Here is a 72,089-nt window from a genome sequence, read left to right on the forward strand (position 1 = left end):
TCTCCTCTGCCAGAGGCTGTCAGTGAGGAGAAGGAGAGCAGATCTCAGCTGCCAGCCAGGGATCAGTGAGTATACAACATTTTTACTGCTTTTTACTCACTTATCTGGGTAACCATTGAGTAAAAAAGCTGAAAAAGTGCTGTATACAAACTGATCCCTGGCTGCCAGCTGAGACCTGCTCTCCTCCTCACTAACAGCCTCTGTCAGAGGAGAAGTGGATCGGATTGCAGTACCAGTGTCCTGCAGTAAAAACACCTGTCCCACTAAAATATTTTATCCCAGTAAACATCTTCCACATCTGTCTGATCAACTGGTGCACACCTGGCGCACATCTGACACATCTGCCCGTGATCCTCTGCCGCACATCAGTCCTTGATCTGGCGCACATCTGCCACATCTGTCTGCGATCATATGGTGCACATCTGGAACATCTGGTGCACATCTGCAACATCTGGCCGTGATTATCTGCCCCATCTGGCGCACATCTGTCCGTGACCATCCGGCGCACATCTACCACATCTTTCATCCCAGTGACCAATCTGCCCCTTCTGTTGTGATCATCCGGTTGCACATCTGCCACATCTTTCATCTCAGTGATCAACATCTGGCACATCTGTCCGTGATCATCTGACACACATTATCTGCCACATCTGGCGCACATCTGTCTAATCTGGTGCACATCTGTCATCCCAGTGATCAACATCTGTCACACATCTGTCCCAGGAATCATTTGCACAAATCTGTCTACGTGGCTAAAAAATTATCCAGGGCCTTCAAAAATGTGATAGGTACTCAGGAAATGAAATGTGTAATTTATGCTCTTAGAATGTCTGACAATGCTCCCTGCATGTTGGACCGCTGTATGTGGCCGGACTACGTAAATGTCTCACACATGTGGTATTGCCATACTCAGGAGGAGTAGCAGAATGTATTTTGGGGGTGTCATTTTTTTTTATGTACATGCTATGTGTTAGAAATATCTTATAAATTGACAACTTTGTGTAAAAAAAAAACTAAGTTTTTCATTTTCTTTCAACGTTTTCCATAAACTTGTGGAAAATAATGACATGTTCAAAAGATTCATTATGCCCTTTAGAATATACGTTGGGGTGTTTTCTTTCCAAAATGGGGTAATTTTTTGGGTAATTCCATTGTCCTGGTGCTCCAGGGCCTTCAAAAATGTGATAGGTACTCAGGAAATTCTATGTGTAATTTATGCTCCTAGAACACCTGACGGTGCTCCCTGCATTTTGGGCCTCTCTATGTGGCCAGGCTGTGGAAAAGTCTCACACATGTGGCATCGCCATACTCAGGAGAAGTAGCAGAATATATTTTGGGGTGTAATTGTTTAATCTAAAAAGAAAAAAAAAAGTTTATCTATGCCATTTGAAAGAAATAACTTGTTAATATGACAATTTTGTAGGAATAAAAAAAAGGTTTCATTACCCAAACTATTGTGGGCAAAAAAAAATTGCAACTTCAAAAAACTCACTATGCCTCTTACTAAATACCTTGGACTGTCATCTTTACAAAAAGGGGTCATTTGGGGGGTATTTGTACTCTCCTGACATTTTAGGACCTCAAGAAATGAGATAGGCAGTCAGTACATCAGGAATGATCAATTTTCAATAAACATTGCCTAGCTTTTAGGCTCTATACCTTTCACACAAACCTATTATCATACACTTATTGGGATTTTTTTTTACCAAAGACATGTTAGCAGAATACATTCTGGCCTAATTTTATGACAAAATTAGATTTTATTGGATTTCTTTTATAACAGAAAGTAGAAAATATTGTTTTTTTTTCAAAATGTTCGTTATTTTTTCGCTTATATTGCAAAAAATAAAAAAAAAAACAGCGGCGAATAAATACCACCAAAAGAAAGTTCTATTTGTGCAAACAAAATGATAAAAATTTCATTTGGGTACAGTGTAGTAATTGTCATTCAAAGTGCGAGAGTACCGAAAGCTGAAAATTGGTCTGGGAAGGAAGGGGGTGAAAGTGCCCAGTATTGAGGTGGTTAAAAAGTGCATTAGTTTGCAGAACATATAAAGAAAAAAAAAAAAAAAACACTACAAAACAGGAAAGAAAATTAAAATCTTTATAAATAAACCACATTTACCAATTGTTTCTTTTTACATACAAATGGGATCTAGGCTAAATCCTGCAGTCCTATGTTCACCAGGGACCACTTTAGCATTTTCTATAATGGAAAAGTGACTTGACATTTACTAATAGGCGTTCACCTGGCTGATGGTGCTTCTCTTTTCTCCATATTAAATTTATAGTTGTTTGCATTAGGAGTTTACCATCTATTGCTTCTTATCCTTAGTAAATTAATCCCAAAACGTCCACCTAAGGAGAAGTGGTTTATGCTGGTGTGCCAGAAACCTGGGAGCAGTGAATCTGACATTGGTAAATTTACCTGCAGTGAAATGTTTGGTCAGACACAGGTCGTAACTAGAGTTGAGCGGACACCTGGATGTCCGTGTTCGGCGGGTTCGGCGGAACTTTAAAAAAAAAAGTCCGGGTCCGTGTCCCGGAAATTTTGACGAACTTTTCCCGGACACCGAACCCCATTGAAGTCAATGGGGACCCGAACTTTCAGGCACTAAAATGGCTCTAAAACACCAATGGAAAGGGCTAGAGTGCTGCAAATGGCAGCAAAACGTAGTTAAGAGCACGGCAAGTGCTCTGCAAACAAATGTGGATAGGGAAATAACTTAAAACGACAAAAAAAAAAACAGAAAAATAAAACAATGTTCTTCATCTCTGAAGGACGAGGCCCATATGGAGGTTCTGTCACCTACTAACACTTGAGGAAGGTGTTTCACTTGTGCGTGTAGCTGGCACAGATCGACCACTTCCTCTCCTTGCAACAGGAGCTCTACCAGCAGCACCACGACCCAGGCCACGGCCCCTATTTGACGGTCTCCTCATATTTCTGTAATTTATGATCTTGCCCTAGAAAGGTGTTTATTGAATAGCGGAACAAAACAACAACAGTATCGCACGGGTGTATCTCACAGTCAAATATGCAAACTATGCCGCAATTTAATGTTTTTTACCCCAAAAGGGTGTATATTGAATAGCGGAATAGGAAAAAGGATAAAAAAACGGTGTATCTCACACGTACCGATACAGACTATGCCGTAATTTAATTTTCTTACACTCCAAAAGGGTGTATATTGAATAGCGGAATAGGAAAAATGTTATAATACGGTGTATATCACACGTACAAACACAGACTAGGCCCCGATTACAATTTTTTGTACCCTAAAGGCAGGATGAGGAAGAGGAGTAGGAGGAGTTGGGAACAGGAGGCAAACTGAAGCGCCCTGCAATCCTCTGCGGTAGAAGGAGATGCGCCAAACAAATTTAAAAAGGTGTATCTCACATGTACCGGTACAGACTATCCCGCAATTTAATTTTTTACACTCAAACAGGGTGTATATTGAATAGCGGAATAGGACAAATTTTACAAGACGGTGTATCTCACACGTACAAACACAATCTAGGCCCCGATTACAATTTTTTGTACCCTAAAGGCAGGATGAGGAGTAGGAGGAGTTCGGAACAGGCAGGAGGCAGACTGAAGCACCCTCAAATCCTCGGCAGTATGAGATGCGCCCCAAAAATTGGAAAGGTGGATCTCACACGTACCGACACAGACTATCCCGCAATTTAATTGTTTATATCCAAAGGTTTTGATTAAATAGCGGAATAGAAAATATGATCAAAAAAAGTGTATGTATCTCACACGTACAGAAGCACACTAGGCCCCAATTACTATTGTTTGTACCCCTAAAGGCAGGATGAGGAGTAGGAGGAGTATGGAACAGGCAGCACCCTCAAATCTTCAGAAGTATGAGATGAACCCCAAAAACTTGGAAAGGTGGATCTCACACGTACCAACACAAACTATCCCGCAATTTAATTGATCCCCAAAGGTTTTTATTGAATAGTGGAATAGGAAATATGATCAAAAAAAGTGTATGTATCTCACACGTACAAAACCACACTAGGCCCCAATTACTATTGTTTGTACCCCTAAAAGGCTGAATGAGGAGTAGGAGGAGTATGGAACAGGCAGCACCCTCAAATCTTCAGAAGTATGAGATGAACCCCAAAAACTTGGAAAGGTGGATCTCACACGTACCAACACAAACTATCCCGCAATTTAATTGAGCCCCAAAGGTTTTTATTGAATAGCAGAATAGGAAATATGATCAAAAAAAAAGTGTATGTATCTCACACATACAAAACCACACTAGGCCCCAATTACTATTGTTTGTACCCCTAAAAGGCTGAATGAGGAGTAGGAGGAGTATGGAACAGACAGCACCCTCAAATCTTCAGAAGTATGAGATGAACCTCAAAAACTTGGAAAGGTGGATCTCACACGTACCAACACAAACTATCCCGCAATTTAATTGATCCCCAAAGGTTTTTATTGAATAGCGGAATAGGAAATATGATCAAAAAAAAAAAAAGTGTATGTATCTCACACGTACAAAACCACACTAGGCCCCAATTACTATTGTTTGTACCCCTAAAAGGCTGAATGAGGAGTAGGAGGAGTATGGAACAGGCAGCACCCTCAAATCTTCAAAAGTATGAGATGAACCCCAAAAACCCCAAATATCATTCAGCTCTGCTGCAGGCCACAATTTAATTTTTTTTAACCCAAGGCTGTATATTGAATAGTGGAATAGAAAAAAAAGTGTATGATTTCTGAAACCACTCAATATTAGCACATGTGAACTGAACACAGCAGTGTATGATCAGTCACTCCGCACAGCACAGCTGAAGGAAAAATGCTGCATAGTGCCTGATAGAAAAATACTTTTCTCCCTCCTCCTCAGTGGGCAAAATATATTGTGTTCACTGCACCCCAAAAAGATTGTGTTCACTGCACCCCAAAAAGATTGTGTTCACTGTACCCCAAAAAGATTGTGTTCACTGCACCCCAAAAAGATTGTGTTCACTGCAGCCCACACACAGCAAAATGGATGTGGACCACTGACACCTGCCTATCTCCTATCCCACACCACACAGCAATATCGATTGTAGTTTGTAGAACACACTGACCCTAAAAATCTGCAGACTCTCTCCCTAAAAGGATTGATAAGATCGTAGATTGGTCACTGCAAACCCCACCCCACACAGCAATATCGATTGTAGTTTGTAGAACACACTGACCCTAAAAATCAGCAGACTCTGTCCCTAAAAGGATTGCTAAGATCGTAGATCGGTCACTGCAAACCCCACCCCACACAGCAATATCGATTGTAGTTTGTAGAACACACTGACCCTAAAAATCAGCAGACTCTCTCCCTAAAATGCCTAAAACTCGACCTGCCTAACACACTCTGACCTGTCCCTCAATTCTATCCGGACACAAATGTTTTTTTTTTTCCTGTCTGTCCCTAATCAGCAGCCAGCACCCCAAAAAAGATTGTGTTCACTGTACCCCAAAAAGATTGTGTTCACTGCACCCCAAAAAGATTGTGTTCACTGCAGCCCACACACAGCAAAATGGATGTGGACCACTGACACCTGCCTATCTCCTATCCCACCCCACACAGCAATATCGATTGTAGTTTGTAGAACACACTGACCCTAAAAATCTGCAGACTCTCTCCCTAAAAGGATTGATAAGATCGTAGATTGGTCACTGCAAACCCCACCCCACACAGCAATATCGATTGTAGTTTGTAGAACACACTGACCCTAAAAATCAGCAGACTCTGTCCCTAAAAGGATTGCTAAGATCGTAGATCGGTCACTGCAAACCCCACCCCACACAGCAATATCGATTGTAGTTTGTAGAACACACTGACCCTAAAAATCAGCAGACTCTCTCCCTAAAATGCCTACAACTCGCCCTGCCTAACACACTCCGACCTGTCCCTCAATTCTATCCGGACACAAATGTTTTTTTTTTTCCTGTCTGTCCCTAATCAGCAGCCAGCACGTTGATGTGTGCTCTCTCCCTGAACTAAACAGCAGAATGACGCCGCAGCGGCGCTGCCTCGAACTTATAAAGACTTGGTCACATGCTTCAGACGGCCAATCACAGCTACTGATACATTTGTAGGCATGGCTGGGATGGCTTAGGCACACCAGTTAAACGCTTGTTGATTGGCTGTTGAAAGCCCGCCATGAAAAGCGCGCCAAAGCATGCAAAACCCGGAAATAAAACGACCAAACACGGATTTTTACCCGAATATACAGTAAAGTTTTCGGGTCCGTGTTCGGGTAACAAAAATCCAATTATTCGGTACCAACACGAATAATACAGTCCGTGTTCGCTCAACCCGTGTTTAAACCTCAAAGCGTGTTTAAAAGGAATGAAAGGAAAAGGGGCATACATTTATTCCCCCCATTTTCCTCATGGGAGAGCGACAGGGCAGGATACAATTTGAGCCTATACCCCGCTTCCCGCTTTAAAATTGCCACCCAAAAGCTGCCAGCCAGTTCATTCTGGTCCCCAGGTAGGGCTATTTAAGGGGCATCCCTCCACAGGTTTGTCAGACCACCTTAGAAGAAAAGAAGAAGCCGTGTCTCGTTTCCCCTCCCCCCCTCCCTTGGCTGTCACGACCAACGTTTATTATTTGTGGGTCACCTTTGTTTTATGCAAAGGGGGACGTTAGGGCTGCACGATATTGGATAAAAAGTACATTGCGATATTTTTTTTCCCAACGATATATATTGCAATATTGAGAGAGCCATCAATCCAGGCTAAATACAGGGTTAATGTTACTGAAGGGATTCAGTGCAGCAGCCTTCTTCTGATTGTACTACAGGGCAAGCCAGGGTTAATGTTACTGTAGTAGGATTTCGGAAGTAGTGCAGTAGCAGCCTTCTTCTAAATGTCATTGCAGTTGCACCATACAGGGCAGGCCAGGGTTAATGGTAATGTAGGGAACTGCAGGTTAATAAGATGATCATGACAGTGTGACTGTGCTGTGGAACTTAGGCATAAGCAGAGAAATCGGGACTCACAGTTGTGGTAGAAGGTAGAAGAATACAGCCCGACAATGCCGACATCCGTCCTGCATGTTAAGTCAGTCCTGCAGCTCTCCTGACCGAGCGCAGCACAGCAAACCAATCACGTCGTGAGTAGCGGCACAGCAAGCCAATCAGGTGTGCAGGCGCGCGTGATTGGTTCCCTGTGCCGCTACTCACCGCTCAGTCAGGAGAGCTGCAGAACGGATTTACCATGCGGGACGATCGGGCTGTATTCTTCTACCTTCCTTCACTGTGAGTCCCCAATATCGGCTGATCCGGCGATGTGACTATCGCCCACTCCTGCAGCACGATATTCGATGTTACATCGAATATCGTTCAGCCCTAGGGGACGTTCATGTGTTTTAAGTGTTGGATAAATTTTAATTGTATTTATTTACTTTACAACCCGGATCGTGGTGATTGGGTTGTTTTCAGTGTTATTACATCTTATTGTTGTTTTAAAATAAATTATTGGTTGTTTTTTAATACAAATAATAAACGGCTGCGGCCTAATATTTTATCCAAACAAACCGATAGTGTGTGGTGTCTATTTATTTTATTAGCTTATTTATTTATTTAAGTTATTAGGTGAGAGTGATCCTGTTTGCTGTCCCATAATCACACTAGGCTCTGTATACTACATGGCTGTAATCAACATGGTAGCACTAGCAACCCATAGAATCTACAATGCAATAACACTTAACACTGTGATTTCCCAATCCCATTGAAAACGGTGAGTAAAGAACACAATGCATTAACAGAAAACTATGTTCCAATAGGCACCTGTTTTTTACAAGCAGCCATGGGAGACTGCTGTTCAGAGTACATAAACATAAGATCCCTCACCAGGGGCATAGATTGAGGGGGGGTGTCTAACCCAGTGTTGCCAACCCCCAGTATTTTTACTGGCAGCCAGTAAAAAATGGGCCCTTTTCTCCTGCCAGTAAATGCCAGTGACAGGAAAAGGTTGCCAGTAAAAAATATGGCTGTGGCGCTGGTCCAGTTCAGAGCGTGTTCTAAAGTGTGTTCTTGTGTGTCTGGTGGAGGCAGTGCGTGAGCGTATTGTGTGTTGTCACAGTGCAAGGGAGCTGAGCGGAGTGGCTGGAGCTTCGCATACTGTTTAGACTGGAGTGGATTGAAGGTACCATCTGGTGTGGAGAGAGACTGTTACTGTAACTCAGGAGAGGACGTGTCGTGTCGGTGTCATCATCATCTGTGCTGCTGCACACTGCTGTCAGTGTCACTGTGAGAGTCCATTTCATATGTGTGCGCCTCCCCATTCTAAAATCTACCTTACATCACATTGCTAATTGCATATTGTACTTGTTTGTAGCCTAAATACTGAAATGTGCACTTAAAACTGTAATTTTGTAACTTTTGGAAATGCCAGTAAAAACTTGGCTGTGCAAGTAAATGTTGGCTGCCATGTCAGTAAATTTCAATCTGGTAGGTTGGCAACACTGGTCTAACCTCCCCAGAACATTCATCAAGGCTATTGTAGCCTTTCAGCGGCGGGACCAGGAAGGGAGCCGCACAGTTATACTTTCCCTGATTGTAATAAATGTCGGGCATGGCGGGGACTCGGGATCATGCAGGGTGATGTCATGAGGGAGGGACTTAAGCTTAAGCTACCCATTGGCTGAGGGGGCAGGAGGGGGCAGTGCAGCCTGTAGCCTACAGGCTTCACAGCCTCCCTCTATCTCCTCAGCCAATTGGTAAAGTGTGCGGTCCATCACTGCAATTAAATTCAGTGCAGATGTGGATTGGATCGGCAACTCTGATATGGAGAGAGGCCTGCAGACAAGCGCCTGACCTCAACTGCAAGCAATGAGGCTTCTCTCCTTCAATGATCGATAAGGTAAGGGAGACGAGAACAAGAAAGCAGCATTTTCCCCAGTAGAAATGAAGGTAAAATGGGGAGCTGCTAAAAGCATCTCCTGTACAGTGCAGAGCCTGTGCCCTCACCCCCCTTTAACCACTTAAGCCCCGGAAGATTTTACCCCCTTCCTGACCAGGGCTTATTTTGCGATTCGGCACTGTGTGACTTTAAACGGACAATTGCACGGTCGTGCGACGCTGTACCTAAACTAATTTGACGTCCTTTTTTTCCCATAAACAGAGCTTTCTTTTGGTGGTATTTGATCACCTGTGCGATTTTTTGATCATGCGCTATAAACAAAAAAAAAAGAGTGTCAATTTTGCAAAAATAACAATATTTTTCACATTTTTTTATATGAAATTCCCAAAATAAATGTAAAAATCAAAATTTTTTAACATTTTAGGCCAATTTGTTTTATGCTACATATGTTTGGTAAAATAAAAAAAAAAAAAAAAAAAAAAAAAAAATCGCAAAAGGCGTATTTTGATTGGTTTGTGCAAAAGTTATTGCGTTTACTAACTAAGGGAAAGATTTTTGTCATTTTTTTTTTTTTTTTTAACGAGTAATGGCGGCGATCTGCGATTTTTTTTGCGGGACTGCGACATTGCGGCGGACAGATCAGACCCTTGACTGACATTTTTGACACTTTTGGGGGTACCAGTGACATTACTACAGTAATCAGTGCTATACATATGCACTGTTACTGTAAAAATGACACTGGCGGTGAAGGGGTTAACTTTTTTTTGAGAGGGAGGGGTTAAGTGTGTCCCATTGGGGCGTGTTTCTTACTGTGATTGGCTGTGGCTTGATGTGTAAGAACAGAGATCAACGGTCCTACATAGCAGAACCATATGATCTCCATTCTTACACAGGAAGAATGACAGGCGGCTTTGTTTACATTAGCCGCCTGCCTTTCTCCCGGTGAAACGGACGATCGCGAGTGCTCGGCGGACATCGGGTCCGCCGGGCACACACGCGCGGGGGGGGGGTCCGTGACCGAGCAGGAGCGCGCCTCTCCAGCGGAGCATGCTCGCTCCCTAGAGCCTCACAGGCTAGCGACGTAGACCTACGTCACTTTGCCTGAGAGGGGCTGACCGCCGCCGTAAATAGTCGTGCGGCGGTCGGCAAGTGGTTAACAACACTCATTGTAATACCACCCATATTCCTGTCCTTTTAACAGCACCATAGCAACCTAATAAATGTGCACCTGTGCAGCATGGGTGTCCGCTTACTGTCACCATTAAAAGGACAGGAATAAAAAGAAAGGGGTGCTTTTATAGCCCCCCTTTCTTTATGGGATGGTGGCAGGGGAATAGTAACATGTCAGCTATAGATGTGGTACAGTAGGTTGAACTTTTGACCCAGGTCAGGTCAGGGTCTTTTGTCTTTCCCGCTATCTGGACAGTATCCAGGGGAATTTCAGCTGGAGTTCAGCTTTCCCGCCCGTTTATTGGCTGTCTCTGGGCAGATTTGAGTGGGGAGCTGTTTTCCCGCTCAGGTATCCCAGGCTCACACAGCTGTTCCAGCTCAAACTGGTTCCCAAAGGGGGCTATTTAAGAGGCGGCCGCGGGGCTCCGGGTCACTTCACCCTGTCAGGATTAACAAAGGCGTTCCTGCGCTCTTGCTCTCGGGTTATCTGACTGACTGACAGCATGAGTTTACTTAGGCAACTTATCGAGAAGGCTGGAGAAGCTGGCAGTGAGGACTGGCTTCGCCGCTGCTTGGAGTTACCTTTGTCTTCAGTGCAGCCAGCGTCAGCTCCTTCTGGGTCAGCCGTCAGCCAGGTCCCCATCGCCAGCGGTAGCGGAGCTCCTGTAGGAGATGCGGCAACGGAAGACACATCTCGTCCAGCGGAGGTCGGGAGAACGGCATCCGGGGTTGCGCGCATGCGCAGTAGTATATCGGCGGTCAATTCCGGGACGGAAGCCGGTCCATCCAAGAGAAGGAGGATGCCCCGGAAGAGCTATTCGCCGCCGACCGTAAGGGAAGAACCCGGTCCGTCTAGGAGAAGCTCCCCGCACGGAAGAAGAGGTCAGCGCCAGGCCCGCACAGCATCGGACGACTCATCGCGGAGGCAGTACCCCCCAGGACGCAGGGTGTCGGAGGACGGAGCGGCGACCGGTACATCAGGGGGAGCCCCCCCTTCGGCCATCAGCGGAGACCTACCTTCATCCCAGGCTAGAGCGTCGGCTCCGCCTGCTTCGGGTGAGTCCTCTGCCCCTGAATCAATGACATCTCTGATGTCCCAGCTGTTGTCAGAATTTAAATGTTTTACCGACAGGTTTAAAAGCAGTCAGGAGGTTCCCAATAATGCTAGTGCCGTCTGGCTAGCGCCATCTAGTGGAGAAAATACTGTAAGTCAGCCTTCTTCTTCCTTTGAGTTGGCTCAGATTCAAAACTTACCCGAAATTTGTTTAAGAGAGCCTCTAACTTGCGAAATTTCGCCTCTTGGTTTTCACCTTTCCGAATCTGTAAAAGAAAAGATTTGGCAAGGTGCTTATATTGACCTGTTATCCTTGTTGCCATCTGCTAAGGATTTCTTTGCTAGCAAAAAAGAAGAAGAAGAAAGAAAAAGACCTGTTACAAAGTCTTTTAACAATTGGCTGCAAGCCTTCCTGATTTTTTCAAGTGTACTATGTGAAAGGTTTCCTAACAGAAGTTTAGGCTTATTTCAACACATAGAAATAATTTTAGAGGCTTACAAGAATTTTGGAGGTTTTGCCTGGTTTAGCTATGATGTAGCGTTCAGGCAAAAATTGTCAGTGCAGCCGTCCTTGAAATGGGGCGTTAAGGACGTGGGTCTGTGGTTGGACCTTTTTGTTCCTCAGCGGTCCTTTCCCCAAAAACCAACCGTCAACCCCCAACAGACAGGTCTGCAGTCATTTAAAAAAGGCCTCTGCTTCAATTTTAATGAAGCACAGTGCAGGTGGCCTGGCTCCTGCAAGTTCAAGCACGAGTGTGCGTTTTGCGCCGGGCCGCATCCAGTTTTTAAATGTTTTAAACGGATGGCAAACGCACAGCAACCAGGAGTTCAAAAAGGCCAACTCCCCAGTGAGGTTGCCAGAAATGCTACCCTGGCTCCTCAGCTACCCAGATCGGGAGAAAGCGGATCTGTTAATTGAGGGTTTCACATTTGGTTTTGTTTTACCTTCATTTAAGGGCAAGGGTTGTTTAATTCACAAAAACCTAAAGTCGGTGACCGGCCTGCAAAACATTGTGGCCGATAAAATTGCTATGGAATTGAAGGAAGGCAGGTTTGAGGGTCCTTTCACTGAGCCCCCTTTCCTGGACTTTAGGGTCTCTCCGTTAGGGATAGTTCCAAAAAAAGAACCGAATTCATATAGGTTAATTCACCATCTGTCATATCCAAAAAATGACTCACTAAATGATGATATTAGTGAGGAGTTGGTTTCGGTGCAATACGCGACATTTGAAGATGCCCTGGAGAGACTCCGGTTCGCAGGTAAGGGGGCTCTGTTGGCTAAGGCTGATATCAAATCGGCTTTCCGCCTACTACCCATTCACCCTAACAGTTTCAACTCATTGGGATTCCACTTTCAGGACCAATTTTATTTTGACAAGTGCCTCCCAATGGGTTGTTCGTTATCGTGTTTTTATTTTGAGAGTTTTTCCACTTTTCTGGAATGGGTAGTTAGTCAGGTATCAGGGTCGCACCTCATAGTACACTATCTTGATGACTTTCTTTTTATAGGTTCTCCTTCCTCTGACACATGTAGTGTTTTGTTGAACACATTTTTACAGGTTTGCAATCATTTTGGGGTTCCCCTGGCCCCTGAAAAAACTTTTCTTCCTTGCAATTGCCTAGTGTTTTTAGGTATCACGATCGACACCGCCAGGATGGAGTTTAGACTGCCTGAAGAGAAGGTTGAGAAACTCCGCTGTTCCTTATTACTGATGATCAGAAGAAAAAAGGTTTGTCTAAAAGAGCTGCAGTCCCTGCTGGGGCTGCTAGCCTTTGCCTCTAGGGTGATACCAGTGGGAAAAATTTTCTCTAGACGTATTTACTCTGCAATCTCCGGCTTGAAGTCTCCTTCATCTCATGTGAGAATTTCGAGTGAGATGAAGGAAGACTTTTTAGTGTGGATACAATTTTTATTGTTTTTTAATGGAGCCACAGTTTGGCAAGAACCTTTTGTAGTGGACAAGGAATTTTTGCTCTTCACGGACTCGGCAGGATCCAGGGGTTTCGCCGCCATCTGGCGCAACCATTGGTGCGCTGCACCATGGTGCCCCAGATGGAGAAATCTTGGTCTCACTCGCAACATTGTTCTACTAGAACTGTTTCCGATCATAGTGGCCTTAGAATTATGGGGCCAGTGTTTTCGGAACAGAAGAATTTTGGTTAGAACGGACAACAAGGGTGTATTATTCGCAATCAATTGCCTATCTTCTAAATCACCTCCGGTTACCATAATGTTGAGATACTTGGTAGCACAGTGTTTAAAATTCAATATTTGGTTAAAAGCATCTTTTGTACCGGGTAAGGATAACGTTTTGGCGGACTGTCTGTCCCGTTTTCAGATGGAGCGTTTCTTTCATCTGCTGCCGACGGCAGATTTAACTGGACAGTCCTGCCCGGGGCACCTATGGAATCTGGTCTAGACAGTGTTATGAAAAATATTGAATTATCTCTAGCTCCATCAACGCTCGCCGGATATCGATCGGCTTGGTTGCTGTGGCTACAGCATCTTCAGTCTGCGAATGTACCATCGGATGATTTTTCCGAGTTCCTGCTCTTGTCCTTTTTGAATTCGCTCTTTCTGAAAAAAGTTTCTTGGTCACACATACACAAGATTCTTGCGGGGATATCTTTTTTTCATAAGCTTCATAACAGGCCAGCTTGCCTTTCCTTTTTCTCCATAAGGCAGGCTCTAAAAGGTTACAAAAAACATCATTTTAAAATAGACGACAGGAAGCCAATTTCTTTAGATTTATTATTTGACCTTTGTGCAGCCTTAGATAAGGTTTGTTTCTCTGGTTACGAAGCAAAATTATTTCGGGCGGCATTTGTCGTGATGTTTTTTGCGGCGCTCAGGATCTCGGAATTAGTTCCGGATAGAAAATTGGGATTTAAAGGCCTGAGAATTCAGGACATTTCTTTTCATCCAGCCTGTGTTGTTATTTTTCTGGCTCATTCAAAAACGGACCAAATGGGCGTCGGTAAAAATATAACGCTTTATGAGTACAGGAATTCTTCCATTTGCCCAGTGTTGCTATTAAAAGAGTTCATTTTGCTAAGACCCAATAACAGCGACGTTTTATTTGTTCATTTATCGGGTACTCCTCTTTCTCGTCACCAGTTTTCGGCGGTTTTGCGTATGTGTTTAAAATTCTTGAACCTATCTGATTTAAAAATCACATCACACTCCTTCCGCATAGGAGCTGCGACGGAAGCAACTAGGTTAGGGCTGGGAGTGGAATCGGTTAAAAGAATTGGTAGATGGGCTTCGGATTGCTACAAATCATACATCCGCCCTAACACTTTTGTTTAATTTCAGGGAGCAAGTTTACAGTTTGGATCCTGGGCCATTCCTATATCCACTGGGCTCATCAACGAGCAAAGAAGAGAGTATACTCCGAGAACTTAGGATTGGACAGGAACAAGTTTCAAGTGTTTTGGTTTGGTAAACGCGGTATTGGTGTGGTCTGAGCTCATTCCAACGGTATTGAGGCTTACAAGATCGGCCCCCCCTCCGGATATTTTAGTTATACATTTAGGCGGGAACGATCTTGGGAGGTTTAAGACCTTAGAGTTGCTATTCACCATTCGGGATGATTTAGCTTTTATCCAATCCATTTTTCCTAGGTTGCGTTTAATTCTTTCGGAAGTAATACCACGTTTGGTTTCTTTTCGCTATCACGGTTTTAAACCTATCGAGCGGATGAGAAAACGTTTGAATAGAGGTTTGGCCAAATTGCTGGGGGGTTTAGGAATCCTATCCTATAGGCACATTGAGTTGGAAGGTGGGCTGGTAGGGCTTTATTGGAAAGATGGTGTCCATCTTTCAGATGTTGGTTTGGACATCCTGAATTCTAATTTAGGCACCAGTATAGAAATGGCCGCGTGCTGGGTTGGTGGGGACAGGCGGAATGTTTCCGCCTGTCTGGTGGATAATGTTGGTGAAAAGTTATAAGTGATGTTTGGCAACCTGAGCCGTCTGGCTAGGTTGTTTGATGTAAATCTATTTTGTAAGTGTAAATACAGTTGAAAGTATTTATTGTATGTTAAAGCTAATAATAAAACAAGCCGCGGCCTTTTTATGTCCAAACCAACATTGTGTGGTCTATTTTTAAAAAAAAAAAAAATATAAATATTTATAGTTATAATGTATAGAGCTTATGCTGAACTGTAGAGTGGTTATTATTTATTTATTTATTAGGCAAATTGGTTTTATCTTATTTAAAGAAGGGAACATCCTGCCTACCATTCCCATAAAAAGAAAGGGGTGCTTTTATAGCCCCCCTTTCTTTATGGGATGGTGGCAGGGGAATAGTAACATGTCAGCTATAGATGTGGTACAGTAGGTTGAACTTTTGACCCAGGTCAGGTCAGGGTCTTTTGTCTTTCCCGCTATCTGGACAGTATCCAGGGGAATTTCAGCTGGAGTTCAGCTTTCCCGCCCGTTTATTGGCTGTCTCTGGGCAGATTTGAGTGGGGAGCTGTTTTCCCGCTCAGGTATCCCAGGCTCACACAGCTGTTCCAGCTCAAACTGGTTCCCAAAGGGGGCTATTTAAGAGGCGGCCGCGGGGCTCCGGGTCACTTCACCCTGTCAGGATTAACAAAGGCGTTCCCCTCCCTCCCACCCCTTTTGTCGCGGCTCATAGTTATTATTATTGGCTATGTACTGTCGCCCAAGTTGGTTATACTTGGGTGGATTTCCTGTTTCTCTGCAGTAAAATAGGTGCTGTTGGATAATGTTGGTGAAAAGTTATAAGTGATGTTTGGCAACCTGAGCCGTCTGGCTAGGTTGTTTGATGTAAATCTATTTTGTAAGTGTAAATACAGTTGAAAGTATTTATTGTATGTTAAAGCTAATAATAAAACAAGCCGCGGCCTTTTTATGTCCAAACCAACATTGTGTGGTCTATTTTTAAAAAAAAAAAAAAATATAAATATTTATAGTTATAATGTATAGAGCTTATGCTGAACTGTAGAGTGGTTATTATTTATTTATTTATTTATTAGGCAAATTGGTTTTATCTTATTTAAAGAAGGGAACATCCTGCCTACCATTCCCATAAGGGTGGCATTCCAATGAGTGTTATTAGGCTGGGTTTACGCTAGCCACATTTTTTCACGGCTGTGACGTAAAGCACCACAGCCATGGCATGTGAGCAGCCTCCTCCAACTAGATTTTAGACTTGGGTCACGGGTGTTTGGCCAGGGCGCAGCAAAACTGGGGTTCAGCCACCTGTTTTTACTGTCCCATGACCATCCATGTGAACGAGGCCTTAAAGGGGTAAAATTATTTGTCTGCAAACGCAAACACTGAACCTTTTAAGACCAGTAAATAATCATGCATTTTATGCATTACAAAATCCTGAACTCTACTGTTTGTACATTACACATTTCTGTACCCCCCCACTCATGAGCCCTGCTAATCAGACAGTGTGGAGGGAGAGAGAACACCGATTAACAGCAGCCACCCACTGACAAGGAGAAAGTGTAGTAGGGAGAGAGAGAGTAGAGGTTAATAATGGGCCATGTGGCCTGCAGTACAGAAGTTGGGTGGGGAGAGAGGACTGCAGCAGAGAGCAGTGTGTAGAAAACCAGGGAAAACACAAACCAGATAGAACCAACAGCGAAGTCTGGGGACAAACAGACAAAGGAGAATCAGCTTGGTCTATCTGTCTATACACAGTTCACACATCCCAATTAGCCAGCAGTCTGCAGTTCTGCCAAAAATATAAAAAAGAGCCTGACAGACCTAAAAATTCCATGTTTTCTATTTGCTTCACAAAACAGATGTGCCTAATGGGGGCGCTGTATAAAGTGTATGTAGCATTAGCTACATACGGTGTTCCAGCAGCAGGATGGGGAGTTCCCATCATGCTCTCAGAACAAAATTGAGTCAGGTTGAGTGTTCAGCCATTCACAGGACACCTTGTATTTTATTAGCAAATACAAAGCTTCCTCTGATTGACCAAGGTGAGTGGATAATGTCACCTCAACTAATCAGAGGAAGCTTATAAAATACAAGGTGTCCTGTGATTGGCTCAGCTCTTCAACCTGACTACATTTTGTTCTGAGTGCCTGAAGAGAAGTCCCCATTATGCTGCTGGAACACAATTCTACATACAGTTTACCCAGCTCTGACAGCAAGCGCATTAGGTTAAGGAAATAAATCATTTTTGCCACACCCACAATTTGTCACAGTGTGGCAGGCATACTAATTATTGTCCTCTGGAGATTAACCTCCTGCCCACCGCCCACCATAGTAGTACTACGTGATTTCGTGCACAAGGTCTCGGCGAAGGGCGCGCTCCCAAGGCGGGCCACGGGAGGGGCGGCGGCGATTGCCACCGGTCTCCTGCAATCGTCAGATAGACTGACAGAAGACCCGCCTGCTCATGTAAACAAAGCAGGCGAGTCTTCAGTCAGACAGGCAGAGAGAGATCAGCAGTTTCAACTAAGCTGTGTCTGTCACAGAACCATCCCCCCACACAGTCAGCAAGCATATTTAGGCACACATTGATCACCCCCAGTGTTAACCCCTTCCCTGCCAGTGTCATTTATACAGTAATAGTGCATAATATTTAGCACTTATTACTGTATTAGTGTCACTGGTCCCCAAAAAGTGTCAAAAATGTCACTTAGGAGCCCAATCTGTCCGCCGCAGTGTCGCGGTCCCACTAAAAATCGCTGATAGCCGCCATTACAAATAAAACAGAAAAATGAATAAAAATTCCAAAAATCTATCCCATAGTTTGTAAACGCTATAACTTTTGTGCAAACCAATTAAATTAAATTTTTGGGATTTTTTTTTTACCAAAATATGTAACAAAATACAAATTGGCCTAAACTGATAAAAAAAAATTGATAGCAGAAAGTAAAAAACATGGTGTTTTCTTTCAAAATTGTCGCAAATTTTTTGTTCATAGCGCAAAATCTAAAAACCACCGAGGTGATCAAATACCACCAAAAGAAAGCTCTATTTGTGGGGGAAAAAAAGACATCAATTGTATTTGGGTGCAGCATCGCACGACCGCGCAATTTTTCATTAAATGAACGCAGTGCCGAATTGCAAAAAATGGCCTGGATATTAAGGGGGTAAAACCTTCCAGAGCTGAAGTGATTAAAGGCTGAACCCAGTGCCGGGACAGGGTCATCCAGCGCCCAGGGCAAACTGCGCCCCCCTTCCCTTTGGGTTAGGGTCAAGACGCCCCCCCCCCCCATCCCTGCAATAAACAATTGCGCCCCCAAGAAAAAGATGATCTACAGCCCTGATCCTCACTGTACTAAAATGATCTTGGAAAAATATTCTTATCACACATATCTATGGCCTACACATGTCATTGGCTCCATATCTTGTATCAATGCTCCTGGCCGATCTAGTGATGGACAGTTCAGTGACATTATGATGGACGGTTCAGTGACATTATGATGGACGGGTCAGTGACATTATGATGGACGGGTCAGTGACATTATGATGGACGGGTCAGTGACATTATGATGGACGGCTCAGTGACATTATGATGGACGGCTCAGTGACATTATGATGGACGGCTCAGTGACATTATGATGGAAGGCTCAGTGACATTATGATGGACGGTCAGTGACATTATGATGGACGGTTCAGTGACATTATGATGGACGGTTCAGTGACATTATGATGGACGGTTCAGTGACATTATGATGGACGGTTCAGTGACATTATGATGGACGGTTCAGTGACATTATGATGGAAGGGTCAGTGATATTACGATGGAAGGGTCAGTGATATTACGATGGACAGGTCAGTGACATTATGATGGAGGGGTCAGTGACATTATGATGGACGGTTCGGTGACATTATGATGGACGGTTCGGTGACATTATGATGGACGGGTCAGTGACATTATGATGGACGGGTCAGTGACATTATGATGGACGGGTCAGTGACATTATGATGGACGGGTCAGTGACATTATGATGGACGGTTCGGTGACATTATGATGGACGGTTAGTGACATTATGATGGACCGGTCAGTGACATTATGATGGACGGGTCAGTGACATTATGATGGACGGGTCAGTGACATTATGATGGACGGGTCAGTGACATTATGATGGACGGGTCAGTGACATTATGATGGACGGTCAGTGACATTATGATGGACGGTCAGTGACATTATGATGGACGGGTCAGTGACATTATGATGGACGGGTCAGTGACATTATGATGGACGGGTCAGTGACATTATGATGGACGGGTCAGTGACATTATGATGGACAGTTCGGTGACATTATGATGGACGGTTCGGTGACATTATGATGGACTGGTCAGTGACATTATGATGGACGGTCAGTGACATTATGATGGACGGTCAGTGACATTATGATGGATGGGTCAGTGACATTATGATGGATGGTTCAGTGACATTATGATGGACGGGTCAGTGACATTATGATGGACGGGTCAGTGACATTATGATGGACGGTTCAGTGACATTATGATGGACGGTTCAGTGATCCAATGATGGACGGTTCAGTGATCCAATGATGGACGGTTCAGTGACATTATGATGGACGGGTCAGTGACATTATGATGGACGGTTCAGTGATCCAATGATGGACAGGTCAGTGACATTATGATGGACGGGTCAGTGACATTATGATGGACGGGTCAGTGACATTATGATGGACGGGTCAGTGACATTATGATGGACGGTCAGTGACATTATGATGGACGGTTCAGTGATCCAATGATGGACGGTTCAGTGACATTATGATGGACGTTCAATGACATTATGATGGACGGGTCAGTGACATTATGATGGACGGGTCAGTGACATTATGATGGACGGGTCAGTGACATTATGATGGACGGGTCAGTGACATTATGATGCACGGTTCAGTGACATTATGATGGACGGTTCAGTGACATTATGATGGACGGGTCAGTGACATTATGATGGACGGGTCAGTGACATTATGATGGACGGTTCAGTGACATTATGATGGACGGTTCAGTGATCCAATGATGGACGGGTCAGTGACATTATGATGGACGGGTCAGTGACATTATGATGGACGGGTCAGTGACATTATGATGGACGGTTCAGTGATCCAATGATGGACGGTTCAGTGACATTATGATGGACGGTCAGTGACATTATGATGGACAGGTCAGTGACATTATGATGGACGGTTCAGTGACATTATGATGGACGGGTCAGTGACATTATGATGGACGGGTCAGTGACATTATGATGGACGGGTCAGTGACATTATGATGGACGGTTCAGTGACATTATGATGGACGGGTCAGTGACATTATGATGGACGGGTCAGTGACATTATGATGGACGGGTCAGTGACATTATGATGGACGGGTCAGTGACATTATGATGGACGGTTCAGTGACATTATGATGGACGGTTCAGTGATCCAATGATGGACGGGTCAGTGACATTATGATGGACAGGTCAGTGACATTATGATGGACGGTTCAGTGACATTATGATGGACGGGTCAGTGACATTATGATGGACGGGTCAGTGACATTATGATGGACGGTTCAGTGACATTATGATGGACGGGTCAGTGACATTATGATGGACGGTTCAGTGACATTATGATGGACGGTTCAGTGACATTATGATGGACGGGTCAGTGACATTATGATGGACGGGTCAGTGACATTATGATGGACGGTTCAGTGACATTATGATGGACGGTTCAGTGACATTATGATGGACGGGTCAGTGACATTATGATGGACGGGTCAGTGACATTATGATGGACGGTTCGGTGACATTATGATGGACTGGTCAGTGACATTATGATGGACGGTCAGTGACATTATGATGGACGGTCAGTGATATTATGATGGATGGGTCAGTGACATTATGATGGATGGTTCAGTGACATTATGATGGACGGGTCAGTGACATTATGATGGATGGGTCAGTGACATTATGATGGACGGTTCAGTGACATTATGATGGACGGTTCAGTGATCCAATGATGGACGGTTCAGTGATCCAATGATGGACGGTTCAGTGACATTATGATGGACGGTTCAGTGATCCAATGATGGACAGGTCAGTGACATTATGATGGACGGGTCAGTGACATTATGATGGACGGGTCAGTGACATTATGATGGACGGTCAGTGACATTATGATGGACGGTCAGTGACATTATGATGGACGGTTCAGTGATCCAATGATGGACGGTTCAGTGACATTATGATGGACGTTCAATGACATTATGATGGACGGGTCAGTGACATTATGATGGACGGGTCAGTGACATTATGATGCACGGTTCAGTGACATTATGATGGACGGTTCAGTGATCCAATGATGGACGGTTCAGTGACATTATGATGGACGGGTCAGTGACATTATGATGGACGGGTCAGTGACATTATGATGGACGGTTCAGTGACATTATGATGGACGGGTCAGTGACATTATGATGGACGGTTCCGTGATCCAATGATGGACGGGTCAGTGACATTATGATGGACGGGTCAGTGACATTATGATGGACGGGTCAGTGACATTATGATGGACGGTTCAGTGATCCAATGATGGACGGGTCAGTGACATTATGATGGACAGGTCAGTGACATTATGATGGACGGTTCAGTGACATTATGATGGACGGGTCAGTGACATTATGATGGACGGGTCAGTGACATTATGATGGACGGTTCAGTGACATTATGATGGACGGGTCAGTGACATTATGATGGACGGGTCAGTGACATTATGATGGACGGTTCAGTGACATTATGATGGACGGTTCAGTGACATTATGATGGACGGTTCAGTGATCCAATGATGGACGGTTCAGTGACATTATGATGGACGGGTCAGTGACATTATGATGGACGGGTCAGTGACATTATGATGGACGGTTCAGTGACATTATGATGGACGGGTCAGTGACATTATGATGGACGGTTCAGTGACATTATGATGGACGGGTCAGTGACATTATGATGGACGGGTCAGTGACATTATGATGGACGGTTCAGTGACATTATGATGGACGGGTCAGTGACATTATGATGGACGGGTCAGTGACATTATGATGGACGGTTCAGTGACATTATGATGGACGGTTCAGTGACATTATGATGGACGGTTCAGTGATCCAATGATGGACGGTTCAGTGACATTATGATGGACGGGTCAGTGACATTATGATGGACGGGTCAGTGACATTATGATGGACGGTTCAGTGACATTATGATGGACGGGTCAGTGACATTATGATGGACGGGTCAGTGACATTATGATGGACGGTTCAGTGACATTATGATGGACGGGTCAGTGACATTATGATGGACGGGTTAGTGACATTATGATGGACGGGTCAGTGACATTATGATGGACGGTTCGGTGACATTATGATGGACTGGTCAGTGACATTATGATGGACGGTCAGTGACATTATGATGGACGGTCAGTGACATTATGATGGATGGTTCAGTGACATTATGATGGACGGGTCAGTGACATTATGATGGACGGTTCAGTGACATTATGATGGACGGTTCAGTGATCCAATGATGGACAGGTCAGTGACATTATGATGGACGGGTCAGTGACATTATGATGGACGGGTCAGTGACATTATGATGGACGGTTCAGTGACATTATGATGGACGGTTCAGTGATCCAATGATGGACGGTTCAGTGACATTATGATGGACGGTTCAGTGATCCAATGATGGACAGGTCAGTGACATTATGATGGACGGGTCAGTGACATTATGATGGACGGGTCAGTGACATTATGATGGACGGTTCAGTGACATTATGATGGACGGTTCAGTGATCCAATGATGGACGGGTCAGTGACATTATGATGGACGGGTCAGTGACATTATGATGGACGGGTCAGTGACATTATGATGGACGGGTCAGTGACATTATGATGGACGGGTCAGTGACATTATGATGGACGGTTCAGTGATCCAATGATGGACGGGTCAGTGACATTATGATGGACGGTTCAGTGACATTATGATGGACGGTTCAGTGACATTATGATGGACGGGTTAGTGACATTATGATGGACGGTTCAGTGACATTATGATGGACGGGTTAGTGACATTATGATGGACGGGTCAGTGACATTATGATGGACGGTTCAGTGATCCAATGATGGACGGTCAGTGACATTATGATGGACGGTTCAGTGATCCAATGATGGACAGGTCAGTGACATTATGATGGACGGGTCAGTGACATTATGATGGACGGGTCAGTGACATTATGATGGACGGTCAGTGACATTATGATGGACGGTCAGTGACATTATGATGGACGGTTCAGTGATCCAATGATGGACGGTTCAGTGACATTATGATGGACGGGTCAGTGACATTATGATGGACGGGTCAGTGACATTATGATGCACGGTTCAGTGACATTATGATGGACGGTTCAGTGATCCAATGATGGACGGTTCAGTGACATTATGATGGACGGGTCAGTGACATTATGATGGACGGGTCAGTGACATTATGATGGACGGTTCAGTGACATTATGATGGACGGGTCAGTGACATTATGATGGACGGGTCAGTGACATTATGATGCACGGTTCAGTGACATTATGATGGACGGTTCAGTGATCCAATGATGGACGGTTCAGTGACATTATGATGGACGGGTCAGTGACATTATGATGGACGGGTCAGTGACATTATGATGGACGGTTCAGTGACATTATGATGGACGGGTCAGTGACATTATGATGGACGGTTCCGTGATCCAATGATGGACGGGTCAGTGACATTATGATGGACGGGTCAGTGACATTATGATGGACGGGTCAGTGACATTATGATGGACGGTTCAGTGATCCAATGATGGACGGGTCAGTGACATTATGATGGACAGGTCAGTGACATTATGATGGACGGTTCAGTGACATTATGATGGACGGGTCAGTGACATTATGATGGACGGGTCAGTGACATTATGATGGACGGTTCAGTGACATTATGATGGACGGGTCAGTGACATTATGATGGACGGGTCAGTGACATTATGATGGACGGTTCAGTGACATTATGATGGACGGTTCAGTGACATTATGATGGACGGTTCAGTGATCCAATGATGGACGGTTCAGTGACATTATGATGGACGGGTCAGTGACATTATGATGGACGGGTCAGTGACATTATGATGGACGGTTCAGTGACATTATGATGGACGGGTCAGTGACATTATGATGGACGGTTCAGTGACATTATGATGGACGGGTCAGTGACATTATGATGGACGGGTCAGTGACATTATGATGGACGGTTCAGTGACATTATGATGGACGGGTCAGTGACATTATGATGGACGGGTCAGTGACATTATGATGGACGGTTCAGTGACATTATGATGGACGGTTCAGTGACATTATGATGGACGGTTCAGTGATCCAATGATGGACGGTTCAGTGACATTATGATGGACGGGTCAGTGACATTATGATGGACGGGTCAGTGACATTATGATGGACGGTTCAGTGACATTATGATGGACGGGTCAGTGACATTATGATGGACGGGTCAGTGACATTATGATGGACGGTTCAGTGACATTATGATGGACGGGTCAGTGACATTATGATGGACGGGTTAGTGACATTATGATGGACGGGTCAGTGACATTATGATGGACGGTTCGGTGACATTATGATGGACTGGTCAGTGACATTATGATGGACGGTCAGTGACATTATGATGGACGGTCAGTGACATTATGATGGATGGTTCAGTGACATTATGATGGACGGGTCAGTGACATTATGATGGACGGTTCAGTGACATTATGATGGACGGTTCAGTGATCCAATGATGGACAGGTCAGTGACATTATGATGGACGGGTCAGTGACATTATGATGGACGGGTCAGTGACATTATGATGGACGGTTCAGTGACATTATGATGGACGGTTCAGTGATCCAATGATGGACGGTTCAGTGACATTATGATGGACGGTTCAGTGATCCAATGATGGACAGGTCAGTGACATTATGATGGACGGGTCAGTGACATTATGATGGACGGGTCAGTGACATTATGATGGACGGTTCAGTGACATTATGATGGACGGTTCAGTGATCCAATGATGGACGGGTCAGTGACATTATGATGGACGGGTCAGTGACATTATGATGGACGGGTCAGTGACATTATGATGGACGGGTCAGTGACATTATGATGGACGGGTCAGTGACATTATGATGGACGGGTCAGTGACATTATGATGGACGGGTCAGTGACATTATGATGGACGGTTCAGTGATCCAATGATGGACGGGTCAGTGACATTATGATGGACGGTTCAGTGACATTATGATGGACGGTTCAGTGACATTATGATGGACGGGTTAGTGACATTATGATGGACGGTTCAGTGACATTATGATGGACGGGTTAGTGACATTATGATGGACGGTTCAGTGACATTATGATGGACGGGTTAGTGACATTATGATGGACGGTTCAGTGACATTATGATGGACGGGTTAGTGACATTATGATGGACGGGTCAGTGACATTATGATGGACGGTTCAGTGATCCAATGATGGACGGTTCAGTGACATTATGATGGACGGTTCAGCAATCTAGTGAAGGTAGGTAGGTACACTTACCACACACAGCTCGGACCGGTGACACCGGCGATGACACTACTGATGCTCAGCTGTTTTCTACCCTGTCGGCGTGATTGGTCAATCTACATGCAGCGAGTGCGCCCTCAGCTCCGGAGGTAGCCAATCAGAGAGTTTGTGAGGGGAGGGGCTACCTGTTCTGACATCTGCACTGGCGATACGCAGACTCTGCTCTGTGCTCATGTTAGGATTCCGGCCGCATACGGTGTGATAGGAAAAGAAAGATCATCTCTACGTACGGGGAGATGGGGAATTCAGGTCAGCGAAGACCAGGGAGCTCGAAAGACTCCCAGCCATCCACAGCGGTGATCACATCGCACGGCTCAGTGTACGAGTCTCCGGTGATCACATGATACTAGGCTCAGTGTCCGCTCCTGTCACAGTGTACGAGTCTCCGGTGATCACATGATACTAGGCTCAGTGTCCGCTCCTGTCACAGTGTACGAGTCTCCGGTGATCACATACTAGGCTCAGTATACGAGTCTCCGGTTATCACATGATACTAGGCTCAGTGTCCGCTCCTGTCACAGTATAGGAGTCTCCGGTGATCACATGATCCTAGGCTCAGTGTCCGCTCCTGTCACAGTATAGGAGTCTCCGGTGATCACATGATCCTAGGCTCAGTGTCCGCTCCTGTCACAGTATAGGAGTCTCCGGTGATCACATGATACTAGGCTCAGTATACGAGTCTCCGGTGATCACATCGCACGGCCTCCCTCCGAAAGCATAAGAATGAGCCGCGCATTATCCGCCGCTTCCCATCTACAACATTACACCGCAATCAGCGGAAGTGTTCCTCCTGCGTCATCCGGGTCACTGCGGAAATAGCGTAACAGCTCCGCACTCCACTGGGATTCCTACGGTGATTTTATACGTTGTTACGTCACACGAGTACATGAGACTGGGATGAGTTGACCTGGGAGTGTGTGTTTCTCTGTTCTCATAGATGACAATAGACCTGAGTACAGTAACCGTACCTGCAGACAATGGATGGAAGGAGGAAGATGAGAAGAAATGTACAATTCATCCGTGATAAAATCAATCCAATGATTACTGTTTATTAAAGTGGAACAAAAGGCAAAAATTTCTCTTTATTTTGGATAGAGTAAAGCTGGATACACACTATACAATTTTCTTTAGATTTACCTGAAGCATATAATACGAGGTCACACGTAAACACTTTCTATTTGTATGCAATCAGGCCGGTGTAACGTGAGAATTACCTACCCTCGTCACTTCCGGCCAGGAACAGCTGAGCAGCGCAGCAGTGCGCATGCTCAGCCCCGGAGACCTAATGGAAGAGCTGAGTGCATGCGCACTAGTCTGAAACGATCTCGGTGTCCGTTAAAAAAACCTACCGACGCGGCGGTGACAAAAAATAGCTGTGCTGCACTATGAGTCATCTCCGCTCCTGTCCCGGTCACTTCCCTGATTTTGGCTAGTAAATATAAAAGCGGCTGGCGGCTCCGTGATTTATCTTTTCATACAGCCGCCGCCGCTTTTATATTTAGTAGCCGAGATCAGGGAAGTGACCGGGACAGGAGCGGAGATGACTCATGGTGCAGCACAGCTGTTTTAATGTAACTGCTCGCGTTACACAGAGTGCCGTGAACCGGAAGTGACGAGGGTAGGTTTTTCTCACGGGTAGGTAATTCTCACGGAACACCGGCCCTTGTAGTTAAAGCGGAGTTCCGGCCTCAAAATCGATTTTGGGCCATCCGCTTGCTGAGGGTCACCTGAAAAAGAAATGGATGCTCTCAATTTTTTTTGTTCACTTACCTTGTTTTAGAAGAAAATCTACTCACCTTCCTTCCACTTCCTCCCTCTGCGGCCACAGCCTGCGCTGTCATGTCCGGTTTGCGATGACTCCTGGGAGCTGACTGAACGTCATCGCTCCCAGGAGTCAATGCGCCTGCACCGGCCCCGCTCGTCACTTCCGGTTTGCGATGACTCCTGGGAGCTGAACGTCATCGCTCCCAGGAGTCAATGTGCCTGCACCTGCCCCGCTCGTCACTTACGGTTTGCGATGACTCCTGGGAGCTGACTGAACGTCATCGCTCCCAGGAGTCAATGCGCCTGCACCGGCCCCGCTCGTCACTTCCGGTTTGCGATGACTCCTGGGAGCTGAACGCCATCGCTCCCAGGAATCAATGTGCCTGCACCTGCCCCGCTCGTCACTTCCGGTTTGCGATGACTCCTGGGAGCTGAACGCCATCGCTCCCAGGAGTCAATGTGCCTGCACCTGCCCCGCTCGTCACTTCCTGTATGCGATGACTCCTGGGAGCTGAACGTCATCGCTCCCAGGAGTCAATGTGCCTGCACCGGCCCCGCTCGTCACTTCCTGTTTGCGATGACTCCTGGGAGATGAACGTCATCGCTCCCAGGAGTCAATGCGCTTGCACCGGCCCCGCTCATCACTTCCTGTTTGCGATGACTCCTGGGAGCTGAATGTCATCGCTCCCAGGAATCAATGTGCCTGCACCTGCCCCGCTCATCACTTCCGGTTTGCGATGACTCCTGGGAGCTGAACGTCATCGCTCCCAGGAGTCAATGTGCCTGCACCTGCCCCGCTCGTCACTTCCTGTATGCGATGACTCCTGGGAGCTGAACGTCATCGCTCCCAGGAGTCAATGTGCCTGCACCGGCCCTGCTCGTCACTTCCTGTTTGCGATGACTCCTGGGAGATGAACGTCATCGCTCCCAGGAGTCAATGCGCTTGCACCGGCCCCGCTCATCACTTCCGGTTTGCGATGACTCCTGGGAGCTGAATGTCATCGCTCCCAGGAGTCAATGCGCCCAGTGGCGTAGCATGGGTTGTCAGCGCCCGGGGCCAGGTAAGTAATTTGCGCCCCCTACACAAATCTACTAGACCACTACACAGACCACTATGGGGAATGTGGGGCTGCGGGCATACTACAGGAGATGCAGTGCTGCAGGGATGGTACAGGTGTACCATCCCTGCAGCACTGCATCTCTTGTACTATGCCCGCAGCCCCGCATAATGGCAGGCAGTGCAGCTGTGGAGGAGTCTCACTTACCTGTTCCTGAGGCGCCTTAGATTTAAAAATGGCGCTGCCCGGCGCCAACACGTCATTGCGCAAGCGCCGCCGCTGCTCGGGAAAGCTCAAATACGTTTGGCTATTCCCGGGAATAGCCAAATGTGTACAGCCTTTCCTGAGCGGCGGCGGCACATGTGCAGTGACATGGTGGCTGGGTAGCGCCATTTTTAAATCTAAGGTGCCTCAGGAGCACATCGGACCGGCGGGGGACATTTTTTTTTATGACTCGTACTAAAGTTTAAGTGACACTGGCACGGCTGCGGGATGCGCCCCCCCAGATTTTGTGCCCGGTGCGACTGGCCCCCCCAGCACCCCCCACGCTATGCCACTGAATGCGCCTGCACCGGCCCCGCTCGTCACTTCCGGTTTATGATGACTCCTGGGAGCTGAACGTCATCGCTCCCAGGAGTCAATGCGCCTGCACCGGCCCCGCTCCTCACTTCCGGTTTGCGATGACTCCTGGGAGCTGAATGTCATCGCTCCCAGGAGTCAATGTGCCTGCACTGGCCCCGCTCATCACTTCCAGTTTGCGATGACTCCTGGGAGCTGAACGCCATCGCTCCCAGGAATCAATGCGCCTGCACGGCCCCGCTCCTCACTTCCGGTTTGCGATGACTCCTGGGAGCTGAACGTCATCGCTCCCAGGAATCAATGCGCCTGCGCCGGCCCCGCTCGTCACTTCCGGTGCAGGCGCGGCATTCCCTGCTAAACAGCTTCTGGGCATGCCGCGCCTGCACCGGAAGTGACGAGCGGGCCGGTGCAGGGCATTCTGGAACACCAACGTCACAGAAGAGGACACAGAAGAGGACATGCTGGCTTCAGCTGCCCACACCTGAGATGGCAGCGCCCACACCTGAGATTTCAAGGTAAGTATTTCTTCTAAAAGGTAAGTGCGACCCGGGACAGTTCAGATGCTATCCATTATAGAATGTACTAACCCTGACTGTCCCAGGGGTATTTTTATCTAAAATTCATCCCGAGGCCGGAACTCCACTTTAAAGGTAAATCCAGTGGCGGCTGGTGAAGTTTTAAGATGGTGGGGCACCAGACTCCGCCCACCATTTTTGATCCCTCCCGCTTCTCAGAAGCCCCACCCACCCCTTATAGACTCCACCCACTCCGTCCCACCCTTAGAAACATAGAATGTGTCGGCAGATAAGAACCATTTGGCCCATCTAGTCTGCCCAATATATCTGGATCCTTATGAATAGTCCCTGGCCCTATCTTATATGAAGGATAGCCTTATGCCTATCCCATGCATGCTTAAACTCCTTCACTGTATTTGCAGCTACCACTTCTGCAGGAAGGTTATTCCATGCATCCACTACTCTCTCAGTAAAGTAATACTTCCTCATATTACTTTTAAACCTTTGCCCCTCTAATTTAAAACTGTGTCCTCTTGTGGTAGTTTTTCTTCTTTTGAATATGCTCTCCTCCTTTACCGAGTTGATTCCCTTTATGTATTTAAAAGTTTCTATCATATCCCCTCTGTCTCTTCTTTCTTCCAAGCTATACATGTTAAGGTCCTTTAACCTTTCCTGGTAAGTTTTTTCCTGCAATCCATGTACTAGTTTAGTAGCTCTTCTCTGAACTCTCTCTAGAGTATCTATATCCTTCTGGAGATATGGCCTCCAGTACTGCGCACAATACTCCAAGTGAGGTCTCACCAGTGTTCTGTACAGCGGCATAAGCACTTCTCTCTTTCTACTGCTTATACCTCTCCCTATACATCCAAGCATTCTGCTGGCATTTCGTGCTGCTCTATTACATTGTCTTCCCAACTTTAAGTCTTCTGAAATAATTACTCCTAAATCCCTTTCCTCAGATACTGAGGTCAGGACTGTGTCAAATATTCTATATTCTGCCCTTGGGTTTTTACGCCCCAGGTGCATTATCTTGCACTTATCCACATTAAATTTCAGTTGCCAGAGTTCTGACCATTCTTCTAGTTTTCCTAAATCCTTTTCCATTTGGCGTTTCCCTCCAGGAACATCAACCCTGTTACATATCTTTGTGTCATCAGCAAAAAGACAAACCTTACCATAGAGGCCTTTTGTAATATCACTTATGAAGATATTAAACAAAATTGGTCCCAGTACAGATCCCTGAGGTACCCCACTGGTAACCTGAGCTTGTTCTGAATGTTCTCCATTGACTACAACCCTCTGTTGTCTGTCACTCAGCCACTGCCTAATCCACTCCACAATATGTGAGTCCATGCTCAATGACTGCAGTTTATTGATAAGTCTTCTATGTGGGACAGTGTCAAAAGCCTTACTAAAATCTAGATATGCAATGTCTACTGCACCTCCACCGTCTATTATTTTAGTCACCCAGTCAAAAAAATCTATAAGATTTGTTTGACATGATCTCCCTGAAGTAAACCCATGTTGTTTTTCATCTTGCAATCCATGGGATTTAAGATGTTCCACAATCCTATCCTTTAATAAGGTTTCCATTAATTTGCATACTATTGATGTCAGACTCACTGGTCTATAGTTGCTCGATTCCTCCCTACTACCTTTCTTGTGAATGGGCACGACATTTGCCAATTTCCAATCTTCCGGGACGACTCCTGTTACTAATGATTGGTTAAATAAATCTGTTAATGGTTTTGCCAGGGTTAAACTATCGGCATCTGATGGTACTACAAATTAAACAAACTGGTACTTTCCTCGTCTATCAAACTGCAGCCCAGGGTTAAAACTAGAAAATAAATTACAAATGCTACTTTAGTATTATCAGCTACAAAACCGGTCTTAAAACTGCATTTCACTGAAATATTAGACTAAAAGTTTAACCACTTGCCGACCGCAACACGACTATATGCTCCGGCAGTCAGCCCCCTACAGGCAAAGAGACGTATCGGTACGCCGCTCGCTCCTGCCACTCTGGGGCGCGCGCCCCTGCCCCTCTGATGGTCTGATTGGGTTCAGAACTGATCAGTCATCAGGTCCAGGCCAATGATTTTTGGCCTGGACCTGTTGATCGGTCCTGCCCTATCAGATACTGACCTGTGCCTGTGTCATGTAAACACAGGCACAGAAAAGACCCGCTCTCTCCTCCCCAAATCCTTTTTGGATTAATCGTGAGGAGAGAGCGGATCTAAACTGTGAGTACTGCACCAAGCACCCCCACACACACACACACGTAGATAGCCATATTCAACCCCTGACCACCCCCCTAGTTAACCCCTACACCCCCTGTCACAACACACACTATACAGTATATAGCATTTTCCTATATACCCGTATAAGTGGGACCTGTGACCAGGTTTAGCGCTTGCGGTCCTTCCTTTTATACTTAGGATAACCAACACCCCCTCCATAAAGATTTAACCCCCTGATCACCCCCAGTTAACCCCTTCCCCCCTGTCACATTGCACACTAATATACAGGTAATATAGTGTTTTACTGTATTTTGTATTAGTGTGATTGTGACTTGAGTTAGTGCTAGCGAGTTAGTTTCTCTCCCAAGGAGGTTTAGGGTCACCGCTACCCCCAATAAAGATTTAACCCCCTGATCACCCCCAGTTAACCCCTACACCCCCTGTCACAACACACACTGCATACAGTATATAGCAGTTTCCTATATACCTGTATCAGTGTGACTTGTGACCTGGTTTAGCGCTTGCAGCTGTTCCTTTTAGGGTTAGGATACCCGCCACCCCCCCATAAAGATTTAACCCCATGATTCCCCCCTGATCACCCCCAGTTAACCCCTTCCCCCCTGTCACATTGCACACTATACACAGGTAATATAGTGTTTTTTTGTATATCTGTGATAGTGTAATTGTGACTTCAGTTAGCGCTAGCGAGTAAATTTCTGTCCCAAGTAGGTTTAGGGCCCCCACCACCCTCCCCAATAAAGTTTTAACCCCCTGATCCCCCCCCCTGATCACCCCCAGTTAACCCCTTCATTGCCCTGTCACAGTGTCACTTTTATAGTGTACAGTTTTTTTTCTGATCGCTATTATTAGTGTCACAGGTGACATTAGTTTGTGTTAGCGTCAGTCTAAGATAGAGCAGAACCCCGGTGCATAGTTAGAAATAACCCCTTGATTACCACATACACACACACACATACACTTCCATTACTAGTATAGTGTTTGAACAGATCAATATCTGATCTGATCAGAACTATACTAGTGTCCCCATAGTTTAGGGTTCCCAAAACGCGGTGTTTGCACGATCAGCACTGATTCCTGTCAGCACCTGCGTTAAACCCCTCGGCCCACCCCACCCAGGCAAGTGTAGTAATTAGGCTTGTGACGGTATCAGATTTTCATGCTGCGATTAATTGATTAAGGTTTTGCCACGGTATACGGTATTATCACGGTATTGTATTATTAAATTTAAATTATTAAATTTCCACCTCACTTCAATTTCATTGCTGAATTTAGGGGCTTTGGTTCACTTATGCACATTATTATATAGTCAGTCAGTACAGACTCTGTGAACCAGGCCTAAAATAGGTCATCAAGCAGTGTCTGGCCTAACTGGTGATAACTGGTCCTGGCGCTCGGCTCCGATCCGATGGCCTGGTCATTAAGAGGGCAAATCCTTGTGGTCAAGATGTGGTTAAACCTGAAGGAGGTGTTGTTTATAAATTACTTTACTATTGCTTTAGGCCTGGTTCACATGTATGCGGGTTGGCGGTTCACATGTATGCGGGTTGGCGGTTCACATGTATGCGGGTTGGCGGCCCACATTTGCACAGGCATAGCAGCCCATTGATTTGAACGGGCTACTATGCCCTCATTTTCCGCAGAAAAAAGGTGCATGCAGCATTTTTTTAAAATTCAGTGGCCTTGAAATCCATCCTGCTTTTGCACCATGCGACTAACCTGCAGTTCCTGCTCTGGCAAGCTTTCTGCATTTTTTGTATATGTGGGCACGGCATTTAAAAACAGTTTGCGTGTGCAGCAACTGCAGGTAAGTCGCATGGTGCAAAAGAAGGATGGATTTCATGGCCACTGCATTTTTTTAAATTCTGCATGCACCTTTTTTCAGCTGAAAACGCAGGCATAGCAGCTCAAGCCCATTCACATCAATGGGCTGCTATGCCTGTGCAAATGTGGGCCCCCAACCCGCATACATGTGAACCGCCAACCCGCATACATGTGAACCAGGCCTAAAGCAATAGTAAAGTCATTAATTGGTTAAACCTGCAGGAGGACCGGTGTTTTTATCTATTAATGACTTTACTATTGCTTTAGGCCTGGTTCACATGTATGCGGGTTGGGGGCCGTATATAGTCGTGCGGCGGTCAGCCCCGGCCAGGCAGAGTGACGTATCGGTACGTCACTCGCCTGTCACTGACTTGCGAGCCTATCGCGGGCGGGCGCGCGCCCGCCGCGGCTCGTTCACAGGCAAGTCAGTGCGTGTGACCGGCGGACTCGATGTCCGCCAGTCACACTGCGATCGCTCCTGTGAAGGGAGAAAGACAGAGCAGCTTGTGTAAACAAGCTGCCTGTCAGTTCTCCCTGTGTAAAAGTGAAGATCTGTCCGTTCTACTATGTAGAACGGTTGATCTTTGCTTTTACACCAATAGGAATGTCCCTACACAGTTAGAATCACGCCCCTAGGACACACTTAACCCCTCCCTGTCCAATAAAGTTAACCCCTTCCCTGCCAGTGTCATTTTTGCAGTAACAGTGCATATGTATAGCACTGATTACTGCAGTAATGTCACTGGTAACCCCAAAAGTGTCAAAAATGTCAGTCAAGGGTCCGATCTGTCCGCCGCAATGTCGCAGTACCGAAAAAAAAATCGCAGATCGCCGCCATTACGCGTTAAAAAAAAAAAACCAAAAATGACAAAAATCTTTCCCTTTGTTAGTAAACGCGATAACTTTTGCGCAAACCAATGAAAATACGCTTTTTGCGATTTTTTTTACCAAACATAGGTAGCATAAAACAAATTGGCCGAAAAATGTTAAAAAATTTTGATTTTTACTTTTTTTTTGGGGGAATTTCATATAAAAAAATGTGAAAAATATTGTTATTTTTGCAAAATTTACGCTCTTTTTTTGTTTATAGCGCGTGATCAAAAAATCGCACAGGTGATCAAATACCACCAAAAGAAAGCTCTGTTTGTGGGAAAAAAAGGACGTCAAATTCGTTTAGGTACAGCGTCGCACGACCGCGCAATTGTCCGTTAAAGTCACGCAGTAAAAAAGCGCAAAAAAACCCCTGGTCCTTTAGCAGCCAAATCCTCCGGGGCTTAAGTGGTTAAGAGGTTAAACTTCCTTTCTCCCTGGCAGAGGGAAGGAAAAGATACAATGTAAACATTTTTGTTTATAGTTAGGGCTCTTTCACACGGGCGTTCCGTATGTCCGTTTTTCATCCCATCCGTTTGCGGATGAAAAACGGACATAATGTATCTCTATGTAAATACTGATGTCAGAGGATGATCATCCTCTGACATCCGTTTTTTGTCAGTTCAGTTCAGTTCAGTTTTTTTGAACGGAGGAGAACCCTATTTTTTCTTCCTTTCAAAAAACGGAACGGAAGCAAAAACGGATGTCAGTGGTGTCATCCGCAGACATCCGTATTTACATAGACATGCATTATGTCAGTTTTTCATCCGCAAACGGATGGGATGAAAAACGGACATACGGACCGGATGACACAAGTGTCATCCGTGTCCGTTACAAAAAAAAAAAAAAGGAACTGATCGGGCAAAAAAAAAAGGAACGCCCGTGTGAAAGAGCCCTTACTGGGAGAGCTGTGTGAGTGAATGAGTCATCCAGCTCACTGAAATGTATCAATTCACAAGTCAGACCCAGGAGCAGAGAAACTCGGTATTTTAAAAATGCCACAATAACAATACCGTGACTATGCAATACCGCGATATATCGAATTACCGAAAACCGGCATATGTCTAGTAGTAATCAATAGATTACTGTCACTTATAAAAAAACACAAAACCGCTGTGTTAGCAGAGTCAGGCCTGATTCCTGCTAGCATTAGCAGTTTTTTTTGGTAGCGGTTGAAATAGTCCTTGACAACCAGGTGCTTTTTTTACCTGTGAGTTACACTACTGTGCCGGTAAATTTAATTGCTAAAATGACCAAACGGTGGTACAGTAGTGCAGAGGCTTACAGTATACTGACCATGTCAGATGAGAGCGATGGGGAAGCTTCACTGGCAGAATCGGGGTCAGTATACGAACCTGAAGAGAGCAGCGGCTCCCTGACAGAGAGCTCTGACCACGGATGGGTCCCTGTTAGAACCAGGCGTACCCGACTGCATTCTGGAGTTGCTGAGGTGCAGAGATCGCAGCGTGCTCGTATGGAGCAGAGTGTCAGTACTAGTGCCGCACAGCCTTCTGGTGGTGACCTGGCGAGCACCAGCGGCCTAGTACATCCTGAACCTAGTACAACCAGCACTGCAGTAACACTTGGTGATGTGGCAAGTCCCATAAGTGCAGTTGAAGCTGGTGCGGTGGCTAGCACAAGTAGTGGCCCGCTGCCACCGCGTATTCGAAGACAGGCCCGTAGAGCCCATAGTGCTCTCCCTGATGCGCTGGCATATCCTGATTGGCAACCCACTGATACTACAGCGCCCGTACTTCCCCCCGTTCACTGGCCAACCTGGAATCCACGTGGAAACAGGCAATTTTACACCCCTGAATTTTTATGAGCTGTTCTTTACGGAAGATCTTTTCAGATCTATTGTGGACCAATCAAATTTATACGCTGGTCAATTCATCGCCGCCAACCCAAATTCGCCCCTTACCAGACCATTTGGCTGGAAACCTATAACGGATTCCGATTTTAAAACCTTTCTGGGCCTTTCCCTCAACATGGGCATAACCAAAAAGTGTGAATTGCGGCTATATTGGTCCACTAGCCCAATTCACCATATGCGCGTGTACTCTGCCTCCATGTCCAGGGCGAGATACGAGCAAATTCTGCGATTTAGGCATTTCAAGGACAATGAAATCTGTCGTCCTCGGGGAGACCCTGAATATGATCGGCTCCACAAAATTCAGCCTCTTGTAGACCACTTCATTCAGCGGTTTGCAGCCTTGTTTACCCCCCAACAAGTTGTCTGCGTTGACGAGTCCCTGATTACGTTTAGTGGCCGCCTTGCTATGAAACAGTATCTCCCCAGCAAGCATGCCAGACACGGGGTCAAGCTATATAAGGTCTGTGACAGGGCCACAGGCTATACAGTTAGTTTCCGGGTCTATGAGGGAAAAGATAGCTCTGTGGAGCCCCCCAACTGCCCAGACTACATAGGGAGCAGCGGCAAGATAGTTTGGGACTTGGTGTCACCCTTATCCGGAAAGGGGTACCATTTGTACGTGGACAATTTTTACACAAGCGTGGCACTATTTAGTCACCTGCTCGAATTACAAACTGGAGCATGTGGCACCGTGAGACCTAATCGCTGGGGCTTCCCCCAACGGCTTGTAAATTCCCGTCTTAGTCAGGTGGAGAGAACCTGCTTGAAAATGAACAAACTGCTTGCAGTGAAGTGGAGGGATATAAGGAGTGTTTTCGTTCTGTCCTCCCTTCACACAGACACGACAGTCCAAATTACTATGGCAACTGGCTTTATGGAGAAATCCCTCTGTGTCCACGACTATAACCTTAATATGGGAGGGGTGGACCTTAACGACCAGCTTTTGACGCCGTACTTAGTTGCCCATAAAGCCAGATGCTGTTTATTTATTCCAATTGGCTATGCTGAACGCCTTGTACTATACACCAGGAGGTGTTCCTGCCCAGCTTTCCCTTCCAGATGCAGTGAGCCAAGTGCATGAGAGGTATTTTTCACATGTCCTCCCGAGTACCCCTACCCAAAGGCGCCCCCAAAGAAGATGTCGTGTCTGTGCGGATTTAGGTGTGACACCCGTTATTATTGTCCCACCTGTCCTGACCAACCTGGTCTCTGCATCGGGGAATGTTTTGAGCGCTACCACACACTAGTGGAGTATTAGTGTAGGGTAAAGCATGACATAGTGTAGGGCACACTAACACAGGGTCTCGAAAGATGTTCGATGGCTATCAACATTTGAGAGACCCTAAGCTGGAAAGTTGCAGTACACAAAAAAAAGTGTAAAAAAAAATTAAAAAAAGTTACAAAAAAATGCTAAAAAAAATATATAAAATAAAAAAGCCAAAAACAGTTGTCGTCTCAGTTATTTTTATGTTCTTCTACTCTTCCTACTGTACTTTTAGTGTACTTTGTTTGTTTTTCATTCTTTTGTTAACCTGTTTCTCTTGCAGGTACTCGTCGGCTGCCACACTGATTTTATATATTCTGACACAAACAGTGTTTGCGCTCAACATATATGGATACCTCTGATGGCAGCGCTGTGGTAGGTTGATTTCACCACTGTAGTTAAAATACCTTTAGGTATACGTGGAATATTGTCATGTATACCCACCATTAAATAAGTGGGTTTGGATGTTTGGGTGATTAATGGTGTGTATACTACACAATTTTCCTGTGGAGATTTCTGTTAGGTTCTCTTTTTTTCGTTCAGCCCACAGGCTGCATGGAAAAAAAAAACCTACACTATATGCCAAACAAGGACCAGTCCAAGTACTGGTACGTTGCTGGACTTTGAGTGGTTATACCAGGATGATGTCTGCAGATTTAGGCATCATCTTGGTATCGTTTTTTACAGCCAGCGGTTGGCTTACATGTAAAAGCAATCCAAGCAGATAATTGGGCGCTATACTGCTTTTACAAGCAGTGAGAGGGGACTCCCCCCTCCCGCCACCTTCCGTGGTTTTTCTCAGGCTCTCCTGTCCCACCGATTAACCCGAGAGTGCAGCCGGTGGTTCAATTATCTAACCATAGAGCTGATTGGAGGCGAGAATGGCTCCAATCATCTCTATGGCCTAAGATACTGGAAGCTTCGAGCATTTCATGACTTCTGTTTCGCCAGAATTAAACAGCGCCATTGGGAAAACATTTTATCACACCAATTTTGGTGTGGTCAGATGTGTTAAGGTCAGAGGAGAAATCCAGAGTCTAAAAGACCCCAATTTTTTAAAAAAAAGAGTACCTGTCACTACAGATTGCTATCATAGGGGATATTTTAATTCACTGTGATAACAATAAAAATGATTAAAAAAAAATGAAAGGAAAGGTGTCAAAATAACATAAAGCAAAATAAAAAAAAAAAAATCAAACCCCCCTGTCCCCCCGTGCTTGCGCGCAAAGGCGCACGCAAGCATTGGTCTAGTGTCATATCTAAACCGCAATTGCAGCATGCATGTGAGCTATCGCCGCGAACGCCAGGTCGAGGGCAGTAATTCTTGCAGTAGACCTCCTCTGTAAGTCTAAAGTAGTAGCTGTAAAGACTTTTAAAGGCTTGCGCAATTTTTAAAGCATGTCATGTTTGGTATCTATGTACTCGGCATAAGATCATCTTTTAAATTTTACCAAACAGTTTGGAATTATATAGTGTATTTGTGCATTGAATTTTAAAAATATTTATTTTTTTCGCAGAAATTGCTTTTGGAAAATCTGTGCGCAAATACCGTGTGACAAAAAAAATTTCAACATCCACCATTTTGTTCTATAGGGCCTCTGCTTTAAATAAATATATAATGTTTGGGGGTTCAAAGTAATTTTCTAGTAAAAAAAAAATATTTTCTCATGTAAACAAAAAGTCACAGAAAAGTCTTGGTTTTCAAGTGGTTAGAAGAGTGGGTGATGTGTGAATAAGATTGAGCATAAAATGCCGGGACAGTTCAAACACCCCCCAAATTACCCCTTTTTTAAAAGTAGACACCCAAAGCTATTTGCTGAGAGGCATATTAAGTCAATGGAGTATTTTATATTTTGCCCTACGTTTCAGGAAGGAGACAATTTGTTTTTTTTTTTTTTTTACACAAAGTTGTCACTAAATGATATATTGCTCACGCATGCTATGGGTATATGTGAAATGACACCCCAAAATATATTCTGCTGCTTCTCCTGAGTACAGGGATACCAGTTGTGTGAGACTTTTTGGGAGCCTATCTGTGTACGGGACCCCGAAAAGCAATCACCGCCGTCAGGTTTTCTAATGGCCTAAATTGTGCATTTTACTTCTGCACCCCCCCCCCAAATGACCCCATTTTGTAAAGTAGACACTCACAGCTTTTAGTTGAGAGGCATGGTGAGTCCATGGAATAGTTTATATTTTGCCACAAGTTTCGGGAAAATTATTATTATTTTATTTTTTTACACAAAGTTGTCACTAAATGATATATTGCTCACAAATGCGATTAAAGGAGAAGCGTTTTAACCTCAGGCAACGCAGGGGGTTCTTTACTGTTAGGGCTACAGGATTGTGGAATTCTCTACCACAAGAGGTGGTTTCTGCGGGAAGTATGGTTGCTTTCATAGTTACATAGTTAGTGAGGTTGAAAAAAGACATCAGTCCATCCAGTTCAACCTATGATGTGTGTGTGTGTGTGTCTACTGTTAACCGCACATTGCATACCCCTGTATGTTGTGGTCTTTAAGGTGCCCATCTAATAGTTTTTTGAAACTATCAATGCTCCCTGCTGATATGACTGTTTGCGGAAGAGAATTCCACATCCTTACTGCTCTTACAGTGAAGAACCCCCTGCGTATTTTAAGATTAAACCGCCTTTCCTCTAGTTTTAGTGAGTGGCCACGTGTCTTATTGTATTTCCTTTCTCTGAATAGGTTTTTCCATATGCTAGGGTTGCCAGTACAATATTTGTACATTGATATCATATCCCTCCTCAATCGTCTCTTCTCCAGAGATAATAAGTTCAGTGCTTGCAGTCTTTCCTCATAGCTGATGTCCTCCATTCCCCTAATTTTTTTTGTTGCCCTTCTCTGGACTTTCTCCAGTTCCAACACATCCTTCCTGAGGACCGGTGCCCAGAACTGGACAGCATACTCCAGATGTGGCCGGACCAGAGTCTTGTAGAGTGGGAGAATAATCTCTTTATTTCTGGAGTGAATCCCCTTTTTTTATACATCCCAGTATTCTGTTTACTTTGCTCGCATCGGCTTGGCATTGCATGCCACTGCCAAGCCTGTTGTCTACCAGTACCCCCAGGTCCTTTTCAATCCTAGACTCACCCAGAGCCCCCCCCCCCCCCAGTGAGTAGCTTGCTTTCTGGTTTCTGACACCCAGGTGCATTACTTTACATTTTTCAACATTAAACCTCATCTGCATGTAGTTGCCCACCCCAAAATTTTGTTCAGGTCCGCTTGTAAGGTTTCCACATCCTGCCCAGAAGATATTGGCATGCTTAGTTTAGTATCCGCAAATACTGAGATTTTGCTCGATATCCCCTCCTCTAGATCATTTACTGTATGAATAAATTAAACAGGATTGGCCCCAGGACAGAACCCCGGGGGACCCCGCTTTCCACACCCGCCCAATCTGAGTACTCCCCATTAATCACCACCATTGCAACCTCCCCTGGAGCCAGTTCTCTATCCAGGTACTCACCTTATGGTCCATACCTACCTTCCTTAGTTTGAACAGTAAGCGTTTGTTGGGAACGGTGTCAAAGGCCTTTGCGAAGTCCAGGTACACCACATCCACAGGCTTGCCTTTATCTAGGTGGCAGCTCACTTCATCATAGAAGGTTAATAGATTGGTTTGGCAAGAACGATTTTTCATTAATCAATGCTGATTACTACTGATAATACCGTTTTCATTACTAAAGTCTTGTATGTGGTCCCTTAACATCCCCTCCAAAATCTTGCAGACTACTGATGTTAGGCTGACCGGCCTATAGTTACCCGGGATATATCTCGGCCCCTTTTTAAATATTGATACCACGTTGGCTTTTTCCCAATCAGCTGGCACCATACCCATCTGTAAACTATCCTTAAAGATTGTAAGAATATTTAATAATAAATATCTTGCGCTCGTACTTAATTATGTCAGAATATTTATACTGCTCTGAATATAGCAGTGTATTTATTTATGGTTAATAAGCAAAGATCTATAAGAAAGGAGAGTCTTCACCTATTGCCACAAATCAATGTCGTGAATTCTTTTTAATTGATTAATTTCTTTTTAAAAGCATATACCAATCTTAGTGAGTACAGTCTACAGTATGGAATATATATAAAAATATTTATTCTCAAGACATGGTGAGTGTCCTTGCGACTGGTGAGTGTCCTTGCGACTGGTGAGTGTCTTTGCGACTGGTGAGTGTCTTGCGACTGGTGAGTGTCTTTGCGACTGGTGAGTATCTATGTGTCTGTGAGTGTGGTGCGACTGAACCGGGCTGTGAGACTGAGTGTTGTGCAACTGACCGGGTGGTGCGACTGGCAGTGTTGTGCCACTGACCGGGCTGTGAGATTGTGAGTGTTGTGCAACTGAGTGTCAAGCGAGTGTAGCGGAGTACCAGAGGGTGAGAAGGTAGAGTTAGGAAGCCAGGAAATAGCCACATAGGATAGACTTAAATTACTGAATCCCCATTAGATTAGATTAATAGGTACAATGCCCGGCGGGTGTGGAGATGCGACTCGGTGTACATCTTGTGATATGTATGCATTCCTCAGACATGTGATCGAGGGTGAATACATATGCGCAAAATGTAAGCATGTTGTTTCCCTGGAAGCTCAGGTCCTGAATCTAGGGAAGCAGCTGGCAACACTGAGACGAATGTCCATACCGGAGGAGAGCCAGGATCGTACCAGTCAGGTGCAGGCAGGGGTCTGCACAGAGGTGGGCGGAGTATTGGAGGTGCAGGCATCAGAGCAGAGTAGAGGGGTGACAGTTAGGAGGGGTAGAAGGGGACAAGGCAAGGAGGCTGATCCTGGGCTGGAGCACCCCAATAGATACGCCCCGTTGTGTGATGTTGGGGAAACCAGCCAGGGACCAGCATTGCTGGAGCAGAGTGACGCCCCTAGCTGCCAGGGGAAGAACTCCTCCAGTGAGGCCGGGAGAAAGGGAAAGGAAAGACAGGTGCTGGTGGTAGGGGACTCAATTATTAGAAGGACAGATAGTGTAATCTGTGACAAAGACCGTGTGCGCCGAACAGTCTGTTGTTTGCCGGGCGCTCGGGTTCGGCACATCGCGGATTGGGTGGACGATTATTGGGTGGGGCTGGGGAAGACCCAGCTGTCATGGTACACGTGGTTACCAATGACATAGGCAGAGGAAGATGGAGAGTCCTAAACGATTTCAGGGACTTAGGCGCTAAGTTGAGGACTAGGACCTCCAAGGTAGTATTTTCCGAAATACTACCTGTACCTCGAGCCACACCAGAGAGGCAGCGGGAAATTAGGGAAGTTAACAAGTGGCTGAGGAGCTGGTGTAGTAAGGAGGGTTTCGGGTTCCTGGAGAACTGGGCCGACTTCTCAGTCGGCCACCGGATCTTTGGTAGGGACGGATTGCACCTAAATGGGGAGGGTGCAGCCGTACTGGGTGAGAGGATGGCCACAAAGTTAGAGGGGCTTTTAAACTAGGGAATGGGGGGGAGGGTACAGATGTAGAATTAGCCAGTGGAAAGCAAGTTTCAGAGGGCAGAATTGGGGGCGATAGCGGTAGGGTGTTCGGAGCTCCTATACCCAGGGTGGGTATGGGGCAAAATCAAGAGAGCAGCCTAAAAACATCAAACGAGGATATATGTAACCGATCAAAATTAAGAGGTTTATATACCAATGCCAGAAGCCTGGCCAACAAGATGGGAGATCTGGAGCTGCTGATGTTTGAGGAGGACTTAGATTTTGTGGGAATAACTGAAACTTGGTTTGACAGCTCTCATGATTGGATGGCGACCATTCAGGGGTATTCCCTTTATCGCAGAGATAGAGAGGGTAAAAAAGGGGGAGGGGTATGTCTGTATATTAAGAACAGTATACAGGTAAATATGAGGGATGATATTAATAATGGAGCTATGGATGAGGCAGAATCCCTATGGGTAGAACTTCAAAGGGAAGGCACGGTGGGGAAAGTAATATTGGGCGTATGCTATAGGCCCCCCAACCTGAGGGAGGAGGGGGAGGCGGACCTCATTTTACAGATAGGATTGGCAGCAAGGATGGGAAATGTCATTATAATGGGGGACTTTAATTATCCAGATATAGACTGGGCAGAAGGAACAGCACACTCAGCCAAGGCTAGGCAGTTCCTAAATGTTTTGCAAGACAATTTCATGGGTCAGATGGTGAATGCACCGACGAGGAAAAATGCGGTACTTGACCTACTGATTACCAACAATACAGACCTGCTCACGGATATAGAAATACGGGACAACTTAGGAAACAGTGACCATAGGTCAATAAGTTTCAGTATTAATTACATTTATAGGAAGCAGAGGGGTAATATAAGGACACTGAATTTCAAAAGAGCCAATTTCCCAAAACTGCGCTCGCTGCTAGAAAATATCAATTGGGATAGAACCCTGGGAACAAAGAACACGGAGGAAAAATGGGAGTGCTTCAAGAGCATACTTAACAAGGGGATTGACCAGTGCATTCCAAAGGGAAATAAATTTAAAAAAGCAAAACTAAACCCTGGGTGGCTAAACTCCAACATAAAAATGCATATTAGTGCTAAAGAAAAGGCCTTCAAAAAAATACAAGACTGAGGGGTCATTGGCAGCATTTAAGCATTACAAAGAGTGTAATAAGAAATGTAAAGACGAAATCAGGGCGGCTAAAATAGAACATGAGAGACATATAGCGGAGGAGAGTAAAAAGAACCCCAAGAAGTTCTTTAAGTATATAAACAGTAAGAAAGCGAGGCCAGAACACATTGGCCCCATAAAAGATGACAAAGGAAATATGGCCACTGAGGACAGAGAAAAGGCGGAAGTGTTAAATCATTTCTTCTCTTCAGTCTTCACAAAAGAATCGGAGGGCTACACGAACCTAGCTTGTAAGGCCGGACTAAATAATACACCTCAGGAAATGCAGCCATGGCTAACAGAAGATAGACTTAGAACTAAACTAGAGAAACTTAACATAAATAAATCACCGGGACCGGATGGCTTGCACCCGAGGGTTCTTAAAGAGCTCAGCCAGGTGATTGCCAGACCATTATTCTTGATCTTTAAGTATAGTTTACAGACGGGTATGGTGCCAGCTGATTGGAAAAAAGCCAACGTGGTACCAATATTTAAAAAGGGGCCGAGGTGTATCCCGGGGAACCATAGGCCGGTCAGCCTAACATCTGTAGTCTGCAAGATTTTGGAGGGGATGTTAAGGGACCACATACAAGACTTTAGTAATGAAAACTGTATTATTAGTAGCAATCAGCATGGATTTATGAAAAATCGTTCTTGCCAAACCAATCTATTAACCTTCTACGATGAAGTGAGCTGTCACCTAGATAAAGGAAGGCCTGTGGATGTGGTGTATCTGGACTTTGCAAAGGCCTTTGACACCGTTCCCCACAAACGCTTACTGTACAAACTAAGGAAGGTAGGTATGGACCATAAGGTGAGTACCTGGATAGAGAACTGGCTCCAGGGGAGAGTCCAGAGGGTGGTGATTAATGGGGAGTACTCGGATTGGCGGGTGTGGAAAGTGGGGTCCCCCAAGGTTCTGTCCTGGGACCAATCCTGTTTAATTTATTCATAAATGATCTAGAGGAGGGGATATCTAGTACAATCTCAGTATTTGCAGATGATACTAAACTAAGCATGCCAATATCTTCTATGCAGGATGTGGAAACCTTACAAGCGGACCTGAACAAAATAACGGGGTGGGCAACTACATGGCAGATGAGTTTTAATGTTGAAAAATGTAAAGTAATGCACTTGGGGGCCAAAAACCAGAAAGCAAGCTACTCACTAGGGGGGGAGCCTCTGGGTGAGTCTAGGATGGAAAAAGACTTGGGGGTACTGGTAGACAACAGGCTTGGTAGTGGCATGCAATGCCAAGCCGCTGCAAGTAAAGCCAACAGAATACTGGGATGTATAAAAAAGGGGATTCACTCCAGAAATAAAGAGATTATTCTCCCACTCTACAAGACTCTGGTCCGGCCACATCTGGAGTATGCTGTCCAGTTCTGGGCACCGGTCCTCAGGAAGGATGTGCTGGAACTGGAGAAAGTCCAGAGAAGGGCAACAAAAATAATTAGGGGAATGGAGGACATTAGCTATGAGGAAAGACTACAAGCACTGAACTTATTCTCTCTGGAGAAGAGACGACTGAGGGGGGATATGATATCAATGTTCAAATACTGTAATGGCGACCCTAGCATAAGGAACAAACTATTCAGAGAAAGGAGATGCAATAAGACACGTGGCCACTCACTAAAATTAGAGGAAAGGCGGTTTAACCTTAAAATGCGTAAGGGGTTCTTCACTATAAGAGCAGTAAGGATGTGGAATTCTCTTCCACAAGCAGTCGTATCAGCAGGGAGCATTGATAGTTTCAAAAAACTGTTAGATGGGCACCTTAGAGACCACAACATACAGGGGTATACAATGTACGGTTAAAAGCAAACACACACACACATCATAGGTTGAACTGGATGGACTGGTGTCTTTTTTCAACCTCACTAACTATGTAACTATGTGAATCACAATATATGATCAAACAGTTTAGCTCAATAATGAAAGTGAAACTAAAACAAAGTGAAAGTGAAACCAAAACTAAGGCAAGATGAAAGCAAGATTACCATTTCTTCCCAGGTATAGCATAAGCCATAAATAAATGTTCTATATAAACAGACTACAATGGTCTGCGCAATGCATAGCCGAAAGTCACGTCACTGCAGATGAGTGAGAATAAGCCATGCAAAACGGAAGACTTAAAATTGCAAATAATGCACTAAATCTGATATTAATAAAAATGTATAAAAACAAAAATCAGCTTTTTAGAGAAAAATCTACCATGGTTTATACGGCTGGGATTGTAATCTTATTACCCTTAAATATGCAATATAAAACATATAAGGAAGGAATAAACAATTGTAGAATAAAATCAAATAACATAGCAAGGTATATTTACCACACTTAAGATGGCCGCTAGCTTCAAATCGCTACCAGAGTCTTAAGATGGATGCCAGTGAGGGCGCAGTTTCCTCCAAGTTTCAGATGAATGATGTGGACAAATAGAGTATGTCTGGATGAGTCTATAGAGGAATGTAATAGCGTGTGTGGTGTAAGTGTATTGTATGTTGGGCAATGTAATGTGTCCTCTCTCTCATCTGGGTTGGTCTTTTATATGGTAAGAACAAAGAGCTATAAAAATTACCATAAGTTAAACCCAGAGGGATGAAACATTATCCCAATTGGTCGGGATATTCTATACCTAAACTGGTGAGGTCAGAGACACACCTCTTTTGATAATTAACCCAATACTTGGTATAATAAAATTAAAGGATGATTTCTCTATATGTAAGAGTAATCATAAAACACATATAAAACTTTGTCCAGACTCCCAGTACATACATAAATGTCCATCTGTATCTCCATCATTCACCTTGGCAAGTAATGCCATTTCAATAATTATATTATTTAACACAATATAATATTTTTATATTGGAATATCTAAAATTATCTCAAGACTGCACCTGGTATTTCGTCTACAGGAGGCAGTATTGCACTGTTCATTAGATTTTGTATTTAACATACGTCACAACATACAATGGCCTACTATTTGCAAGTGACCTTATTGACCTCTGGCTAGTAAAGACCCATTAATTATTTGACCATGCCATAGGGCTGTCAGACATCTAGTCTAAGTGGGTAGAATTTATGATACCTCTGAACACTTAGACACAAACTTCTCTGAAATGAGGTAATTAGTGACGAGATACATCTGTCCTACACTTAAAAATAATGTATTCTAAGTAAGATTATTACTATGAGAATATAAACCCAAAATGTGATATAACATTCCTAAATATATATGTATATGCCTTACATAATATAATGACATAATTATGGCTAATATCTTCACACATATAATAATGTATCTTCAAAAACTTATATATATAGCTCATTTTAAATGTCTGCTGAAGAACACTGAGCCATTGTCTATTGTTAAATACAGATAAGATTACAAGCTAGACTAGTATGGTGTCTTGCTAATTGTCCTTATCTGATAGATGTGTCCAAAGGGATCTTATTTATGATTTTAAAAGAAATACAAAGATCTCTGTTGAAACCATAGACCCTTTGTAAGCCTGTGAGAGACATTTTGTTTAACAAGTACATAATGAACTCTATTTCACCTTAAAAACAAGATGGACGCCATGCCATTCAGAATCTCTTATGCATGATATGAAATACATGGCTTTTAAAATCATTTTTATTCTATTATTTAATTACTCAATCATTTAATCCCCAATAATCCCGACAAGATCAAGAATAATGGTTTGGCAATCACCTGGCTGAGCTCTTTAAGAACCCTCGGGTGCAAGACATCCGGTCCCGGTGATTTATTTATGTTAAGTTTCTCTAGTTTAGTTCTAAGTCTATCTTCTGTTAGCCATGGCGGTATTTCCTGAGGTGTGTTGTTTAGTTTAGCCTTACAAGCTGGGTTAGTGTAGCCCCCCGATTCTTTTGTGAAGACTGAAGAGAAGAAATTATTTAACACTTTCGCCTTTTCCCTGTACTCTGTGGCCAAAACTCCCTTATCGTCTTTTATGGGGCCAATGTGTTCTGGCCTCGCTTTCTTACTGTTTATATACTTAAAGAATTTCTTGGGGTTCTTTTTACTCTCCTCCGCTATATGTCTCTCGTGTTTTATTTTAGCCGCCCTGATTTCGTCTTTACGTTTCTTATTACACTCTTTGTAATGCTTGAATGCTGCCAATGACCCCTCAGCCTTGTATTTTTTGAAGGCCTTTTCTTTAGTATTAATATGCATTTTTATGTTGGAGTTTAGCCACCCAGGGTTTAGTTTTGCTCTTTTAAATGTATTTCCCTTTGGAATGCAGTGGTCAATCCCTTTGTTTATTATGCTCTTGAAGCACTCCCATTTTTCCTCCGTGTTCTTTCCCATTTGATATTTTCTAGCAGAGAGCGCAGTTTTGGGAAATTGGCTCTTTTGAAATTCAGTGTCCTTATATTGCCCTTGTGTTTCCTATTACTGTAATTAATACTGAAACTTATTGACCTATGGTCACTGTTTCCTAAGTTGTCCCGTATTTCTATATCCATGATCAGATTTCAAACGCTCTTGGACGTACATCTCAATGATCAGAACATTCAGGGGTATGAGAGATGATTACGGCCACACACACCTACACAGGTTGAACTGGATGGACTATTGTCTTTATTCAACCTCAACTACTATGTAACATGCCATGAGTATATGTGGAAATACACCCCAAAATACATTCTGCTGCTTCTCCTGAGTAAAGGGATACCCCATGTGTGAGACTTTTTGGCAGTCTAGCCGAATAGGGGACCCCGAAAACCAATCCCCACCTTCAGGCTTTCTATGGGCGTAAATTGTTGATTTCACTCCTTACTACCTATCACAGTTTTGAAAGCCATGAAATGCCAAGATAGCACAAACCCCCCCCCCCCCCCCAAATGATCCCATTTTGCAAAGTAGACACTCCAAGCTATTTGCCGAGAGGCATGGTGAGTATTTTGCAGCTCTCATTTATTTTGGAAAATGAAGAAAAAACAGGAAAATGCATTTTTTTCCCTCTTTTTTCAATTTACAAAACTTTGTGACAAAAAGTAAGATCTGCAAAACACTCAACATGCCTCTCTGCAAATAGCTTAGGGTGTCTACTTTCCGAAAAGGGGTAATTTATGGGGTGTTTGTGCTGTCTTGGCATTTCATGGCCTCTGAAACTGTGATAGGTAGTCAGGAGTGAAATCAACAATTTACGCCCTTGGAAAGCCTGAAAGTGGTGATTGGATTTTGGGGTCCTGTACTCAGCTAGACTGCAAAAAAGTCTCACACATGGGGTATCCCCATATTCAGGAGAAGCAGCAGAATGTATTTTGGGGTGTCATTTCACATAAAACCCATGGCATGTGTGAGCAATATATCAATATATTTGTTCAATAAATTCTATACTAAATATACTCAAGTCCTGGTTTTTGCCGCCAAAGTCCCACCCCACAGGGGAATTCTCTTCTTTGACATATTCTTTAGGGATGTTGGCAATATCCAGGTCAAACACGGAATCCGAATAACTTGTTTCTAAAAATTTGGGTGGTAAATACCCACTTCCCCGCTCCATTCAGTTTCTGTGTTTTTATACTTGACTATTCTTTATATTATTTTGATGTTAGAAAGTGGTCCTGTTCAGACATCTCAGACGCTTCCAGCACCAGAGACGTATCTATGGCCATGTTTTTATGATACATTTATTGTTCTTTGTTACTGCTTTTATGTGTATTACATTTTTTCAATAAATTCTATACTAAATATACTCAAGTCCTGGTTTTTGCCGCCAAAGTCCCACCCCACAGGGGAATTCTCTTCTTTGACATATTCTATAGGGATGTTGGCAATATCCAGGTCAAACACGGAATCCGAATAACTTCTTTCTAAAATTTTGGGTGGTAAATACCCACTTCCCCGCTCCATTCGCTTTCTGTGTTTTTATACTTGACAATTCTTTATATTATTTTGATGTTAGAAAGTGGTCCTGTCCAGACATCTCAGACACTTCCAGCACCAGAGACGTATCTATGGCCATGTTTTTATGATACATTTATTGTTCTTTGTTACTGCTTTTATGTGTATTACATTTGTTCAATAAATTCTATACTAAATATACTCAAGTCCTGTTTTTTGCCGCCAAAGTCCCACCCCACAGGGGAATTCTCTTCTTTGACATATTCTATAGGGATGTTGGCAATATCCAGGTCAAACACGGAATCCGAATAACTTCTTTCTTAAAATTTGGGTGGTAAATTCCCACTTCCCCGCTCCATTCGGTTTCTGTGTTTTTATACTTGACTATTCTTTATATTATTTTGATGTTAGAAAGTGGTCCTGTCCAGACATCTCAGTCACTTCCAGCACCAGAGACGTATCTATGGCCATGTTTTTATGATACATTTATTTTTCTTTGTTACTGCTTTTATGTGTATTACATTTGTTCAATAAATTCTATACTAAATATGCTCAAGTCCTGTTTTTTGCCGCCAAAGTCCCACCCCACAGGGCAATTCTCTTCTTTGACATATTCTATAGGGATCTTGGCAATATCCAGGTCAAACACGGAATCCGAATAACTTCTTTCTAAAAAATTGGGTGGTAAATTCCCACTTCCCCGCTCCATTCGGTTTCTGTGTTTTTATACTTGACTATTCTTTATATTATTTTGATGTTAGAAAGTGGTCCTGTCCAGACATCTCAGACACTTCCACCACCAGAGACGTATCTATGGCCATGTTTTTATGATACATTTATTGTTCTTTGTTACTGCTTTTATGTGTATTACATTTGTTCAATAAATTCTATACTAAATATACTCAAGTCCTGGTTTTTGCCGCCAAAGTCCCACCCCACAGGGGAATTCTCTTCTTTGACATATTCTATAGGGATGTTGGCAATATCCAGGTCAAACACGGAATCCGAATAACTTTCTATATCATTTAGTGACAACTTTTTCTAAAAAAACAAAAAAATAAAAAAAATAATAATTTTCCCGGAACTTGTGGCAAAATATTCCATGGACTCACCATGCCTCTCAGCAAATAGCTTGGAGTGTCTACTTTGCCAAATGGGGTCATTTGGGGGGGTTTTGTGCTATCTTGAAATTTTAGGGCCTCCGAAACTGTGACAGGTAGTGCGGAGGTGAAATGCACAATTTACGCCATTAGAAAACCTGAAAACGGTGATTGGTTTCGGGGTCCCGTACACAGCTAGGCACCAAAAAAGTCTCACACATGTGGTATCCCTGTACTCAGGAGAAGCAGCAGAATGTATTTTGGGGTGTCATTCCACATATACCCATGGCATGTGTGAGCAATTTATCTTTTAATGACAACTTTGTGTTAAAAAAAAAATGTAATTTTCCCGAAACTTGTGGCAAAATATAAAATTTTCCACGGACTCGTCATGCCTCTCAGCAAATAGTTTGGGGTGTCTACTTTCCAAAATGGGGTCATTTGGGGGGGTTTTTTGCTATCTTGAAATTTAAGGGCCTCCGAAACTGTGATGGGTAGTGAGGAGTAAAATCAAAGATTTACGCCATTAGAAAACCTGAAGATGGTGATTGGTTTTTCGGGGTCCCGTACACAGCTAGGCTCCCAAAAAGTCTCACACATGGGGTATCCCCATACTCAGGAGAAGCAGCAGAATGTATTTTAGGGTGTCATTCCACATATACCCATGTCATGTGTGAGAAATGTATCTTTTAGTGACAACTTTGTGTTAAAAAAAAAATAAAAAAAATTTAATTTTCACAAAACTTGTGGCAAAATATAAAATATTCCACGGACTCACCATGCCTCTCAGCAAACAGTTTGGGTGTCTACTTTCCAATGGGGTAATTTGGGGGCCTCCTAAACCATTATAGGTAGTGAGAAAATGCAATGAAAAATGTACGCCCTTTGAAATTCTGAAGGTGGTGATTGGTTTTCGGGGTCCCGTACCCAGCTAGGCTCCCAAAAAGTCTCACATATGTGTTATCCCTGTACTCAGGAGAAGCAGCAAAATATATTTTGGGGTGTAATTACACATATACCCATGGCATGTGTGAGCAATATATCATTTAATTGACAACTTTGTGTAAAAAAACATTTTTTTTTTTAGTCATTTTTCAAACACCTGTGGCAAAAAAATTAAATATTTAATGAGCTCAACATGCCTCTCAGAACATTCCTTAGGATGTCTACTTTCCAAAAAGTGGTAATTTGGGGGGGGGGGGGGTTTGTACTGCCCTGCCATTTTAGCACTTCATGAAATGAGATAGGCAGTCAGAAAGTAAAAGCTGCATAAATTCCAGTATTTTATAGATAGTATAGATAGATAGTATAGTTTGTAGAAGCTATAACGTTTGCGCAAACCAATAAAAATACGCTCATTGAGATTTTTTTTTGTCAAAAACATGTAGCTAAATACATTTTGGCCAAAATATATGACATAAATTGAGTTTATTGGATATTTTTTAAAAAACAAAGTTGAAAATGTCATTTTTTTCTCAAAATTTTCGCTCTTTTTTTATTAATATCGCAAAAAATAAAAAGTGCAGAGGTGATTAAATACAACCAAAAGAAACTCTGTTTGTGGGAAGAAAAAGGACGTAAATTTAGTTTGGGTACAGCAATGCATGACCGCACAATTGTCAGTTAAAATCACAGAGTGCCAAGTTGAAAAAAGGGTCTGGTCTTTGAGCAGCCAAATCCTCCGGGGCTTAAGTGGTTAATAGGTCTTGGAGCAAATGCTTTCATAAGAGAAGATGATTTAGCACCGGAGGCTTGTAATATTTTAATGATGCTATATGTATTACTAGAATAGCATTTGTTATGCCTGTACAGTGCCTTGCAAAAGTATTCGGCCCCCTAGAACTTTGCGAACTTTTGCCACATTTCAGGCTTCAAACATAAATATATAAAACTGTAATTTTTTGTGAAGAATCAACAACAAGTGGGACACAATCGTGAAGTGGAACGAAATTTATTGGATATTTCAAACTTTGTTAACAAATAAAAAACTGAAAAATTGGGCGTGCAAAATTATTCAGCCCCTTTACTTTCAGTGCAGCAAACTCTCTCCAGAAGTTCAGTGAGGATCTCTGAATGATCCAATGTTGACCTAAATGACTAATGATGATAAATAGAATCCACCGACTAGAGAAAACGCAGTCCTGGATCTATTGATCACTAATGACCCAGACCTAATCTCGGAGGTAGGAGTCCAGGACTACCTGGGGTCTAGCGATCACAGGATGATCACATTTAGTGTAAATACCAATATAACAAAGCAAGTGGGGAACATAAGAACCCTAAACTTCAGAAGGGCAAACTTTCCAAAATTGTACTCATTGATGGAAAGGGTAAATTGGGACCAAACCTTGGGATCACTGACCACAGAGGAAAAATGGGAATGCTTTAGGAACATATTAAGCAAATGCATCTTGTAGTGCATTCCTATGGGAAATAAATTTAGAATAGACAAAGCCAAACCTGGCTGGCTAAACCGTAGCGTTAAAAAACTTATTAGGGGAAAAAAATTGGCCTTCAAAAAATATAAATCAGAGGGCACAGTATCGGCTTTCGAGCAATACAAGGAGGCAAATAAGAAAAGTAAACACGGAATCAAGATGGCTAAAATCAACTTTGAGAGACAAAATAGCGGAGGATAGTAAAAAAAACAAACCCAAAGAAATTCTTTAAATATATCAACAGCAAAAAAACTAGGGCAGAGCATATTGCACACATAATTAAAGATGATGGGAGGATGGTTACAGAGGACACTGAGAAAGCAACCATGCTGAATGCTTTTTTCTCATCAGTCTTTACACAGGAAAAGGAGGGGTACACTGACCATGACTGTATGGTTAGTAGTAATACACAGGACTTGCCAATATGGCTGACAGAGGGTGAAATCAGGGAAAGGCTGGATAAACTTAACACAAACAAATCACCAGGCCCGGATGGCGTACATCCGAGAGTACTCAAGGAACTCAGTAAGGTTATATCTAGACCACTGTTCCTGATCTTTGCTGACAGTATTAGGACAGGAAATGTACCAGGGGATTGGAGGAAAGCTAACGTGATTCTGATATTCAAAAAGGGGCAGAGGCATATCCCGGGAAATTATAGGCCTGTCAGTTTGACATCAATAGTATGTAAACTTCTGGAGGGGATGATAAGGGACTATATCGTAGAGTTTGCTAAAGACAACAACATCATCAGCAGTAATCAGCACGGGCCTACAAATGGGCGTTCTTGTCAAACCAATCTCCTAACATTCTACGAGGAGGTGAGCTGTGAGCTAGATAGGGGCAGACCAGTAGATGTGGTGTACTTGGATTTCGCTAAGGCGTTTGATACAGTTCCCCACAAGCACTTAATTTATAAAATAAGGTCTGCAGGTATCGATAGCAGGGTTTGCTCTTGGATACGGAACTGGCTAAAAGGGCGTGTCCAAAGGGTAGTAATAAACAGCGCATACTCAGACTGGTCTGAGGTTGTAAGCGGGTAGCCCCAGGGCTCAGTCCTGGGACCAACCTTGTTCAATTTATTTATAAACAGCATTGAGGATGGGATCAGTAGTTCGATATCAGTTTTTGCAGATGACACAAAATTGGCCAGGGCAATATCTGCACAGCATGAAGCAGATATCCTACAGAATGACCTGGACAAAATAACGGAGTAGGCAACGACATGGCAAATGAGGTTTAATGTGGAGAAGTGTAAGGTTTTGCACTTGGGGACTAAAAACATAAAAGCACAATACACGTTAGGAGGGGAACCCTTGGGGGAATCAAAAATGGAGAAGGATCTGGGAGTCTTGGTTGATGATAGATTAGGCAACAGCATGCAATGTCCAGCGGCAGCTGCCAAAGCCAGCAGAATATTAGCATGCATAAAGAAAGGGATGTATTCCAGAGATAAGACTATAATCCTTTCACTTTATAAAACTCTGGTCCGACCGCATCTGGAGTATTCTGTCCAGTTCTGGTCACCAGTCCTCAGAAGGGATGTGTTGGAGCTGGAGAAAGTCTAGAGAAGGGCAACTAAACTGATTAGGGGATTGGAGGACCTTAATTATGAAGAGCGTCTGCAATCGCTCGATTTATTCTCCGTGGAGAAGAGACGCCTGAGGGGGCACATGATAGCAATTTATAAATATCTCAAGGGGGATCTCAGCTTAGAAAAAAGCTGTTCAGCCGAAGAGATTGCATGAGGACAAGAGGGCATACAACGAGATTAGAGGAGAAGCGTTTTAACCTCAGGCAACGTGGGGGGTTCTTTACTGTTAGGGCTACAAGATTGTGGAATTCTCTACCACAAGAGGTGGTTTCTGCGGGAAGTATGGTGGCTTTCAAAAGACTCTTAGATGTACATCTCAAGGATCAGGACATTAAGGGGTATGTGAGATGATTACAGCCACACACACCTACACAGGTTGAACTGGATGGACTATTGTCTTTATTCAACCTCAACTACTATGTAACTATGTAACCTGTGTGTAATCAAGTCTCTGTATAAATGCACCTGCACTGTGATAGTCTCAGAGGTCCGTTTAAAGCGCAGAGAACATCATGAAGAACAAGGAACACACCAGGCAGGTCCGAGATACTGTTGTGGAGAAGTTTAAAGCCAGATTTGGATACAAAAAGATTTCCCAAGCTTTAAACATCCCAAGGAGCACTGTGCAAGCGATAATATTGAAATGGAAGGAGTATCAGACCACTGCAAATCTACGAAGACCTGGCTGTCCCTCTAAACTTTCAGCTCATACAAGGAGAAGACTGATCAGAGATGCAGCCAAGAGGCCCATGATTACTCTGGATGAACTGCAAAGATCTACAGCTGAGGTGGGAGACTCTGTCCATAGGACAACAATCAGTCGTATACTGCACAAATCTGGCCTTTATGGAAGAGTGGCAAGAAGAAAGCCATTTCTTAAAGATATCCATAAAAAGTGTTGTTTACATTTTGCCACAAGCCACCTGGGAGACACACCAAACATGTGGAAGAAGGTGCTCTGGTCAGATGAAACCAAAATCGAACTTTGTGGCAACAATGTAAAACGTTCTGTTTGGCGTAAAAGCAACACAGCTCATCACCCTGAACACACCATCCCCACTGTCAAACATGGTGGTGGCAGCATCATGGTTTGGGCCTGCTTTTCTTCAGCAGGGACAGGGAAGATGGTTAAAATTGTTGGGAAGATGGATGGAGCCAAATACAGGACCATTCTGGAAGAAAACCTGATGGAGTCTGCAAAAGACCTGAGACTGGGATGGAGATTTGTCTTCCAAAAGACAATGATCCAAAACATAAAGCAAAATCTACAATGGAATGGTTCACAAATAAACATATCCAGGTGTTAGAATGGCCAAGTCAAAGTCCAGACCTGAATCCAATCGAGAATCTGTGGAAAGAACTGAAAACTGCTGTTCACAAACGCTCTCCATCCAACCTCACTGAGCTCGAGCTGTTTTGCAAGGAAGAATGGGCAAAAATTTCAGTCTCTCGATGTGCAAAACTGATAGAGACATACCCCAATCAACTTACAGCTGTAATCACAGCAAAAGGTGGCGCTACAAAGTATTAACTTAAGGGGGCTGAATAATTTTGCACGCGCAATTTTACAGTTTTTTATTTGTTAAAAAAGTTTGAAATATCCAATAAATTTCGTTCCACTTCATGATTGTGTCCCAAAGAAGCACCGCCCCTACAACGTCCTGGACAAATCACAGAACGGCAGTCATGAGTGGGAGTGTTCGGGGCGCATCACTCTGCGCCCCGAGGACATTTTCGAGTGACGCCAATCAGCTTACAAGAAAGAGGCACATGATGCCAAAACCCCCACCCCTCTCATAGCCAGCAATGTGTCCGGCACCCCGCTGCCCTTAAAGGTATGCTTTTCTTGTTTATTTATTTTTTATGCTGACGTTAATTGTGACTAGCCTTGGGGGGCGGCGCCCCCTATTGACCAGCCGCCACTGGGTAAATCTAAAGGAATTCTAACAACAAAAGTTATATAGTGTGTATCCAGCTTTAGGGAGGGTTATAATCCCTGTCAGATCTTTTTTTTTTTTGTCATCCAAATCTCATTGGGGAGATTTCCCTTTCATTTCATGTCCAATAGCCGAAAGTGAAAGGAAATCACTCCAAAGCAAGGGACTACCCGGTAGTCACCAGAACCAATATCCTCATTGGGTTATTTCCTGTCTATTTCTGTCCTGGCATCAATCCAAAATTTGTGATTTTTTGGTAACTTTCAGTGAAAATGGTCACAAGGGCAAATAAAGAAGATACATCTTCCTAATGAGGACACAGCAAAAAAAAAAACCTGACGAGTTACATAGTAAGTAAGGTAGAATAAAGACAATAGTCTATCCAGTTCAACCTGTGAAGGTGTACGTGTGTCAGTGACAATTATTCCCCATAACACTATATATTGTGTTCACTAAGGTGCAGGTCCAAGAGTCTTTTAAAAATATCAATACTCCCTGCTGACACCACCACTTGTGGAAGACAGTTCCACATTCTTATCGCCCTGACAGTGAAAAACCCCCTGCGCAGCTTAAGGTTAAACCGCTTCTCCTCCAGTCTCATTGTTTGTTCCCATGTACTCTTACGCTCCCTGAGCCTGAATAGTTTTTTTTCCTATGCTGGGATCCCCATTGAGGTATTTATATATTGCTATCATATCTCCTCGCAAGCGTCTCATCTCCAGGGAGAATACATTTAATGCCTGTAGCTGTTCCTAGTAATTGAGGTTGTAGGGGGAAACTCCAAAACTCATGGGTTTCAGTAGCATTTTGACTTTTGAAGCCAGATTGAAAAATAGACGTAGGTAGAAATACATGTTTGGAGAGCAATTCAGTAACATAGTGTTGGTTTCAAAACAATTGCTCTTACTGGCTAGGACACCTAATACAATTTATATGGTCTGAGGTGGGTGGCAACTATCTAAAGTTTCTTTGAAGTCAAATCTGGTGAAACTGATTGAAATGCAGAATAGTTGCTCACATAGGCTTGTCACTTCCAGTGTCCTTTTATGGAAAAGGCAGAGATAGCAATCTTCATAGCTGGAGGTATAAATGGCATTTGAACACAACAGCTGTTATAAAATATGACCTTAACAACGTATACATCCAATATGTCTTCTTAAAAGAGAAGTATGGGGTGTGGGTTATTTTTTAAAATATACTTACCTAGGTGGATGCAGCATCGGTCAGATGCTGCATCTGTCCCCCAATGCCTCTGCACTGAGAACTGAGCAATCGAACACCGTTCAGTCAGCAGCTGTGGTGGAAATTAATGAGGTTTGGAACATAGAAATTCTCTCGGTGTGCTGAAACTTCACTGCTCTGAAAAGCACACTTGTGGATATCAATACGCACCAAGTGCCATTAATCCCTTGTACTGGAAAGTACAATGTACAGCTCATTTGTACAAAGAAATCCAAGCGCTCGACAATAAAGAAGGAAACAGGCACATGCTGTGTTCACGATCAGTGCCATCAGAAGTGTCTCTGCTTCAGAGCAGAGCCCTGGTTTATTTATAGTCAGGAAAAAGGGGTTTACAGTGGAACGGGTCAACTGTATTGCACAACCAATCACACACATGTATACATTCAAAGGATAAATAGAAAGGGGAGTGTATGTTCATGCACGAGCGCAGCTGCGTGCCTGAGTTTCCTGCCGTTGAGTGCACAAGCGACCATGCACTATTACTAACAATGAAACCCACGTGTTGGATCATAGCCTGTTAGAGTGAATGCTTTATAATAAAGTTCATAAAAAACATATTTCATAGTGATTAGGCTACTATTTCAGCGAATGAGACTTTATCTGCAAAGGACAATAGCAGCAGTATTGCTATTATACGGAACAAGCATAATAGAAAGCTACCAGCCATTATTCAGCAAAAGGGCAGATATTATCAAAACGATAAGAATTCCACAAACACATCACAAACATATCTCCACCAGTGAATACCAGGGCCCCGGCTGGCCGATATACATTTGTGCGGTGGAGTTCACCTCGCACTGCCATAGACCTGGACCGGCTCTTGCTCGTTGGCGTAGCTGCTCAGAGTGCCTGCCGATGGGGATGATCAGGCAAGTAGTGTGCAGTCTTCATTTAATGGAAGGTTTCCACAATTACAGGTCTTTTCTCAATGCCAGTTAAAGCCATATTCGCTGTGCATAGCGATTACCAGTAAACCAACACTGGGAGACATAATGGCAATTTAACTAAAAACGCATCCTAAATAAATGTCCACACAAATATTGATAACATTTCCACAACAGCCCCTCCTCTTTGTCATATGCTCCCATGTGTCCCTTGATGACTTTTCTTCTTCTTCTTCTTAAAAATAAACAGAACAGTTCTTTTCACAATAAAAACAATCCATTTCAAAGAGTTAAAAGAAAAAGATAACGGGTCGAAAGGAAACTACACGTTGGTTCCGTTCTTCAGGAGGTGACTTTTGAGGGAGGACATGAGATTATGGGATGCGTTGATCACCGGTCAGGCTGGGATCCTTGGCATCTGATGCAGGGCCTGGATTTCGGGGCAATAGAAACAAGAACATAAGTATATATACTCCTATTTCCTTCAACCAAGATCCAATGGAGAACAAAAAGTCCCCAAAACCTCCCAAAGACTCAAAAGGATTGCAACCCCCGCTAGCCATAGCTCTGGCTCTGCCTTGCAGTGAGGTTACCTTATCCATATGGGCCTGGACTTTATCACTGGTGTCTGTTATCCATGTACAGCAGTCTTCTATGAATTCACAAAAAATAAACCCTTGGAAGCTAAAAGAAACTCTAGCGCCATCTTCTCCTGCAGTAATAAAGTTTTCATTTGTCTCTGTTCTTGAGTAATTTACCTTACAGCTTCAACAGTTTCATTAAACATTTCCTCCACAATGGATGAGAAATTATTTAACCGTTTCATCAGCTCGATCCCCCACCCAGTCCAAGCTGGGAACCATGCCAATGCTTGATCGTGAGAAGAAAAGCATTCTCTGCAAGTCCTGTCTTGCACACTTGCCTTCCTTAATAGCAGATCCTCAAGATCAGCAGCAATGTATGATGCGGGTACGAGCTTTACTAAAGCACACAAACCTTTCGCATTAGGGGCATTACCTTATAAGCTGCAGAACCACCTAAAAAGTAATGGGGACTTGTCAACACCATACATGAAAAATTTTCCTGTCAGTCACAGGCACTAAGCAGTAACATAATAGACTGAGGAATTTCTCCCTTAGTCTGTACATCACAACCATTCTTCCATCCAGGGCCGGCCCTACCATGGGACCCGGTGGGACCATGGGACCCAGGCGGCACTTAGAGAGGGGCGGCCCCCGGCCGCCTCTTCTCTTCTTCAGCTCATACTCGAGTCAAAAAAAAAAAAAGGTCAGCGGCCGGCCTGACATGCACACTGCCCATGCACCGCCGCCGACGCTCGGGAAAGCCTGTAAATGTTTGTCTATTTCCGGGAATAGCTGAACATGTAGGGGCTTTCCTGAGCGGCGCATACGCGGTGACGTGTTGGCGTCGGGCGGCGCCATTTTTAAATCCTAAGGCGCCTTTAGGAACAGGTAAGTGAGACTGCTCCACAGCCACACTACCTGCCATTATGCGGGGTTGCGGGCATACTACAGAAGATGCAGTGCTGCGGGCATGGCACATGCCCACAGCACTGCATCTCCTGTAGTATGCCCGCAGCCCCGCATTCTCTTGTACCATGCCGCAGCCCCGCATTCTCCTCTACCATGCCCGCAGCACTGCATTCTCTTGCACCATGCCCGCAGCCCCGCATTCTCCTGCACTATGCCCGCAGCCCCGCATTCTCCTGCACCATGTTCGCAGCCATGCATTCTTCTGTACCATGCCCACAGCCCTGCATTCTCATGCACCATGCCCGCAGCCCTGCATTCTCCTGTAACATGCCCACAGCCCTGCATTCTCCTGTACCATGCCCACAGCCCCACATTCTCCTGTACCATGCCCACAGCCCCGCATTCTCCTGTACCATGCCCGCAGCCCTGCATTCTCCTGTACCATGCCTGCAGCCCCACATTCTCCTGTACCATGCCCGCAGCCCCGCATTCTCCTGTGCCATGCCCGCAGCCCTGCATTCTCCTGTACCATGCCCACAGCCCTGCATTCTCCTGTACCATGCCAACAGCCCTGCATTCTCCTGTACCATGCCAACAGCCCCGCATTCTTCTGTACCATGCCCGCAGCCCTGCATTCTCCTGTACCATGCCCACAGCCCCGCATTCTCCTGTACCATGCCCGCAGCCCCGCATTCTCCTGTACCATGCCCGCAGCCCCGCATTCTCCTGTACCATGCCCGCAGCCCTGCATTCTCTTGTACCATGCCAACAGCCCCGCATTCTTCTGTACCATGCCCGCAGTCCTGCATTCTCCTGTACCATGCCCACAGCCCCGCATTCTCCTGTACCATGCCCACAGCCCTGCATTCTCCTGTACCATGCCTACAGCCCTGCATTCTTCTGTACCATGTCCACAGCCCTGCATTCTCCTGTACCATGCCCACAGCCCTGCATTCTTCTGTACCATGTCCGCAGCCCTGCATTCTCCTGTACCATGCCCCCAGCCCTGCATTCTCCTGTACCATGCCTACAGCCCTGCATTCTTCTGTATTATGCCCGCAGCACTGTATTCTCCTGTACCATGCCTGCAGCACTGCATTCTCCTTTACCATGCCCGCAGCACTGTAGGGAACTGTGGCACTATAGACAGAAGAAAGCCTGGTGCGCTCATCTGCCCAGTGTCTACTGCTCTGTCCTGCTCCTGCTGTCACTCCGTACACACTCACACCCCTCGGACTGCTTTCATGGTCCTATAGAATGTGGGGGCCTTTTGGAGGGCGTGAATTTTTGGGGGGGGGGGGGCAGCATTTCATTCTTGGACCAAGGCAGCACAATGTCTTGGGCCAGCCCTGCTTCCAGCAGATATAATCTGGTCTGTTGGTGTTATTTAAAAGACCCGGAGTTTCATTGGTGAGATTGACCATTATAGCTGTCTGACAGGTTATAGATCGTACAAATCTAGTCCCGGTGCCAAAACTAAAGTTAAAGCATACCTGTGGACTACCTAATTGCCCCGATACCCAAATTGGGTTGACCAGCAAAGAACAGGAGCCAGAGCTAACATTAGAACTATAACTGATATTACTCTCTAGGAATGTGTAATTAAATTCTATAGACAAGTAGGGCTGAAACAAGTAATCAACTAATCGATTATGAAAATAGTTGTCAACTATTTTCATAATCGATTAGTTGATCAGCCGATTAGTTGGCCTGCATACAGAATGCATTATTTGTTTGCATATCAGAAAATACAGTGCAGCACATATACAGCTCAGTACACCATCAATAGATGTCAGTATACACCGTGCATCGCACCTACAGCTCAGTACACCCTCCATACATGTCAGTATACACCGTGCAGCGCACCTACAGCTCAGTACCCCCTCCATACATGTCAGTATACACAGTGCAGCGCACCTACAACTCAGTACACCCTCCATTAGAGATGGGGTCGGGCGTGTTTGGGATCCCACCTGCCCGATCCTGCCAGGAAGCCGACACTGAATACGGGTAATCACAGGCAGTGAAACATTCCCTGGTCTGTCCAGCTGCGGATCAGGAAATGTTTCACTGCTTGTGATTAGCTGTGTGCGGTGTCGGCTTCCTGGCGGGATACTGAACACGCCTGGGCCCATTCCTACCCTCCATATATGTCAGTACACCTTCCATACATGTCAGTAAGCTTGTGAATGTGTGAGGAGCAATGCCTCATGGGACAAGTAGTCCTGGCAAGGAGAAGGAAGTGATTTGAAGTGATTCTAAAGGCAGTTTTATTTTACCTTTCTATATACTTTATATTATAATTCGCTGTATAGGGTTTGCTATAGGGGCACTCTTAGGACAGGAGGAGCAAGAAGCACCAATAGGGCACCCCAGAAGAGGAAGTACAAGTACTGATACTGTTTCTCAAGTACTCCCCGATATCAATTACTGATACCTTTTATTTATTTATTTTATTTTTTTAAAGAATCTTTATTTTCATTTTGTAACAAATCACAGAGAAAGAAAAACCATTGTACATAGAAACAGAGAACAGGGGGAGGCCAAACAGCGCCACGCACCTGTAAACATAACTGATCAGGTCTAAGTATAAGGCACACATTGGCAAGAGTGAAGTTTGTGCATCAAAGATACAGGGCGGGCTGCCAGCCATCAGTATTATAGTGGGGCCATGGACGTCCGTGTAGCCAGGCCAGTGAGCAGCGCCAGCCCCAGGGGACTCGAGCCGGGGCCCACTCAGAGGGAGGGGGGCGTGTAAACTTCCAACAAACCTCCCCCCACGCGGCCCCCCCGGCCAGGCGCCCCCACATGTACGTCCCCGCCACTCAAGCTGGGCAGCAGTGAGGGGCCCAGTGGCAGAGCAGATCCCACAGAAAGAGACAGGCAGCACTCGAGCTTCCACGCTCAACCAAGATGGTGGGCAGTCTCAACGACCACAGCCCACACAGCAGAAACTCAGCGCTACATTAATTACAGAACAATCAACATGAGGAAAGGGGGAGAGAGTTTGAGAGGAGAGAAAGGACGGAAGGGAGGAAGAGCAGGAGGAAGAGAGGGAGCCAAGTGCCGTACCTGCCAACATCCGGAGTTCTCCAGCCACCGCACCAAGTCATAGACATCGCTAACCTTCGAAGGGCTCCAGGCAGCCAAGCATTCATCCTCACAGAACAGGGGGCTGATTGGTTCAGGGTCTGCTGAGCCCGGCCAGAGACGGGTCGGCCAGTACCAGCAGAGCCCGATCAAGGCTCGAGGGCAGAAGGGCCAGGCCTCCCGCATAATCTAGCCACTGCCGCCACTTCGCATCATTGCGTTCCCATGTCCCCCTACACCTGGCGATCCAGTCCTCTGCATCTATTATGCCTTCCACCATGTGCCTCCACTCCAGTCTACCCGGCATCTGTGGCCGCTTCCAATAAATTGGGATCAATCTCCTGGCAGCATTTAGGAGATGGGGCAGTATGCTTCGCCGGTAATGGCTAAATGGCAGGCAGGGAAAGTGCAGCAGGAAGTGGAGGGGGCTGAAGGGGATGTCAATATCGAGAATAGTTTTAATCTGGTCTTTAATATCACGCCAAAAGGGGGCAATAGCCGGGCAGTCCCACCACAGATGGAGGAGGGTGCAGCGCTCCCCGCAGCCCCTCCAACAGGCAGCAGGAGTAGAAGGGTAAATGTGGGCCAGGTCCGCAGAGACCCGGTACCAACGTGTCAGCAGTTTATAGTTTGTCTCCTGCATCTTGGAGTCCACCGAGCTCGAATGGGTAAGCTGATAAAGGTGGGTCAGTTGAGCATCCGTGAACTCCAGATCCAAGTCTCTCTCCCATACCCTAACATAAGCGGGCTAGGAAATGGATGACGCCTCACCCAATACTCCGTATAATTCTGATACCAAATGGGGATGGGAGTATCTTGTATGAATAAGCGTTCAAAGGGCTTGAGGGAGGCAGGTGGGCGAATAGAGGGGCCATGAACCATGAAAAAGTGGTGCAGTTGCCTATATTTCCAAAAGTTCATGGGAGAACCACCATGGCGAGTTCGCAGTGCCTCATAAGGCAGAAGCTTGCCCCCCTCAAGCAGCTTACCACAACTGGCATTCCCATCATCCACCCATGCGCCGAAAAAGGCCATCTGTTCTCCCGGGGGGAACCAAAGTAGACCCACCAGTGGTGCCAACGGGGAGACAGGGGGCGCCAGGCTCAGAAACTTATACACCCGGTCCCAGACAGTAAATGCCTGGACTGTGAAGGGAGAAGTATACACTGAAAGCCCCCTGAATTCCCAGGACTGCCAAGGAGCATAGGACAGGTTCCTGCCCGCCATACATTTCTCCATGAAGACCCAGAGCTTGGAGTGGGTGTGGAAGTGCCAGTTTAGGATTCGTTGGAGGACAATTGCCTGATAGTATCACTGTACATCAGGCAGACCAAGGCCTCCCAAGTGTTTCGGACGTTTCAAAGTCGCTACGGCTATGCGGGGGCATTTCACGTTCCAAACAAACCCTATAATCAAGCTATTGAGTTGGAAACTTCGGGGCAGAGGAACAGGCAGCATCTGCAGATAGAAAAGCACTCGGGGGAGGATATTAATTTTAATGATGTTCACCCTCCCCAGCCAGGTAAAAGCTGTTTTAGTCCAGTGAAGGAGGTCTTGCTTGATGTCATTCAACAACCGGGGGTAATTCGAAGCGTAGAGCGTATCAAAACAGTTAGTGAGCTGAACCCGAGGTATATCAGAGAGGAGGTGGTCCAAGTAAAGGAGAATGCTGCTCTAAGGGACCTAAAGGGGGGCGGAGGCACACGGATCGGGAGAATTTCTGATTTCGCAAGATTAACCTTGAAATTGGAGACACCACCAAAGTGTTCCAGTTCCTGCATGAGGACCGGCAGGGAGACCAGGGTGTCCATGAGGTGGAACAGAATATCGTCTGCATAAGCAGAGAGCTTGTGCTCCATGGTGCCAACTGTCACGCCCCTAATATCAACGTTCGCTCGTACTTTGCTTAAAAATGGTTCTAAGACCAAAGCGAAAAGAAGGGGCGAGAGCGGGCACCCCTGTCTGGTGCCGTTCCTGATCGGGAACTCGGTGGACAGACAGCCATTAACACGAACCCTAGCACTAGGGTCGGCATAAAGCGCCATGATCCAGGCAAGCATATGGTAACCCAAGCCCAGGGACTCCAGCACCGCTCGCAGGGAGCCCCAATCCACCTGGTCAAACGCTTTTTCAGCGTCGGTCGAGAGGATCAGGTAGGGCGGAAAATCGGTGTGAGAGTTAGCCCAGTGGATCATCTGTACTGCCCTGATAGCGTTATCCCTGGCTTCCCTACCAGCAATAAATCTGGTCTGATCAAGGTGTATGAGCTGAGGCATGAGATGTTTCAGGTGATTTGCCAGGATTTTAGCTAATATCTTTACGTCCATATTCAGCAGCGAAATGGGACGATAGTTCTGCGGGGCAGCTGGATCCTTACCCTCCTTTGGGATTACTGTGATATGCGCCAACAACGCTTCCGAGGGATTTACCCCACCCGTGGCCAAAGAATTGAAATAGCTGCACATAGGCTTTTGTAAAAGCGGCAAGAATAGTTTATAATAGGCCTTCAGAGTCCGGGCTTTTTCCATTGGGCAGGTAAAGTATTGTGCTTTCCAATTCGGCCAACGTGATCGGGGACTCCAAGTCGGAGCGCTGATCGGCGGTCGGGGGGAAAAGCGTAGTCGGAGAGATAGCGCTGTATCGCAGAGGCCCTAACTAGTTGAGGTCAGCGTAGTAGGCACGGAATCTTTCCGCAATCTCTGACGGCTTGAAGACCAAACCTCCCGAGGGGGTCCGCATTTTAGACACGCAGAGCTGGGCCCTCTTTTTACCTAGGGCTCGGGCCATCATCCGTCCGCATTTATTACCCTGCTCGTAGAATTTATGGGAGACGTAACACAACCGGGCATGGGTATGTCGGTCCAGGAGGCGGGAAAAGAGCGCACGCAGCTCAGTCAAGCGAGTCAGGGCGTCAGGGTCTCCTGTCTGCTTATAGGAAAGCTCAGCTTGCTGAAGGGAGGTCAGAACTCTATGGAAGTCCGCCTGTCATTCCTGCTTGAGCTTGGCACCTAGGGAAATAAGTTCTCCTCGCACCACAGCCATGTATCCCTCCCACACCCTCACTCAGATCCTCCGACCCATTCTCTGCAAAGTAGCACCGCAAGACCTCCGAAACCTTGGAGAATACCTGGGAGATGTCCAGCAAATTCTCATTCAGCCGCCATGTCCAGGACCTATGGGAACCGACTGGCAGGGCCATTGTAACGGGTGCATGATCAGAGATCGCGATATTTTCAATCGACGACCCCCGCAGGCACTTCAGGGTAGAGTGGTTGACATAGATAACATCTATTCGTGTATAGACGTCATGTAGAGGAGAATAGTAGCTGAAATCCTTCTCTTGGGGGGGTGCAAAACCCGCCAGGAGTCCACCAAGAGGAGGGATTAGAGAGTCTTACGGTAGTTCTTAACCACTTTAGCCCCGGAGGATTTGACTGCTGAAAGACCAGGCCCCTTTTTTCAACTTGGCACTGCGTGACTTTAACTGACAATTGCGCGGTCACGCAATGCTGTACCCAAACTAAATGTACGTCCTTTTTTCCCACAAACAGAGCTTTCTTTTGGTGGTATTATATCACCTCTTCGCTTTTTATTTTTTGCGATATTAATAAAAAAAGGGCAAAAATTATGAGAAAAAATGACATTTTCAACTTTGTCTTTTAAAAAATATCCAATATACTCAATTTATGTCATATATTAAGGCCAAAATATATTTAGCTACATGTCTTTGACGAAAAAATCTCAATGAGCGTATTTTTATTGGCTTGCGCAAAAGTTATAGCGTCTACAAACTATGGTGTAAATACTGGAATTTATACAGCTTTTACTTTCTGACTGCCTATCTCATTTTATGAAGTGCTAAAATGGCAGGGCAGTAACCCCCCCCCCCAAATTACCACTTTTTGGAAAGTAGACATCCTAAGGAATGTCCTGAGAGGCATGTTGAGCTCATTGAATATTTAATTTTTTTGTCACAGGTATTTGAAAAATGACAAACAAAAACATTTTTTTTTTTTAACACAAAGTTGTCATTGAAATGATATATTGCTCACGCATGCCATGGGTATATGTGTAATTACACCCAAAATATATTCTGCTGCTTCTTCTGAGTACAGGGATACCACATGTGTGAGACTTTTTGGTAGCCTAGCTGTGTACAGGACCCCGAAATCCAATCAAACCTTCAGAATTTCAAAGGGCGTACATTTTTCATTGCATTTTCTCACTACCTATCAAGGTTTAGGAGGCCCTGAAATGTCAAGATACCACAAAACCCCCCCAAATGACCCCATTTTGGAAAGTGGACACTCCAAGCTGTTTGCTGAGAGGCATGGTGAGTTCATGGAATATTTTATATTTTGACACAAGTTTTGGGAAAATTTATTTATTTTTTAGCACAAAGTTGTCACTAAAAGATACATTTCTCACACATGACATGGGTATATGTGGAATGACACCCCAAAATACATTCTGCTGCTTCTCCTGAGTACACGTGTGAGACTTTTTGGGAGCCTAGCTGTGTACGGGACCCCGAAAGCAATCACCACCTTCAGGTTTTCTAATGGCGTAAACTTTTGATTTCACTCCTCACTACCTATCACAGTTTCGGAGGCCCTGAAATTTCAAGATCGTGGCATTTCATGGCCTTCAAAACTGTGATAGGTAGTAAGGAGTGAAATCAACAATTTACGCCCTTAGAAAGCCTGAAGGTGGGGATTGGTTTTCGGGGCCCTGTACGCGGCTAGACTGCCAAAAAGACTCACATATGGGGTATTCCTGTACTCAGGAGAAGCAGTAGAATGCATTTTGGGGTGTCATTTCACATATATATATGGTATGTGTGAGCAATATATCATTTAGTGGCAACTTTGTGTAAAAAAAACAAAAAACAAAAACCAAAAAAAAATAATAATTTCCCCGGGAACTTGTGGCAAAATATGAAATATTCCATGGACTCACCATGCCTCTCAGCAAATAGCTTGAAATGTCTACTTTTCAAAATGGGATCATTTGGGGGGGGGGGGGGGGGTTGTGCTATCTTGAAGTTTCAGGGCCCCTGAAACTGTGACAGGTAGTGCGTAATTAAAATGCACAATTTACGCCATTAGAAAACCTGAAGGTGGTGATTGGTTTTCGTTGTCCCGTACACAGCTAGGCTCCCAAAAAGTCTCACACATGTGGTATCCCTGTACCCAGGAGAAGCAGCAGAATGTATTTTGGGGTGTCATTTCACATATACCCATTGCATGTGTGAGCAATATATCATTTAGTGACAACTTTGTGTAAAAAAACAAACAAATTGTCACCTTTACCGAAAGAGATCATTTGGGGGGGGGGGGGGTGTTTGAACTGTCCTGGCATTTTAATGCTCAATCTTAGCCACACATCACCCACTCTTCTAACCACTTGAAAACCAAGCCTTTTCTGTGACTTTTTGTTTACATGAAAAAATATTTTTTTTTACTAGAAAATGACTTTGAACCCCCAAACGTTATATATTTTTTTTAAAGCAGAGGCCCTACAGAACAAAATGGGGGATGTTGCAAATTTTTTTGTCACACGGTATTTGTGCACAGATTTTCCAAACGCAATTTCTGCGAAAAAAATACATTATTTTTAAATTGAATGCACAAATACACAATATAATTCCTAATTGCTTGGTAACATTTAAAAGATGACCTTATGCCGAGTACATAGATACCAAACATGGCATGCTTTAAAAATTGTGCACGCCTGTGCAGCGGCAACAAACTGCGTACATTTTTAAAAGCCTTTAAAAGTCTTTACAGGCTACCACTTTAGACTTACAGAGAAGGTCTACTGCAAGAATTACTGCCCTCGACCTGGCGTTCGCAGCGATACCTCACATGCATGCTGCAATTGCGGTTTACATATGACACTAGACCAACGCTTGTGTGAGCCTTTGCACACAAGCACGGGGGGACAGGGGGGCTTGATTTTTTTTTAAATGTATTTATTTTGCTTTTTTATGTTATTTTGACACCTTTACTTTCATTTTTTTTATCATTTTTATTGTTATCACAGTGAATTTAAATATCCCCTATGATAGCAATTTGTAGTGACAGGTACTCTTTTTTTAAAAAAATTGGGGTCTTTTAGACTCTAGATCTCTCCTCTAACCTTAACTAATCTGACCACACCAAAATTGGTGTGATAAAATGCTTTCCCAATTTCCCAATGGCGCTGTTTATTTTTGGCGGAACAGAAGTCAAGAAATGCGCGTAGCTTCCGGTATCTTAGGCCATAGAGATGATTGGAGCCATTCTCGTCTCCAATCAGCTCTATGGTTAGATAATTGAACCACGGCTGCACTCTCAGGTTAACCGGTGGGACAGGAGAGCCCGAGAAAAAACGCGGAAGGCATCGGGAGGGGGGGGGGCGTAGTCCCCTCCCGCTGCTTGTAAAAGCAGTCTAGCGGCCAATTATAGGATTGCTTTTACATGTAAGCCGACCGCTGGCTGTAAAAAACGATACCAAGATGATGCCTAAATCTGTACATTGCTGGTCCTTGTTTGGCATATAGTGTAGGTTTTTTTTTTTCATGCAGCCTGTGGACTGAACGAAAAAAAGAGAACCTAACAGAAATCTCCGCAAGAAAATTGTGTAGTATACCCACCATTAACCGCCCAAACATCCAAACCCACTTCTTAATGGCGGGTATAAATGACAAAATTCCTAATGTAAAATACCTAATGGTATTTTAACTGCAGTGGTGAAATCACCTACCACAGTGCTGCCATCAGAGGTATCCATATATGCTGAGCGCAAACGCTGTTTGTGTCAGAATATATAAAATCAGTGTGGCAGCCGATGAGTGTACCTGTAAGGCAAACTGGTTAACAATAGAATGAAAAACAAGTACAGTAAAAGTACAGTAGGAAGAGTAGTAGAACAGAAAAATAACTCAAACGACAATTGTTTTTGTCTTTTTTATTTTATATTTTTTTTGTAATTTTTTTTGTAACTTTTTTTAGATTTTTTTTGTTTTTTTACACTTTTTTACATTTTTTTTTTGTATTGTTTTTTTTTTTTTTTACACTTTTTTTTCTGAACTGCAACTTTCCAGGTTAGGGTCTCTCAAAATGTCGATAGCCATCGAACATCTTTCGAGACCCTGTGTTAGTGTGCCCTACACTGTGTCGTGCTGTACCCTACACTAAAACTCCACTAGTGTGTGGTAGCGTTTGAAACATTCCCCGATGAAGAGACCAGGTTGGTCAGGACAGACGGGACAATAATAGCGGGTGTCACCCTAAATCCGCACCTGCTACAGACACATCTTCTTTGGGGGCATATTTGGGTAGGGGTACTTGGGAGGACTTGTGGAAAGTGGGAAAGTGCCTCTCATGCAGCCGGCTCACTGCATCTGGTAGGGGAAGTTGGGCAGGAGCACCTCCTGGATACAGGTAGGTTCCGATGATCTCTTCCTGGAATTCTCGGAAGGATCCAGTTCATCCTGATGCTTTGTATAGTACAAAGGCGTTCAGCATAGCCAATTGAAATAAATAAACAGACACTTTTTTGTACCAGCGTCTGGCTTTACTGGCAACTAAGTACGGCGCCAAAAGCTGTTCATTAAGGTCCACCCCTCCCATAAGGTTATAGTCGTGGACACAGGGGGGTTTCTCCATAACACCAGTTGCCGTAGTAATTTGGACCGTTGTGTCTGCGTGAAGGGAGGACAGAACGAAAACATTCCATGTATCCCTCCACTTCACTGCAAGCAATTTATCTGTTTTCAAGCAGGCTCTCTCCCCCAGACTAAGACAGGAATTGACAAGCCATTGGGGGAAGCCCCGGTGATTTGGTCGCATGGTGCCACATGCGCCAATTTGTAATTCAAGCAGGTGACTAAAAAGTGGCACGCTTGAATAAAAATTGTCCACGTACAAATGGTACCCCTTTCCGAATAAGGGTGACACCAAGTCCCAAACTATCTTGCCGCTGCTCCCTATGTAGTCTGGGCAGTTGGAGGGCTCCACAGAGCTAACTTTTCCCTCGTAAACCCG

Source organism: Pelophylax lessonae (genome assembly GCF_965119305.1).
Source record: "Pelophylax lessonae genome assembly, chromosome: 13".
Taxonomy (NCBI): domain Eukaryota; kingdom Metazoa; phylum Chordata; class Amphibia; order Anura; family Ranidae; genus Pelophylax; species Pelophylax lessonae.